General features: G+C 38.9%; 1 protein-coding gene across 2 annotated transcripts; it reads left to right on the top strand.

Moving 5' to 3' along the window:
* The first annotated feature begins 1,311 nt into the window (after positions 1-1,311).
* KCNJ2 (potassium inwardly rectifying channel subfamily J member 2) lies at positions 1,312-12,534 on the top strand. 2 transcript variants are annotated; one of them, XM_081029390.1, is made up of 2 exons: positions 1,312-1,526; positions 7,273-12,528. In XM_081029390.1, exon 2 carries the CDS (start codon positions 7,492-7,494, stop codon positions 8,773-8,775), a length of 1,284 nt encoding a protein of 427 aa, XP_080885516.1. In that variant the 5' UTR covers positions 1,312-1,526; positions 7,273-7,491; the 3' UTR covers positions 8,776-12,528. The 2 variants fall into 2 exon arrangements, with proteins under 2 accessions (XP_080885516.1, XP_080885515.1); XM_081029389.1 differs by lacking the exon at positions 1,312-1,526 and adding an exon at positions 2,080-2,260 and having other exon boundaries at positions 7,273-12,534.
* Positions 12,535-72,089: the final 59,555 nt, after the last annotated feature.

Here is a 72,089-nt window from a genome sequence, read left to right on the forward strand (position 1 = left end):
ATTTAGATTAGAATGTTAAAACCATTTCAATCCAAGTTCCAGAGACATGGCATTTCTTTCTCGGTGACTGATGTTCAAAAAAAGCTCACTGCCTGGAAACAAAAGTGTTCAGTGAATTAGCATGGTTTGGAAAATTCTTAGCCATCCAGCAATGCACAGATTGAATCATACAAACGAACAGAACATACATAAGTGATTAATTTCCTCTTTCCATTTAGGCTTAATATGTTTTAAGGAATTAATTAGCCCTCTCCCACCTGTTTCTTAGAAGAAATCCACCAGGAAGCATATTTCAGAAGAAGGTTTTTGCACTTAAGTGAGCTGTTACTCCTCTGTCCTTTGACTACATAGCGTTAGCTTGTCTATCTCCAGGTTCTTTTAGCTTCGGGCTACAGCCTGGGTGCCTATACGCCCATCTTTTTTGCACAGTTAATTCAAGCTGTTTATAAATAATACATTAATTAATAAATAAATGTTAAGGTGGACCTCTCTTGTGTGAGAGGCGTTATTCCCACGTTCAGGGCTTTACAAGGCAAGACAGTTGGGACCGGGGTTTGGAGTACTGCGTAATCTCAACAAATGGAATGGGAAGGGCAACGCGTTTAGCTATCGGCAGTCCCACGGCGTGCACAATCTATTCGACACTCTTTTAATTTCAATATTTTGCTCCATGCTAGGAAAAGAGATACACTTGCTAAGGCAGGATGAAGTACGTATCTGCAAAACCTAAGCATACTTCACCAGCACCTCCTAGGGGCCATCTGAGGGTATGAGGCTCAGAGGTGAGCATAGGCACAAACCGTTTCCGTGCATTGTCGGTTTCGTCCCACCCCCCCACCCCCCACACACACCAATCCACCAGGGCTGCGCCGCCCAGAACACAGCTACATTGTGGAAGTATTTGGCGACTCTGGGAGGATTTTTAAAGGGATAAATAAACGGCAAGAAAGACCGCTTTGATCGATTGAGGAAACGTTAAACACACACAGGGATTTCAAACTCAAACTCGGTGTAAGGAAAAGACTCCTGTAAGAGCAAAGCTTGGTTTCGACACCACAGTACTGCACTTTTCAGTTTACACACACACACACACACACACACACACACACACACACACACACACGGATTAATCTGTCAAGTACCAGGATCCAGACCCAGTTAACACTGAATTTTACATAGGTTTTGAAAGGGTCTACATGCTCTTGCCTGGTTGCTGGGAAAGGGCTGGGAGGCGCTGGCGCGAGGGCAGAGCTTGAGTGTCTGTAGGAGTTGCTGTTCCAGAGAATTCATTACTAATTGCTCTGATTTTAGATCAGCAGAGCGTGCCGGGCGGTGGTGGAGAAAGAGACTGAAGGAGGACAATGCAAGAGGGAACAAGTTGTTCACCCTTCAGAGAAGTCTAGGCGCTTTGCAAGTAATTCACGAACAGTCGGGAGAAGAACGAGCCCAACGGCTATGCAGTTGCAACACTTGTGCTCATCTAAATCCAGCTGGGTGCTGCGCGGGGTCGCGGTCCCTTTCCCCAGGTAATTCGCGGTTGCTCCGCGCACCACGGGTTCTGCGGGAGATTCGGGGGCGTGGGGCTCTGGGAGGGAGGGAGGGGAGAGGGGGATGCGCCCGGGCTGAAATGCAATCCTCCCTGGCTGCAAACGTTTCTTCCCGGCGCTGGCAACCCGGCACGCAGGCCCCCCGAGGAGCACGCAAGGCAAAGTCACCGCCGAGGAGAAAAAAGGGGAAGCGTGGGGCTCGGAGAGGGTTAGGAAACTTTGCCCAATGCCAGGCTGCAATTAGGCAGCTGCAAAGTCCGGAAGTAGAGCTTCCCACCTGCTGCTGTCCAAGCTGGGGCGCAAGTCTCTCCTACCCAGCCGGGGCTAGCCTCCCGGACCAGGCTCGGAGGCTGGAGGCGGAGAAAGCGGCGGCAGGTTCTCCTCGTTGGCAGAGCCCAGGGCTGTGGCATTCTCCCCTCCCCGCTGCGGTTCCCGCAGCCGGTGGCGCGGCCAGACGCGCTGCGATTGGCCCGCAGAGGCCGGAGGGCGGAGCCAGGCAGGCCGGTATTGGGACCGCCTCAAAAGAGCCCAGGACAGTGCAGAGCGCACTGAAGCCTTGGCCAGCGCGCAGCCTTCCCCGTCGCCGGCAAGCTGGGTCTTGGGAATTCTGGTTTGCTTTGGCTCATTCGCTTTTACAAACCACTGGATCTTACATGCCTCTGTGCCCCCCCCCACTTCCACTTCATGTCCCCATGCTCCTGCGCCAGCAACAGGTAAGCGCTGCTGTGTGTTTTCTTCCCTCCTTCTCTCTCGCCGCCGGTGTGTCCTGGGGAGCGGACTCAGGCAGCGGCCCCTGACTCTACCTTGCCCCGCTGCTCCAGAGGTGCCCAGCTGTCACGCTGCTGTAGAGCTCACCCACGCTCTCGAGTCCCGGATCATGCCTATAGAGTTTGTGTGCGCACCAGAACATCCCCAGAGCTAAAAATACGGAGACATGCTTGGAACAGTTGAGCAATAGAAACATTTCTCTGCAGCATCTGTTTGTGCTCATAACTTCCAATGCACCAGCTGTAGCGAGATACTGAGTTTGGAGACCAGGGCAAGGGAGTCTGCGTTCGATTCTCGCTCTCAGGACAAAAAAAAAGGCAGCGAGGGAGCGGGGGGAGAGTGTATTTACAGCGCTGGTCTCAGACCTTGGCAAACCTTGGTACTCAGGGACAGTCTCATAAGCCTTTTTTTTTTTTTTTTTTTTGTCACTGCTTCAAGTGCAGCATGGAGTTCCAAACAGACCGGGTGTCTCAAAGTTGCTTTGCTGGGGAAGAGAGCGGGAGTCAGAGTTGGGAATTGAGCCCGAAGACCGCAAAACTTTCACATCATTATGTCACTCTCCCCTAAGCCAACTTGTAATTCTTAGCAATAATAGTACTAATACCTAGCTTGAAGACAGCGTGGTTTCTAGGGAGCATAGTGGTCAAAACGACTTTTTTTTTCTGCAAAAAGGTTGCATCATAACATAGACTCATCGTGACAATTGAAGAAGAAAAAAGGAGATAGGAAATGGGCAGTTTAATGTTTGTGCCTGGGTAAGCATATCCGTGGGATGGTAGCTACGATACGGCAGTGAATCCTGGGGATTTTCATAAACTCCGAATTTGCCTGTTAGGAAATAAGGCACTGTTGGAAAACGTGTTTTGCGTATGCACAAAATGCATATTGCCTTTTACCACTTCTTTCACATTAATAATCTATAGGCTGTCGGATTTCCTCCCTAACCACTATTGTATGTTTGCTGTGTATTATTACCTGTGCACTTGTTAGCTTTTTTCCCTGCTCGCTTCCACCCCCACCCCAAGTGTTTTATTTATATTTGCCATTATCTGGAAAAATCTCCATGTTCAGGAGTGAGAGATGTGACTTCAAGGATGGTGGGAGGGGTGAGAGTTGGGGTCAAGGTCATTTCACTTTACTTTTAGCCCTTTCCCCTCATGTTTTGATGGCACTTTCTTGTATGTTATTGGTATCCATAGGAATATTTGTTCTAAACCCTTGTGAATTTGGCATTAAAAAAGCATGCACACACACAATATTTCTACTTCCTTTAGACTCTCCGGATGTAGACTTTCTGGTTCACTGTAGAGTCCTTGTATGAAGTTTTGAGGAGCATGAAAGTTTGACTACATCTGTACTTGAACAGATAAATCGTTTTAAGTGTTTCTTTTTTTTTTCTTGGCGTATATGTTTGCTTGCAAATATGTATGTATTTTCAGCATTTGCACATACCGAGTGATGCTACAGACATTGTTGAGTATAAATATTATAATGCTCACATAGACAAATGGGTATTCCCTCCTGTACTTCCCCTCCCCCTCCCTCTGTTTACTGAACGTCTAAGAGGTTGCTTTGCTAGCAGTTGTGCTCACATAGCAACACGTGCCCAGAGCACACTAAGGCTGGTCTATGTGGCGTCAGCTGGGGAATAGCTGCTCTAAAATACTCATTAGCAGACCTCTCTCTAGCCCAGCACACTTTCTTTTACTATCCTTATTTCCTGTCCTTAGTTAGGAACTTTCCTATTCACTACACCATGACCATCTGATGGGACACATTTATTTTTGGTTATTCTTTCTAAGTACCTTTTTCTTTTTTTTCTTAATAATCCATATTTGAAATATTTCCTGTATGGTAAAAAAAATGATTTAGATTCACTCATTTATACCATGTTATCCCCCTTGACCTTTTATTTATCCCTAGCTCTCTCTTCCTTAACAACTACCTAAGAGTGAAGCACTGAACTATTTTTTCCATTGCTTATGCTTAATTTTGGCTCAGCCTATAAATAGTCTTAACATGAACGGCACCACATGTTGCCTCTCAATTTCCCAGAAATATTTTCTACCTCATTGGTTCTAGCCTGGGTAAAAATGATTATTTGTGTCTCTTAAATTTACATCAGGCCCTTAAATACTTTGATGGATAGGGGAATTGACACATTGTTCATCCAATCCAATATCACTTCTCTTGAGTTGTACCCATCAAGGAGTCAAATCATTTAGGGTTCCCATCTACTCCTAATCCAATGTTTCTCAAAAAAATGATTTGGAATGTCTCCCTAAAATAAAGTTGCACGAAAGCCCTCTTCCTAATGCATGTTTTCGCCAGGAGCGGTGAGTTGGTGATTTTCACTGATAGAAGAACAGGCAAGAATGTTTCCTGCTTGCCTACAGCCACTCCGGTGTGTGGGCAGGTTAATAGGAAAGGCATTCTTCAGAGTGGAATATGAAGGCAACTAACCTCTCAAAATTTGGCAGGTTCTAGGTTTTTGCTGTGTAATCAGCTCCACAAAAGTCTGCATACACATAATGTGTATACCTATTTACCGTTTTGGAGCATACGAGTATCTATTCGCAGTGACAAAAGTTTTCATTTTGCAAAAGAAGCTTCCTTCCCCCTCTTTTAAGGCAGAAATGGTAAAATTTGCAAATGATGCTCCCTATCTGGAGCATATTCTGTCATTAGCAATGGAAATAAGACAATAATAGTCGCTCAATACAGGCTATTTTCAAGGTTCTAAATGCGGAAAGCTATTCAGAGGAAGCTGGTATTGTGTGTTTTGTAGAATTCAAATGCATGTCCTGGGGTCAAGATTTTTGGAAAGTCAGTAATTCGTCTTTAGATTTCATACAGTTGTTATGCTTTAATCTGGCAAAAGTGTACAAGTAAATCAATAAATTTGAGACTGTCTCTAATGGTAACTCAGATGAAGGATTGCTTTGAATGATGAAAAGGGAATTTCTTGGTGTCAGCTTACAGTATAAGATTCTGAAGTCAATCAGAACTCAAGGATACAAGTACTATTTAAATGATGCCTCCCTCCCCACCCCCCCGTTTTTGGAAAATACACCTGCATTTGGTATTATATTATTATCTCTATCTGTTTCTGTGTAGAAATAGATGCTTGGCGATTTCATGTGAGCCAAATAAGCTGAAATCCCTGTTTAAAAATATTCTTTCCATGTCCAGGATCTAGAACCCCGAGCATTAGGAGTCTTGTTTCTTTTGTCCAAGTGCAAACTTCACAGGGAAGCAGACAAAACATTCAAGCAGGTGGAAGACAGGGAAGGCACAGTAACTTCTTTTTATAAAGTAATTCAAAGACACTTTCAAATCGGGCATCATTTAGGTGTCAAAAGCTGCCAAAATGTAACACACATTGCAATTTTCACAGATGACTAATCACAGGAAAAATGTGTTGGGGCACATTCTTGCATAATAACTTGGATGAAGAGGGAGAAGTGAAAAGACTGTATATGTAGCAAGGCATTTTCAAAGACAATGCACCTTACCTCTCTTTCAGGGGCTGTGCAAAACAAGATAAATAATTTGCTTTATTTGTTTGCAGTTGGCTTGGCTGAAATGGGTTTTGTTAGCTGCTTAGCATTAATATGGCTTGGGGGGAGAAAGAAAAAGTGGAGTCCTCATTATTATTATCAGGGCTTCACCAAATTTCTGATCTTTTTCATGTGTTGTTCATTGTTCACCTTTCATACAGAAGATAGGTTTGGTTATTTGAAATGTTGCAAATCACTTTTTTTTTGGGGGGGGGTGTGTGCTGCACTAATTCATATTTGATCAAACACTCTCGACTTATCCTTAGGCTTTTGTTAATTAGTCAAGGAAAAACAACAGTCTTTGGAGCAAAGAAGGAAAGTAATAGTAAGTAGATGGTTTTTGCTTAGAGAATTAGGCAAGAGGAGAAAACAGAACGACTGTTTGTTCACATTTAGTGAAGATGAGTGGCTTCTCCATAGGAACATACAGCAAACAATAGCGCTTGAAGTGAAAGTAAGCTGACTGACATTTATGATCTATTCCTACCGAGTTGCCTCTGTTTGGGAAAACACAGAATTGGCCTCACATAAAATGAGTTCCTGCCTTATCTCAATCCGCTAAAGACCTGGTCCTTTGGCACAAAGGTGCTTACTTCCGAGCCTGTCATTATACACACAGCAATCCCATCTCCGGAGAATTTCAGGACTCTTATTGCTAGGCAACAGAATCACTCCCTATCCCCCAGAGCTAACTTGTGTCTTCAAGTCAGAATCAGCTGCACCCACAGAGATGTTGTCAGGCATTTCTCCACAGTGGCTGAAGTTCACGAAGTGAGACAGCACACAATCTCCCAAAAACAGTCTCCAGAAATTAAGATCCATTTCAGATGGTGTAAAGGGCTGTCTGTTGAGTTCTCATTTAAACAAAAAGCCTGTGCCTTCTGATGTCAACCTTGTTATCAAGAGCTCGAATGTTCTCCCACAATGCACCTGCAACTCAATTCATATTAACCCTCTTCATTTGTGTGCAATGTTCTCTACACGTCTGAGTTCTTAAAGCTTCACAACAAACGTTGGAATTAGAAAGTCTCGCTTCTGCTTAATAACTTGGCATCCTAGCAAGTAGGGAAAGCAAGCAAAAGAAGAGAATAAGAGGGGAGAGAGAGACCTGAGAACTAGAATATTTTAGGCTGCTTGCTAAAAATAGAAGAAAAGGGACCTGAAATTTTGGTTGAAAGACGGTCACAAACAACTCACTCTCCTGTGCTGAATGATTCTGTGCTTTGAAAGAAAATAAATATTTTTAGGCTGCAAATATTTTAAAAATCCTACAATTCAATGTGGAATATATTTATCTATATCTGACTCTGTGTCTTGCTGGGAAATGTTGCCTTAGGAAGTAGACCCCTTGAGAATGACTTCTTTTGTAATGAATGAATTGTCTCTTTTCCTGACAGGACCTGTTCTCTGGATGTCAGCTGAGTTACTAAAATCACTGCATGTCAGTAGACAGACTTTGGTAGAACCACAAAACTCCTGGAGACCCCCATCTCTCCTTATTTTATTTTTTGTACGTGTGTGTCCTCACTGAACATTCAAAACTGTTTCTCCAAAGGGTTTTGCAAAAACTCAGACTGTTTTCCAAAGCAGAAGCACTGGCGTCCACGGCAGAAGCAATGGGCAGTGTGCGAACCAACCGCTACAGCATTGTCTCTTCAGAAGAAGACGGCATGAAGCTGGCCACCATGGCGGTTGCCAATGGCTTTGGGAACGGGAAGAGTAAAGTCCACACCAGACAGCAGTGCAGGAGCCGCTTTGTGAAGAAAGACGGCCACTGTAATGTCCAGTTCATCAACGTGGGTGAGAAGGGACAACGGTACTTGGCAGACATCTTTACCACGTGTGTGGACATTCGCTGGCGATGGATGCTGGTTATCTTCTGCCTGGCTTTTGTTCTGTCGTGGCTGTTTTTTGGCTGTGTGTTTTGGTTGATTGCTCTGCTCCACGGGGATCTGGATGCAGCTAAAGAGAGCAAAGCCTGTGTATCTGAAGTCAAGAGTTTCACGGCTGCCTTCCTTTTCTCCATCGAGACCCAGACCACCATCGGCTATGGGTTCCGCTGTGTCACGGACGAGTGCCCCATTGCCGTGTTCATGGTGGTGTTCCAATCCATTGTGGGCTGCATCATCGATGCCTTTATCATCGGTGCCGTCATGGCGAAGATGGCCAAGCCGAAGAAGAGAAACGAGACTCTGGTCTTCAGTCACAATGCTGTCATCGCCATGCGCGATGGCAAGCTGTGTTTGATGTGGCGTGTGGGCAACCTCCGGAAAAGCCATCTGGTGGAAGCTCACGTTCGAGCACAGCTCCTCAAGTCCAGAATTACTTCAGAAGGGGAATACATCCCCCTGGATCAAATAGATATCAATGTCGGGTTTGACAGTGGGATTGACCGCATATTCCTGGTGTCCCCTATCACCATTGTCCACGAAATAGATGAAGACAGCCCTTTATACGATTTGAGTAAGCAGGATGTTGACAATGCAGACTTTGAAATTGTTGTGATACTGGAAGGCATGGTGGAAGCCACCGCCATGACGACACAGTGCCGTAGCTCGTACCTGGCAAATGAAATCCTTTGGGGCCACCGCTACGAGCCTGTACTCTTTGAAGAGAAGCATTACTACAAAGTGGACTACTCGAGGTTCCACAAGACTTATGAAGTCCCCAACACCCCACTTTGTAGTGCCAGAGACTTAGCAGAAAAGAAATATATCCTCTCAAACGCTAATTCATTTTGCTATGAAAATGAAGTTGCCCTCACAAGCAAAGAGGAAGATGACAGTGAAAATGGGGTTCCAGAAAGCACTAGTACGGACACCCCCCCTGACATTGACCTTCACAACCAGGCAAGTGTACCTCTAGAGCCCAGACCCTTACGGCGAGAATCGGAGATATGACTGGTTCCTTCTCTGGGATATTTGCTTTACAACACAGCCTATAGGTCAAAGGCCCAAAACAGTTATTCAGACGACGGTACTGGTGAAGAGCTGGGTCAAGGCAAATGGCCACAAGGGACCGAGGCTAGCACAATGGTTTCAGAGAAAGACTCTAAGCTCGGAGATTAATGCAAAGCACTAAACATGCCTCCCCGTGACCCAATGGCACATATATGTTGTAGAATAAGTTATGGGGTTATTTTTTTTTTATGTTTTGTTTTGTGTTTTTACAAAACTTGAACTTGCAGGCAAGCCTTGGTTGGGTATTTGACTTATCCAGAATGCTTCTCTTTAGGGAACAAGGATGTTTTTAATGGCATAACAAAGGCAAGACTCTGCCTTAATTTTGAAAAGCTGCTAACTACATGAACACAAATTGTATTTTTGTTGCCGTGTAGTTTTTCTTTCATGTAATTTAAAAGTCAGTGTTGAACTTTGTTGAAAGCTCATGATATGTGCTTCAAAGTGGCAAGTATTTGGCTATTAGCTGCCAACACGAGAGCCTGATTTTTTGAGGCCAGTAATTTGTTTGCTAGAATTAATTCTCTCTCTCTCTCTCTGTCTCTCTGTCTCTCTCTCTCTCTGTCTCTCTCTTTTTTTCTCGTTACATAAGGGCATTATGTAACAATAGCCAAATGGTAGCCTCTGGGTTTTTTTTTTCCTTTATGATGTTAATGGGTTATCTCAAATTTTAAGTTAGACTACCTAAAATAAATACCAAAGATAATGCACATTTTTGCACAGTGGAGCTTATACTAAAAAGGAAAGGAAGCTCCCCGGCTGCCTTGAAATCAAGAGACAATAACTTTGAACCTCACCAAGACCTTGAACTACCCTCTCCTTTTGCACCTTATTCAGAAAATAGGACATCATACATGCCAAATCCAGTTAAGTGTAGTGCTTTTTAAATTTTGTTCTTTCACGTAACTTTTGTATTATAAGAGGAAGAAGAAAGGGAAAGTAAAATTCACACACACACACACACAAAAAAAAAATCTTTCCTGAAAAGATTTTAGCTGGCCAGGCTAATGCATAAGTTGGGAGATGGTGACATGCTCTCAGCTTTTTCTGGGTTTTCTCTTTTTTGCACATTCCAAAATGTATTCCATAAGGTAAGGCCTTGGTTGAATTTAGTCAGCATCCTCAGAACTGAGCCATCCAACATGGAAGATAACTGGGTTTAAACCCTTGTAGTTGAATTTGTTTCCCTGACTCCCAGGACATTTCCCGATTGATTTTGCCTTAGAAAAGGTGCCACACCAGACCTCTAGACTGGTTATTCTGATCAGTATGTCTGGAGTGAGCCCTGCAGTGTCTGAGAGGGCTGCAAATGCCAACGTGGGGGAGGTGGCGAGATGGGGACAAGCCTCTTTGACATCAACTCAAGTATTCAGGAGCGAGAGGAAAGTTGCTGTTTTTTTTTTTTTAAATATTAGAGGGTAGGAATGAAAGTGTCTCAGTATTTTAGGGTCAACAAGAGTCATACAAAATACAACACAATCACAAGTGAAGGAGATAATGGTCTAAAAGGGTTAGTTCCCATTTCTGTATGCACACTCATGATTGAATCTGAGTTGATCCCTGTCACCTGTGGACCCCTAGCGTAGGTGACTGAAGGACATGTTATTTTCCACAAGCCTCTCTTGCCAGGCTGCCTGACTTGCTAAAAACAATGATTTTTCTCCCCCAACTCTAGTTTAGTAATGAAGCTCTGTTTCGGTTTAACGTTCCCTATTTGTGAATTCTGGGGTTACTGACTTTTCTTTTTAATTGGAGTCTCAAAATCAACTCTCTTACGGTATTATATCCCAGTATGCCATTAAAAAACAGCTTGTTCTAGAATCCTGTATTTCGTGACTCAATGTTTGTGATGGTCTCTTGAACAGCCATATCTGAATGCAGTGCCTGCAACAATATCACCGTTTCTGCTGTTGTCAGCCTTCAGAGTCGATGGGGTTGCAAACTGTGGCGTTATTTTCATTGAAACTGTGATAGAAATGTGAAGCAAGTGGATGCTATTCTAAATCCAAATTGCAAAGTAGGTTTGGGAAGTTGTTTGGAGAGTTGGTGGAATTGAGACTGAGTGGACAAGAGAATCAACAAAAGACGCAAACGGTTTGGCCGTTGGCAGTAAGAGGATACCAAGGGCTTCAGCTGCTGCTATTTTGATATTTTGCAAAGGAAAATAATCACACCAAAGAGTATTCAGTGATACGTAAATTAAATGAAGATACGGTGGACAAATTGGGGTGACCCCAGAGAAGCCTCCTCCCAAACACACAGTGCTGCCACTTAAAAAGACTAGATCATTGAAAAGGGGTGGGTACGGGGGCAGGAATGAGGGAGGGAAATCTTTCAACTTCTTTCTGAAAAACAGAAAAAAAAAAAATTCTAAAATTTCTGGTGCACAGGTTTGTTTGTTTGTTTTTCCAAGAAAATTTTGCAGAAGCTATGTTTTTAAAGTGTACATTTTATAAAGTTTATCAGATATTTTCATATTTAAAGCCAAATGTAAATAGAAGTCTGTAAAGGAAACAAAATTGCCATAGAAAGTATAATTTCAGTGCAGCAATTTCTGAAAGCTAGTACCTATATGCTACCGGTTAGCATGGTTTTAGCAAATATTTACCAGCCTTATAAGGTTTGTATGGCTATGTTCTTCTGTTATTTATTTCAGCATGGACTGTTCATTTGAAAGCTTTTTCTAGTTATTAGTATTTTAACAGTTACAAGCTTTAAATGGCTGTGTTTTTGTTTTTGTGGGGTTTTTTTGTGTTTTTTTTTTTTTTTTTTTTTTTTTTTGTCAAGAGCCAAGACACAGGTAATGCACAAACAATATTTTTTGCTGCATTTTACCTTCAAAACATTTGTCCTTATTGACTGGGTCTCCTTAATTAGTGCACACATGTCATTAAAATGAAGATTGAAGAGACTCACCCACCGTGAATGTCTATTCCTGGACACATGTTGCTTCTCTGTTGCAAGCAAACCCCCCCAGTTGGATTTACTTAGGACTTATTCCCTTTTAAAGAATCTTTTGCCCATGTCCGGCTGGGCATTATATTTTGGGGAGGAGGCATAGAATCCTGGTTATCTTATTTTTAAGTAAAAAGTAGACAAAGTGAATTCTATTTTGATTATTGAAAAAGGAATAGTTTTCTATCTCTTTAAGCATATACTTGAATCCGACATTTTTAAGAATGTCGCTATAGCACTGTAGTCATTTCCAAATTCCTGTAGAAAGTTTGTTTTACCTTTTTAAAAAATTCTATTAATGCGTTATTTCTTCACTTCCTTTCTTCCCTACAAACTCCCATCCCAAACCTTGATGTTTATTTGATGAGTTTGTATCTCCCAAATTATGTCGCCCTTGCAAATAACAAATGTCAGTTCATATTTTATCATAAGCCACTCAGTAAAGGCAAAAAACTTGTTCTGAGAAGTAGAGTGAGTCGTTTTTCACTCTGTGTCTAATAATATTAAGGTGGAAAAAAAAAAGTGTTGCACAGTCATGTCCCCACTCCCAACCAGGATCTCTTTTATAGTGACGTTGGGTTTTAGCTCTGGGCTCTGGCGAGTTGAACAATCCCGGCCTTTGACAATCGTGAGAGTTATTATTTTCCCATTTGCCATCCTTTTGTACCTAAAGTCTTCCTATTGTACTGCACAAACTATGGATTGTACATATTTTTATATATTATGTCTTATTTTATTATTTCTAAATAAAAAATTAAACATTGAAAACAAATCGGTGCAAGATCTTTGGGCTTCCTGTCTGCTTGTGTAAAATCACTGAGATATAAAGCAAATGTTCCCAAACAATAGGACAGAAACCCTGGTGATCTGGATGAATAGAGCCATAGAAACTTCCTCAACAGGCAGGTGCATTGGGGTGGCAGATTAGTTTAATCCAAGTTAGAGGAAGTCAAGCTCATATTTTCTTTTGGGACAGAATGGCCTAGGTAGCGAGGGAATAGAAAAGACGGAAAAACAAGCAAACAAAACTAACAAAAAATACAAGGTTTAGATTTTGACTTTTTTGTTTAATGATAATAGTCTCTCTTCATGGAGCCTAGACTTTGTGTAGTGTTCTGCCATATATATAACCTGGTTTTCTCAGAAAAAAATCAGGATATCGTCGTATTATATAGATCAGGAGTTGGCATACGTGTTCCTACTAGAGCCTGATAGTAAGAATTTGGGGTGCATAACAGAGTGTTTTCTTCACTTGTAGAGTGAAAGCAATCACAGATAACATGAAAACAAATAGTGTGGCTCTGTGTTTCAATAAAACTTTACAACTGCAGGCTGTGGGATAGATTTGGCCTGCGGCCTGTAATTTATTGGCCTCTGTTACTGATGAAGAAACTGAGGGTAGATTTTAAAGCTAATGAATCACTAAGGTGATACTAGAATTCAGGTTTCATCTGCCTCCAAACCTAGTTTAATCCACTAAGCTGTATGCTGTTTCAGGGCACAAAGTGACTCCTTGGTAACTTGTATATACCGTCTCAGAGAAAAGTACTACTTCTTCTCTAGCCAATTTGATGTAACTGTTTTCACAATTGGAAATACTGAGAAAAATCTGCATTCTGAGATATGGGTCGCTCCTTAATATTTTTTCTTTAACAAATATTCACATGGCACTTACTATGTTCCAAACATGGTTCTAGGTTCTTAATACATTCTAAAGAAGTTAATCTTAATAGCAACCCTATGGAGGAGGCACTATTAATTACTATCCCCATTTAAGAAATGAAAAAAAAACTGAGGCTCAGAGAGGTTGAGCATCTTAGACAAGCACACCCAGCTAGTAGCTATTGGAACTGAGATTCAAACTGGCGCCATTCAGCATTGGGCTGTGTTTTATTGTTTTGTTTTTGTTTTGTTTTTAAATAATTGCTCTATCCTTCCCGTTTGGAGGCATTCTTGGTGAAAGTTTCACTATTTATTTAATCTCCTGCCTTCCTGCTTCCCATTTTTCATTCTCGCAGGTGATGGACACGCTTTTTTCTCCACACCGGGAGCATCAGCCCAGAATTCCCACCTCCTTCATAACCTGCTCCACAATTCCTCCTTTAGTTCTTGAAGTGAGGGGACAACTCACAAAGGGTAGGTTAATCACAAATTGAAGCATCGGTTGTGGGATTTGGTACGTTTCAAACTTCAGAGGAATTTTAATTCACTAGGAATTGCTTAGGCCTGCTCAGAGGCAAAACCACAAAGCATGGTTACTCACCAAACGCAGACGCCCGACCACATCACAGGCCTCTGCCTTCCATCCCCCCATGGCTGTCAAAGGTGTAGCACGGTCCTCTTGGTGATTGGTCCTGTTATGCAAGATATAGAATGGTGACTCCAGGCAGCGAGTGAAAGCCACGTGGCCTCACTCCTACTTTGTAAAATTTTGTATTATGTGAAGAAAAGGCAGGGTGGCATTCCAGAGTCCTGCTTAGGCATTCTTTTCAGTGACATCCCAACAAGGCCTCAAACTCTGGCTTTCTTAAGCAGCAGCTCTCCATATAATACTTGTAAATTTTCCTCTAGCAATTTCCATTTTAGAGCTGGCACACTGATTAAATCTATCAGATTTGCTTCCCCAAATTAAAGAAAGAAAGGAAGAAAAGTTTAGTGAGGGGCGGCCGGTTAGCTAAGTTGGTAAGAGCATGGTGCCAATAACATGAAGGTTGCCGGTTCGATCCCCACAGGGCCTCTGTGCCCTCCTTTAAAAAAAAAAAGAAAAGAAAAAAGTCCATGAGTAGCATGTTTTAAAACACCAGAGACTTAAAAAAAACAAAAACAAAGTTCAGACCAAGGATCTTAGTGACCTGATGATTTGAGCCAGTAGAGGAGGGTTGTTATAATGACTTAAAAAATTACACAATTACCAGGTAACACCTGCAAGAAGCAGGTGCAATAAGACTATCACAATATCTGGCTGGGGAATAGGGTGACCAACTGCCCCGGTCTGCCTGGGACAGACAGGCTTTCCCTGGATGTAAGATTTGCAGACTAACACTGGGAAAGTTCTGGGCAAACTGGCATAAGTCTGTTGTCTACTTCGGAAGCTGGAGAATTAGAATGTTCCGGGGGAAGGGAGGAGAGGGGCAGTTAGGAAGAGTGTGGAAGTGGAGGGGTTTAAAGAAAGACTCTGCATAGGAGGGTTACTAACTAGTAAGAATAATCACGATGAATAATTACATATAAGGGGCTCTCTCCGAACAGCTCAAGTTTTGCTGTCTCAAGGCAGTCATTGTTTTGGAGGAATGGTTTTCTAAAATATTATGCAATTCTCTGCCTTATTCAAAAAATGGTTTCCTGAACCTTTCCTGTAAACCTTTCTATGCTTTCTAAATTTTGAACCATGTCACTATAAAACCCAGTTGGAACATTTGTAAGAGGAACCTAAAAAATATTCATAAGTGTCTCAATTGTTTGTGATATTGTTGGCTAAACACTAAGGGTCCATCAAAAGTTTATTTCTCTTTCCCAAGACTTTAAAATAATGTGATTATACATACACTTGAAAGAAGTATTATGTGTGAGTGTCTACTTTTCCTTTTAAGGAGGAAGAAATATTCATTTGTATATTTATTCTCTATCACTCTGTGACCCTGAACCTTTAAACATATACTAGTAGATTTTACTGATATTTTGCTGGAACTTAATTCTTTTGCGTTTATGGGTTAACGTGTTGATAAAATATTAATATTTTTGTTAGTTTTATAAAGTCTTGACTCGTACATCTGGAAGAGTCTCCAAGGTAGTTTGGTTGAGTCCCATTTTACCCATGAAGGAGGACAGCTCAAAGAAATTAAAGGAAGCACATGAGATCCCCCCCAAAAAAAAATGGTTTCCTGGTGTGATGCAAGCCAATAGGCGCAGCTCTTCTTGGTAGAATGTGCTTGTCAAGGTTTGTCCTTTAAACCATCACTTGCTGTTTTGTGCAGTACCAGAAGTCCCCAAGACCCAGTTAGGTTTTTGCTTCCTATCTGCTTTGCTGAGGAAATCAGATAACCCGTTGTAAAGTCTATATAACCAATCTCAGAAGACCAGGCTGGCCAGAAATGTGCAGGTAAGACGCAAAAGACAGGGCTTGAATGGAGGGTTTGATTTTGGTGGTGACTGTACTCATTTCCTGAGATTTTTTAAATTTTTTTTTTAATTTCAGGTTTGAGATTATATCCTGAGAGACTGGAGTTGTTAAGGGGTTTGATGTCTAGAAAATTCTATGCAATTTGACCGAAAATTTATTGAGGAATTAATTATATGGTGCTGGTGATTCAAAATTTTCTATGTGGACTTGGCCGACAATAGATCATAGTTTGGAATATGGGCAGTATGGTTGTATATTCATTTTGTCTTACAATTGAGAAAACCAAAATTTATGTATCACAATAACTACCAATTATTGAGTACTTATGATATATTAGATACTGTGTAAAGATACAGTGATGACCCTCTATATACAGATATCTTTACAGAAATATGTTTTTCAGGGATGTCACCATGAAGTCACATATTTTCGTAATGCCTTACTGGGAATGATTTTGTAAAAATCATGATTTTGTGAAAAATTCTGCTCCCATGGATGCTGCTTTTTCATTTCTTCACGCTAACTGACCACTCTGCCCTGTGAAATCATCTCTGTCTCAGTATTTCCCGAACCTGACACATGGGTGGGAAGATATCCCCTAGGTTCACTCTTGTATAACAAACCAATGAATCAAGTGTCACACTGTATAGTTTTATTTGGCTTTTGTTTTTTCAAATTTTTGATAGTATACCTACATCTGACATCCCAGTTAAGCAACTCTTTATTTGATCTTGCAAACAAAGAGAGTGTTTTACTAAATAGTGTATAAGAGTGTCCTTAAAAATAGCTGCCTTGGGCGCCCAGACACAGACCCGTAAAGACAGATTATTTACCAACAGAGGAAGTTCAAAGGCAAGTGTGTACACATCCCGTACAGAACACTCTTGGCAAAAGCACTCTCAGATGGCAGCCATTCATACGAAAAGGAGGGACAGTCAAGTCAACACGCCAGAGGTTTTCTTCGGTCCTGTCAGAAGTTCTTTGAGTGCCCATCAGACCACGAAGCCCTCCTCTCTGCCGTATCCAGGATCAGCTGAAAGTTGCAGCCTACATTGTTTGGGCACCTCAGTCAATGAGGCAGCTGAAAAAGATGCCCCAGAGTTGCCATGGAAACAGAAAGAAGCACCTCTCCTGCTCACTCTTAATTGCATCTGAGTGACTTTATTCAAGAACCAAAAATAAAAAGTGCACAAGGATGTAATTATATAAAAAGCTGCCTTCGATTAGAAATACAGTGTGTACTTTGCTCAGTCCACAGCTTGCTGCTCCCTTCTATTTCGAAACATTGGAACTATTCAAACAGGAGTCTTCATTTGAGGTTTAATTGAAGTGAGGCCCAGATTTGCCAAGATAAGGGAGGGAGGCTTTCTTCTGAACCTCAACATTTCTCCAGCTCCTTCTCGACATCTGAATGTGGGGTCTGTTAAAACAAGGTCCATTTTCCAGTGTGCATTCAGATTGGGCCATCTGGGCTCACTGGATCCTACTTGAAATCACTCTGCCTTCAGGCACTCGCTAGTCTAAAACATTCTATAGGTTTATGATCATTTTGTAGGATAATAAAAAGAAGTGGACAGAGAATGCCAAAAAAGCAATTAGTGGGGAAGGCTAACAAAATTCTTTTTTTTTTTTTTTTTCAAATCCTGTTGCTACTTGCAATAAACAGCTCCTTTCACATGGAGAGGTGGGGGAGGGAGACAAGCCCCTCAACAGTGATCCCACTGCAGTATTCAGTGGAGAGAAAGCATTCAGCATTTAGAGTCTGTCCGCTTCTTTACACCTTCTGATGAGCTGCAGAAGTTACCTCTTCTTCCGAGTATCCTTCTGCGAGACAAGTCAATCCTGAACCCACATGCAGACTTGCATGATTCAAAAAGTGCTTCGGTTGCCATTTCCTGTTGCTGATTTGCATGAAGTTGTGTGCAATATAGAATTCACTTAAAAAGGGAAATGCAAAGGTACAAGGTGTGTCTGGTGAGCAAGAATACAATCCTGTTTGTTGTCTGCAATACGCCCCCGTCTGTTCTCTGGATTTGTGGGACCAGGTACATCCTCTCTGCCTTTTACATTGTGTGAGGAGGGCCCTACACTGAGTTTTTCTGCAAGACAAACAAGTCCTCTATATGAATAAAATATGAAAGGATTTTCCCCTTCAGAGAGAGCTGGCAGCCTGCAGGTAAAAAGCGTGGCTGATTCAGCCAGTGCCATTTGTAAATCTAGACTGGCTGTGTTATTTAAATGCCTACTGACAACCAGCTACATGCTTGCAAAAATGGAACTGAGAACTTCCTTATATCTAAGGTTGGAAAGTTTAACTGTCATGAATTTAGAATTTCCAGACCTTTGTACCTCGTGGTATGTAACAGCCACTCCGAGGAGGTGATTACTCTGCCCATCTTAGGGGCACAGTTATTATGTAAAATAACAAGAAATCTGTGCAGTTATAAAGCTGCCCATTCCTAATAAGGAAGTTCTTGCTAACCACATGGCCATTTATTTTGCTTAACATCTTAATGGTTTTCAGGAGGTAAAAAGAATAAACCTAGTGGGGGAAACTAAAAGGAAGAAATCCTCATAGAAATAGGACCTCCAAGATCAATTAGATGTTTCCTGTGATGTGTTTGCTGAGAACCCCTCCTCAATCTCCCATATACAATTTTCTGTAAAGCCAACATTGCTCAATAGTACAGTTTTCTATTATTTTGGAAAAACCCAAAGAGCATTTGAATTCTTCTTGTGGGTTAAAGTGGGCAAAACAAAACAAAAACAAACCAACAGCAAAAAAACCCCAAACAACAACGACAATAACAACAACAACAAAAAAACCCAAAACCAGAAATAATCAATCTGAACTCAGAGCCAAGCAGACATTTAACACTGTGTTTAAGAAATGTCCCCTCAGTGGTTTTTACATACTACTAGGTACAAAGGTCTGGAAATTCTAGATTCATTAAAATATAGATTTCCAGCCTTACACACTCAAGGAAGTTCTTCAATTCCATTTCCCTCCCCCCAAGACTTTAGCTGGTGTCAGGAGGCATTTAAGCAACATGGCCAATCTAGTTTCAGAAAAAGCACTAGCTGAACCAGCCACATTTTTTTTACGTGCAGGTTGTCAGCTCTTGTTTTCTAGAATTCCATTCTGTCTCTTTAAAGGTCCTACATATCTCTGCTTTGATGCATCACATCCTTGATTTTACCGTCTAACTCTTAGAGGAAAATCTTACTCTCTAATTTTGAAGATCTTGGGGGACTTCCAAATGCTCAATACCTGTAAATCTTACCCAGCTCCCTGCCTCCCTCCCAGCCCAGCCCAGCGTTCTGGTCCCCCACTGACATTTTATTTTGTTGTTGTTGTTGTTAAACCACTGGTAGCAGAACTTTTGAAAAATTATGTATAATTTAGATATACATTTTCCCTGAAGAAATCTGCGATTCTAAGAAATTCTCAAAGAAATTCCTATAGGTTTTGTGCACTAGAATTGACTTCTCCCAATCTTTTTATTTCTGGGTAAGATGTATTTAACCCCACTTAGTGAAACATTACTTGTAAACCTGAGCCATCTTCTGCAGAAAAATTGCCTTTCAAAAATTATTTAGGACTTTTGAGCCTTGGTGTCCTCACTGGAAAATAAGAATAAAAACAGAATTTTGTGAGATTTAAAAGGAGGTCGTTTTTTGTAAAAGTGCTCCATAAATTATAAAATACTACACACACACACGTTAGTTTTATGCTTGTGGTAACAATTTTTCATTTTCTAATATAGATAATATTTATTCCAAATTCAAAACATTTAAGTCCATCCAAAAAAGAGAAAAAGAGCTCTTCTCATTTTGGAAACATTCACCCAGCATCAAGCACCTGGAATGATGATAGATGTTGGAGATTCAAAGGTCCTCTTTTTCAAAGACTCGCAGAGGAGTGAGGGAGAATGAGAACAACAATTACAGTAATCTAATTTTAGATTTCTATATTTGTTCTCTGACCTTAGCAATCAAGCCAGAAGACCTCCATTGCAGTGTCTGTACAAGAGATGTGAGCACAGTCTTCTCCACCCTTGTTAAGAGAATCCATAGCATTACCTGTTGGGTTATATGCATTAAATGTCAAGGATTTTATTTATTTATTTATTTATTTGTTTGTTTATTTATTTATTTTTGTACTGGAGTTTATACTGTTGGAGTTTCTGCACCTGGACCCTGGCGCTCCGTGAAGGGAAGGCGTTGTTCTTGGCAAAATGCTCAGTAACAAATCTATCAGATTATAGAGTGGATTTCCTTTATGTTGGGGCATTGGACTCTATTCAGGGGGTTAGAAGGATAGGATTTCACAGCTTGTTTGGACATGCAGGTCATTTCTTATTCTCATTCTTTCCGAGAAAAGAGTGTAATCTTCTGGCATACCTCCTGCTAAGGTCAGTGCTCAAACAAGAAATGCATTCGGTGCCCCAGATGCTTTCTGCTGAACAAAATGGCTTCATTGACCCCAAACATAGCAACTGCTTCTCAAGAGCAAGAGTTTGGCCCTTCCTGGAACTTCTAGCCAACTAAGAGTGGCCCTGTCCTTTCACAGAGGGTGGAGATGTTTTTCTCGGGGTTGCTTGTATGAAAAAACCTCCCCCCACAACCTACTTGTCCAAAATGATGTTCCCTCTTTGGATTCCAAGAAATTCTTTTTCTGTCACTTCCTTACAGATACTAGTTCTCACACTGTTTCCATCATTTCATTTTGCAGGTTGAATCTTTACCAAATTTTCATGCCATTGAAATCTTTCTGGAGAATCTGCTAAAATGATCCATGTATTTTCTTTTGACAAATTCTTTTAAAAAGAAAGCAGTATTCCTGACAAAAAATTATGAGGAGATGAGGAGACTCACTTTGCCCATCACTCTGCCTTAGCGCACGCGCACACACACACACACACACACACACCATTTGCACATACACACGTAAAACTAATGCATTCTCTGATGGCTCCCAGAGTCCATAGTTTTAACGAGTCTCTCTTTTGGTATTGGTGAGATCAAAGGGAAAATTCAGCCCAGAAACTAAAAACATCACATAATTGTGGACATTTGGCCTGAATTATTTATTGTCCATTATATGTGTTATGGTTGCAGGAAAAGAAATAATAAAAATAGTGGGGTTGTGGGTAATTATCATTTTTTTCTTCATAATTTATTTACAATTTCCAATTTTTTACAATGAGAATATATCACTTTTTTTAGGTCTTATTTAAGATTTCTGAGTTAAGTGCATAGTTCATTTTTCCATTCCTCTTTTCTTTGTTTTATAATAAATGCATTCATTTATAAAATATCATCTGAATACCACTTTTGCCAAAATCCATAGGTTTTGGATACGTAGCATTCTCATGTTTTTAAAAAATGTCTAAGTAGTTTGTAATAAGGGTTACAAAGGTTATTTTAAAAAGTCTTTTAAAATCTTCAGTTGAATATTTATTTTTTGTATTGTTTTATTTTTGTGGGAGGAGGTTATCTCTTTCTTTTTGTTTTTAACTTCTAATTTTATTGAACTGTGGTCATAAAATATGTAACACATTATTTTCTTTAAAACATAATGGCCAATTTCTGTAAACATGCCAAAACTATTTGAAATGAAAGTATATTTATTTGCCCTTTGGTAGGTTCAAATTCTATGCATTTATATGTCTGTTAATTATATAATTCAAATATTCAATATCCTCAAGAACTTTTTATCTGTTTAATCTCTTGACTACTGAGATAAATGGGTTTAAGTCTCTACCACGATGGAATAGTCCATTTCTACTTGTATTTCTGATGGCACTTGTTTCCTGTATATCTCAGTGTTATATTCTTAGGTGCATTCATGTTAATGATTATTAAATCTTATTGGAGAATTGCAGCTTTACAAATAAGATAATGCTGTTTTTGCTTTGAATTAGTTTTTGTTAGACATTAACATGGTATGCTGTTTTAGTTTAAGAACTTAGCCAGCATATCTCTGTTTCTCCCTTTAATCTCCATCTTTCTTTGTAATTGTTTTATGTCGATTTTTATACCAAATTTCAGGAGAATATTTATGATTATTACGAACATTGACATGTTTTCTATTTTCCTTGCTCCTTCTCTCTTTCTTTCTTGTTCTTTACTGTATAGCTATACTTGCCTTACTTTTTCTTCTATTGGCGTATAAATATATATTCTATTTCTTTTGTTTTAGTGGTTGTCCTTATATGTTTAACAATTGTATTTAAACCAATCATTCGAAAATGCCTAGAACTTATTTGCATTTATATCTATTTTTTCTTTCTTTTCTGTTAAAGCTTTATTGAGATACAATTCACATACCATACAATTCCACCATTTAAAGTGTATAATTGAATGAATTATGGTATAGTCACAGAGCAACCATCACCACGGTCAACTGTGGAATGTTTTCATCCCCTCAGCAAGAAACGCTGTATCCTTTAGCACCTCTCTAGCGCCCCATTCCTGCCCTAAGTAACCGCTAATCTACTTTCTGTCTCGATACATTTCCCTATTGAAGACTTTCATATGAATGGAATCATATACCATGTGGTTTTTTGTGACTAACTTCTTTCAGTTAGCCTAATGTTTTCAAGATTCATCCATGCCCTACCCTGTATCAGTACTTCATTTGTAAAAAGATTTTTTATTAAAATACAGCTAACAAATTAATATTATATTAATTTCAGATGTACACCATACTGACTCAACATTTATATACCTAAAGAAGTGATCATCATGGTAAGTTCAGCAACCATCTGACACTGTACCACGCTGTCACAATATTATTGACTGTATTCCCTATGTTGTACATTACATCCCCATGACTTACTTGTTTTATACCTGGAAATTTGTACCTCTTATTCTCCTTCACCTTTCACCCCCTCTTTTTAATTTTTTCAATTACAGTTGACATTCAATATTATTTTATATTGATTTGAGGTGTACAGCATAGTGGTTAGACATTTATATAATTTAAGAAGTGATCCCCCTAATTAGTCTAGCACCCACCTGGCACTATACATACTTATTACCATAGTATTGACTATATTCCCTGTGCTTTACTTTACAAACCCATGACTATTTTGTAACTACCAGTTTGTACTTCTTAATCCCTTCACCTTTTTCACCCTGTCCCCAACTCCCCTCCCATCTATCACCCTGACTAATCTACTATCCCTCTGACACCATACATAGTTATTATAATATTACTGACTATATTCCTTATGCTATGCCCTACATCCCCATGATCACATTGGTGTGTCAACCAATTTGTACTTCTTAATCCCTCCCCCTTTTTATTCACCCCCAAACTCCCACCACCTGGCAACCATCAATATGTTCTCTGTATCTATGAGTTTGCTTCTGTTTTGTTCATTTTCTTCTTTAGATTCCATATATAAGCAAATTCACATTGCATCTGTCTTTCTCTGTCTTACTCTCCACTCAGCACAGTATGTTCCAGGTCCATCCATGTCGCCTCAGATGGCAAGAACCCATTCCCTTCCCTGGGCAAGCAATATTCCATTGTATATATGTATCACCTCCTCTTTATCCATTCATCCATTGATGGACACCCAGGCTGCCTCCACATCTTGGACATTGTAAATAATGCTGTAGTGAACATAGGAGTATGGATATACACGTCCCCTCAAAGTAGCATTTTGGTTTCTTCAGGTAAATACCCTGAAATGGGATTACTGGGTCCTTCTTTGTCTCTTTGTTTTAAAGTTTATTTTGTCTGTTATAAGTATTGCTACTGCAGCTTTTTTTCCACTTTACTGAAATATCTTTTTCCATCCTTTTACTTTCCATCTGTGTGTGTCTTTCAATCTGAAATGATTTCTCTTGTATGCAGCATGTGTAAGGTTTTGTTTTCTTATCCATTCAGCCCTCCTATGTCTTTTGATTGGAGTATGTAATCCATTTACATTGAAAGTAATTGTTGGTAGATATGTAGCTATTGCCATTTTATTATTTATAATTTTGATCTTTTTTTTTTCCATCTTAAAGAAGGCCCTCTAACATTCCTTATAGTACTGGTTTGGTGGTGATGAACTCCTTTAGCTTTTTCTTGTCTGGGAAGCTCTTTATCTGTTCTTCAATTCTAAATGGTAGCTTTGACGGGAAGAGTAATCTTGGTTGTAGGTCCTTGCTTTTCATCACATTGAATATTTTGTGCCAATCCCTTCTGGCCTGCAAAGTTTCTTTTGAGAAATCAGCTGACAGTCTTCTGGGAGCTCCCTTATAAGTAACTAGTTGCCTTTTTCTTGTTGCTTTTAGGATTCTCTCTTTGTCTTTTACCTTTGCCATTCTAATTATAATGTGTCTTGATGTGGGCCTGTTTGGGTTCATTTTGTTTGGGATTCTCTGTGCTTCCTGGACTTGTTTGTCAATTTCTTTCACCAGGTTAGGAATGTTTTCAGTCATTATTTTTTCAAATGGTTCTCAATCCCTTACTTTCTCTCTTCTCCTTCTGGTGCCCCTATGAAGTTGTCCTAGAAGTCTCTTAAACTAGCCTCTTTTTTTTTTTTTTTTTTTTTTTTGCTGTTCCGACTAGTATTGCTGATTCGATCCTCTGCTTCATCTAGTCTGTTGGTGATTCATTCTACTGCATTCTTCATTTTAGTTATTGTATTCTTCACTTCAAACTGATTCATTTATGGTTTCTATGTCCTTTTTTATGCTTGCTATCTCTTTGTTGAAGTTCTCACTAATTCTGTGAGCATCCTTATAACCATTGTTTTGAACTCTGTCTCTAATAGGTTGCTTGCTTCCATTTTGTTTAGTACCATTTCTGGAGTTTCCCCGTTCTTCCATTTGGGAGGTATTTCTTTGTTTCCTCATTTTGGCTGCTTCTCTGTTTCTATGTATTGGGTAGATCTGCTATGTCTCCCAGTCTTGGCCAAGTGGCCTTATGTAGCAGGTGCCCTGTGGGGTCCTGACACAGTCTCTCTGGTCACCTGCTCTGGGTGCTCCAGGAGTGTCCCTTTTGTGAGTTGTGTATGCCCTCCTGTTATTGTTGAGCTTCGATTACTATTGGCACACAAGTGAGTGGGATTGATGCTCAGATTGGTTGGCTTTGGGGGTTGGCCATGTCCACAGCTTACAGACTGCTGTGTGGGGAGGCTTAAACCCCTGAGTGGGATTCACCTTAGTGGGCTCCAATACCTGTTGAGACTACCCTATGTGTGTGCCACTTGTGGGGCTAATTAGATAGTGCTCTGCTGTGGTCTGAAGCCAACTTCCAAGTACATTGGTTCTGGGGCCTCTTAAGAGGGGCTCCGGTGCAGGTGCAGCTCAGCCACTGCCTGTGACCAGCAGGAGAATACCTGGTAGAAGCTACAAAGTGATCCACAGTCATTTGCTGCCTGTGCTAACCATGGAGATGTGTGGAAGAGGCCATGCTGCAAACTGAGGATGGCTGCCACCAGTACAGATCCTGGGGTAACTTCACAAAAAGCCAGGACATCCCGAGGTCTGCTGCCACCTGCTGGCTCCTTTAAGGTTCAGGCCATGATAAAACCTTGTGTAGTACATGAGTTGAGTGAGGCAGGGTCTCAGGGAGTCACTAGAGTGGGAAGAGTTGTATTCGCCAGGTTGATGTAGACTCTGTTTTAGTGCCAGTGCTGAGCCTAGAGTGACTCAGCAAAAATCTCGGAGAACACTGAGGCCAATCACCCCTCACCTGGGGCCTACGGACTTGATAGCTTTCCAAAAAAGAATGCAATTTTGGTGCAGCTGGCTGCTCTCGAGAAAGTGCCTGTGGTGTTGGAGGAGTGGGTTGGGACGGGGTCTCAGTGAGTCAGCAGGGTGGAGCAAGCAGAGCTCATCAGGCCAATCAGATTCAGATTTGGCCTGTGGGGGCGGGCTCAACACAGGAAAGATGGCGTCTGCCTGCCGGCTGCATGGGAGAAGGCCCCCTCACAGGGAACATGGCGATTGTCCTCCAGCCCTGCTCCGAAACCACACACCTCAGTGTGCACCCTGTGTGCCTCCGACACCCCCTGAGTTACTGTGCCTCCGCTGGAACCCAAGGTGAGTGCCTGCGAGCGAGTGAATCTGTGAGTGGGCTGTTTAAGAGGATGCCTGTGTCTCCTGCCGACTTTGGTCCCACCTGGATGATTGGAATCCCCACCATTTTTCACAGCCATATGTGGGAGCTCTTCTTGCTGGCACCAGTATTCTGGGCTGGGGAGTCTGGTGTGGGAGACTGGGGTCTCGCACTCCTCTGGGGTGAACCTCCGTGGCCGAGATATCTCTACCAGTTTTCAACCAGCACATGGCAGTTTGGGTCCAGCCCGTTTTACATCTCTGCCCATTCCTATCAGTCTTGACGTGGCTTCTTTATATCTTTAGTTATAAAACTTCTGTTTGGCTAGACTTTCAGTGTGGGGACAAAGCCCCAAAAAAGCAGTTTCCAGGCTCTCGGCCTCACATAGAAAGGTGCTGGCTCGTGTAGTAAGTGGCCATTAACTGTGATCAGATGGCCAGCAGCTGTGGCTAGTTGGCCGTCAGCTGTAACCCGTAAGCCATTGGCCACTAATATAACGGTTGTGGCTACAGTAGCAGAGAGAATGGGGGCTAGCAAGAAGATGGTGGCTGGCAAGTGTGGACTGCTGTTAGGCAGATTATGTAGATCCTGCTTCCTGTCTCCAGCCCAGCCGCCAGAGAGAATATATTGGTTTGACTCCCCTACTTATGGCTCCATGGGTGTTCCTGTTTGGCCTTACCGTGTCCTGCATTCTTGGGCGGGGAGTGGGAGCTGAGACCCTGCACGACAAATGGCGCAGCGAGCAGGGTCCGCCGCACGACATTCAGATAGTTCTCCAGATTGATTGTTCTATAATTTAGTTGTGATTTTAATGTGATCATGGAAGGAAGCAGGCACAGTGTGTATCTACTCTGCCATCTTGAATTTCTCTGTTATTTTTAATTTTTTTTTAAATAAAACAAAAACATGCTTTCATCTCTCTCTCTTCCTCTCTTACACGTGTGCTGGAGATTTCTGCACCATACATTACATGTTAAAAATCAGAAGTAAATGAATTTTAGTGGATTTTTATCTTAAATTTCTTGCAAATTCAGTATGCTCTCTTAATTAAGATGGAACAGACACTGCAGTGATTCAAATAGAGTGATTCAAGTAGGATATATATATATATATATATATATATATGTGTGTGTGTATATATATATATATATATATATATATATATATATTTTTTTTTTTTTTTTTTTTTTTTACTACGTCAACAGAGGAATCTGGATTAAGTTGTAAATTCCAGGAAGTAGGTCAGGTTGTTAATTTGATATTGAACACAGCTGCCTTTCATAGTCTGGCCTTGAGAACCCACAACTTACCTTTTCCCCAACATTGCATGTGGATTGGATTGCTCTGTACTTAAACAGGTCCTCTGAGCCATTCTGATGCACTGGGGTTTGAGAACTCCTGCAACCCCAACCCCAAGAGTTTCTATGTCAGTAAGTTTGGGTGGGGCCCCAGAATTTTCGTTTCTAATAAGTTTTTAAGGAGTACACACAGTACTGACCCAAGGACCCTAAATGTGGATCAACTGGCCTAGTGCAATAAATTCTGAATAAAAGCCCTGATGCTCACCTTGATCATAAGAGACTACTGGGTCCACCACTTGTGAAAGACAGTCACCCTCCCAAGCTTCCAGTTTCCTCAAGTAAAGGGGCAAACGGAAGACCAGACAGTTTGTAGGGTCCAGCTAACTCCAGTTTGTTGGTTTTATTTGTTTCCTCTCTAAAGAGGCTGTGGTTTATTTTCTATCACATTTGATAGAAAATGTGATAGTGAGTGATAAATGTGAGTGCCTCACATTTATTGCATTTATCGGCGACTTTTAGATAATTCGATAAAGATTATATTTTTTAGTATTTACATGCCAGTAAAAATTTCATACAAAGAGCTAGAATGGATTTGTTAGAAGCAAAAAAAAAAAAAAAAAAAAAAAAAAAACACGGAAAAAAAAGAAAGAAGAAAAAAGAAAAAAAGGAAGTAAAATTTAAACAGAATAGAGAGTAGCTTTCATAAGTCATGTCATAAATATTTATATATTTAAATAATGGGCCCAAACTTTTTATTTATTTTTTAACAGCTAAATTAAAACAAAACAGTGAAAAGAAATACCTTAAATGCTATAGTGACGCCAAATTGAAGGGAAATACTTCCCTTCAGGGAGCCTGGTTAAAACAGAGAGAAGACTTTGGTAACAGAGCTTTTGAGATAAACATAAAATGATGGATATGATTTGATTAGGCAGAGATGGTAGGGAGGACATTCTAAGCAGAGGGCCGGCTGCAAACGCACATATAGGCACAGAATACCTAAGGCACAACCTTGTCACCACAAGAGACCCATTTTTGTCTAGGCCAGGGATCTTACCCCCGGGGACCTTTAACAATACCTGGAGACATTTTTGGTTGTCACAACTTGGAAGGGGTGGGAATGCTACTGGCATCTAGTGGGTAGAGGACAGAGCAGAGATGCTGCTAAACATCCTACAATGTACAAGACAACCCCCCACAACAAAGACTTATCCAGTCCAGTGGAGCCGAAGTAGAGAAGCCCTGGTCTATAGTGTAGCTACTTTGAAACATTAATGGGGAATAAGATTGGGAATTAGCTTAAGGATTTTAAATGATTTTACTTGAAATAAAGGGTTGTGAGTAACTGTTGAAGCTTTTTGAGTAAGAGAATAATATAGTGATAGTACCTTTTAGAAACATGAAGTGTCAAATGCAGAATTGATTAGAGGAGTAAGAGAGAAAGACAAGAGCCGGATAGATTAGGTAAGTGCGGATGGCAATATTTCAGGTCAGAGGTAATAAGTGCTTGAACTTGAGAATGGAAAGGAACTGATCAATTCCAGAGACCTTACAGAAGAGAAATATACATGAGTTGGCAATTGTTTGAATCTTGGGAGTGGAAAAGGTGGCTGGAAGAGTTAAAGATGGGTCATAGCCGGGCTGCAGTAAGAAACAGGAATCAGGAGAGAGGACAGGAAGGAACAGACATTGATTTTGAGGCTTGGGCAGGACATTTATAGGCCAACACATCAAATAGGCTGCTGTAGGCAGATGGATTCAAAGTAACACTTCTGTCTACATTCCTACACTCTTCCAGTTGAGTCCAATCCAAGTTACCACCCTCATTTGCAACAATGTAATCTTTTCACTCTCAGGTGGGAGGGGGTACTGGCTTGGCCCTTCAGCAATTCATCTAGAGAGACCAGCTCATCCAGTCTCATCCTAGCAGTGTATTATGGGAGTTCACTAAATGTTTAAGAGTCGTGAAGGGAAGTAATGGTTTCTGTTTACTATAAATTGTGTCTGCTTCTGTGTACGTCTTCCATGATTTCAGGGTTGTAAATTTGCAAGTCACATTTGTTTTCTGGGCATGAGTTCACATTTATGCAAATTATCTTCACATGCTGCTACATATCCACTCGTCGACGGTTCAGCACATCCCAACATGTACATTGGAGAGGTTTCCATGAATTACATTCTTTGTTCTAATCCTGCATTGACTCATTCTCATGTATTTGCCATCAATCCTGCTGCAACTTGACCCATGGTGCTTTGTTAACCTTGTTATATAGGTCTTACTTTACAGTGGGGAAAGAAGCTGCCCTCCTCCTCCTTTAGCATGAATGGAAGTAGAGGAGGCCAGGAATTAATCACTGCCCACAGCTGATGTATACAGCAGCCAGAAATAGTTATTTTGATATATTCATTAGATGAAGCCATGATTTAATTCCTCTGACTTATGCAAGTCACATTTGCTTCCACTTCAGCATTTCCTTATACTTCCAGCTCCATAGAATCATGCAATGCTATAATCCACATAGTCTGTATTTTCTAGTCGTATTTTTTGCCATGCAGTTTGAGTTTATGATGCAAAAACAATACACATATAAGGCAACCAAACTCTGGTCAGTTGCAAAACTTCCTTCTATGTATGTCTCATGAACTTTCTGTTAACTGATTTGTCAAAATGCTCCACCAGTTGCAGGAAGGAGTACATATGGCCCATGAATTTTGTTGACTGGGCTGGATTTGGTACCTAAGGTCCTTAACGTGCTTATCTCCATGTCCAATAGTCAACCTCACCCAAGAGGATGAACATAAATCAGGGTGACCCACTGTGAAACCTGCTGACAGACCGTCTTTACGGCAAGTTCCACCCAGGAGTGGGAAAGGAGAAGGTATTTCATTCATTCTAGTCTACAGCCTTCCTCATGTCATGAAGGAAACAACTTCCAGACAGACAAATTGCTCAGCACCACTGACCTGCCATGCTTGGCGTGACGACTTCTTCCAGTGGGTACATCTATCCCTCACTGACCCAGAAACTTGCATCTGTGCCCCATCAATGAAAAATTCATCTCCTGGATGAATATTTACCTGGCTGCCAGGCTGTAATTCCCTTCCTCACCACTTCCATTTCCTGTACAAACTGAGTTGTTCCCACTCCCAGGGTTTTACAGTGATCGCCACAAATGCTTTTGAGGCAGAAAGTATCACGGCGGGTGGCTTAAATGTAAGAGAGACAAAGAAAAGCTTCATCAACCTTAGAACACATGGATTCTGGAAAAGCTATTGAGATTCCTTGTCTAAAGGGATTAAGATGGTGGAATGCGTGTTTTATTTAATCATCAGGAGTTGCAGGCGTCTGAACTGCTCCCGAAGGCTCTGGTAGGGCCTTCGAGAATGGCACATGTAACCCCTTCATTCCTTAGGGGCCTAAGAAAGGAGAAGATACCTTTAGAAATTTTTCTTTCTCCCACAGAAGACCTAATCAGTCATAATCTTTCTCCCCTCTTGTGTTTACCAATCTGGAACATCTTTTAGGAAATGTCACCTTCAAATCTAAATTCAGCAATCATTTCATAGAGATGAAATTAAAAGTATGTCGTTAGTAATATCTCAGATTTATGGCAAGTGTCTCCAGTGGTCTTCCTGACCCAATGAGGCCTCCTTCAGAGTTTATAAAAAATGACCAAAGCTCTATTCATGTTGTCCCACAGACGTTTGAAAGAAATCATGAAAAGAGAATCAGAAATCATTGCGTTCATGGCTGAATTGGAAACTGTCTGTGGGTACCTAAAAATTATTTTAGTTTGACTGCTCCTGGGAATTGCCACTTAGGTTGCCCAACTTTCTTTTCACCCTACACATGTGTTTTATGCATTCACACACACACACACACACACACACACACACACACACACACACACACACACTAGCGCTTTGTAGACCTATATTATTTTCCATTGTATCTTAAACAGTTTTCTCTGTCACACTCTTCCCTATAACAATCTTAGATGAAAAAGCTTCATTCATGTTGCACATATTCTTTCACTTGTGAATGGGAAGTAGATTTATTAATTCTGTAGATTTAATGAAGTTATCTGTGGTTTCTACTAAACCTTACTTTAGTATCCTTTAGGAATCATAATTAGTAAACAATTTTTCCTAAGAACTTCAAAATAATTCTGAAACTATCTATATTAATCCAAAAACTGTTGGGGAAAAAAACCCTTTGGGTCATCGATTCAGACCCTGTGAGTAAGGACCATGTCTCAGTTAATTAAAGCAAATAAATCTAAACTGTCTGGCGTGTCACAATTCATAGTATCTCAGGATATAGATATGTGTTAACTAAATAGTCTTCATCTCCTATATTTACCAGACAATGAGTTAGTGTAAGTAACTAAAGATAAATATTTTTAATGGCAAGGAAAACAAATGCTCGAGGCCACCAGCCCAGCCTTTGGCAATCTTGTTAACTTTAGGTCTTCCTTTGAAAGAATTACAGGAAAGCTTAAATTGTTCAGGATCACTTGGAACGACCTTTGAAACTTATGAAAACTTTTATAAAAACATCACTTTTGAAAAGGGCCACCGTGATCTTGGAAAACTGTGGTCAATAACGTGTTTCTGAATATTAGGCAGTTCTGGCCATTTTCTGTTTTTTTCAGTAGTAAAATCTCTGAGAAGTGGAACTTTTGGCATTTTTATAAAAACAGCTTAATGAATTCTGAATGAATAGTGATGTCAAAGTAGAGATAAAGCTCTGTTCTGAAGATTGCAATTTAAAGTTATGCATGTGCTATGTCAAACTATAATAGTTGCTTAAATCCCAGTGACAATTGAAGTTTGAACAAAAATCATAGATATTAATAAATTGCTTCACCTTTAGTTTTCAGAGTGTTTCTACAACAATAAATTTGTCTGCAATGTCAAAAATGCTAGGTTACCTCTCAGAGGGTTGTAGATTTAAACAAAAAAGATTAAAATATGTGTGTGTGTGTGTGTGTGTGTGTGTGTTTTACTGAGTTGTCTTGTGATTGGAATGAGATTATTTCCCGCTTTTGCTGTATTTAGTCAAATAATTTTTTTAACATACCAGAAACAAAAATGAAAATAAAAGCAACTTTTCTGTATGCCATATATTCTTATGAGCCCTTTCCCAACACATGATCTCATTTAATCCTTAACAAAACCTTTGAAGTAGGTATTACCACCCTCACGTTCACATAAGGAAACTGAATCAAAGAGATTTGCTCAAAATAAAATTTTTACTGGGGAAGCCAGGATTTTAACCCAGGTCACTTTGAGTCAGATCGATACTAATATTATGAGCTGTTACATTACATATAATAGAACCACTATTTGTGACACTGTGTTAAATGAGGGAAGTGATATTCCCTTATTTGAGATTTATTTGGATTGATGTTGATCCATATTTATTCTTTGGCAGTGTGTTGTGAATCACTAATCTTATTGCTTTCTTTGTCCACAAGGTATAGGTGTCTATGAAAAAAATTCTGCATTACCTGACTAGTAGGTTAACTCTTAGTTGCCATAAGTGCTTGATTCTGGCCCTCAACTTCTCTGAGAAAGAAGAAATATCTTGCTCAGTAGAATGAGGAAGTGAACTAACCGTGATAAATATCTGCCAACACAATGAAAGTTGAATCATTTTGCATAAGGCCAGTAGGAGAAACTGTACCTTAAGATCTTGAGCAATATGGCTGATTTTTCTCCCTCCTGAAAATGACAAAATCAAGATCCAGCCAATGGCCATTTTCTTAGGAAACCAAAATGTAGGAACGTGAGCTGGCCCAGGGAAAAATCACACCACAACCCAATTCTGTAGAGTCCTCGCTCGAGCCACAGAGCAGCAGGAAGAGAGGGAGATCTAAGTAGACACCACCATTTCCCAAGATTTACATCCTAACTCAAAGAAATGTCTGGAGTGAGGTGAGCTAGAGAGAAGAAAAGCAGCCATCCTCCGTCAGCCCATTGGTCCTGACATCAGAGTAGTGAATAGGAAACGACAACAAAAATTATCATGGAACAGAGAATCTGTGTGATCATCAGACCAGAGTGGGAAGAGCAGAAAATTGAAGGACATATTCCCAGAGCAGAAGGCAAATAGAATAGGTGAGGAAAAATTCGGAGTAAGAAGCCTCTGGAAGACAGGGCAAATTGAGACGAGTGCAGAAACCCCGGGACTTATTAGGTGCTTAGTAAATATTCCTAGGATGATTGAACAAAGAAAGGAGAGAAAGAGGGAAGAGGGGGAGGAAAGCAGATAAGTGACAAGCAAGTGGCAGACACCTATCTATCCTTCCTTGTTTCCGTATTTACACCTTGGCACGTATAGATTCAGTCTGTTTCTTTTTTTGTTTCTCTACCAATCATCTAGACCCCATGTATTATCCTGGGTATAACTACATCTGGGCCAGAATGGTACATTCTTTCTATCTTTGACTCACGGGACGGACACATGGCACTTGTCTAGGTCTCCTGAGAAGTCCTAGCCTAATCAACAGGTAGAACTCCTCTTTCACACTTCTTTGAGCAATCATTAAAAATAAGTGAAATAAAGTTGGTTTCAACAAAGGTGCTATCTTTGGATTCCATGAGGGGAAATAGAAGAATATGTATTTACATTTTAATTGGTGTCAATATAGATATTTGTATTGGTGTCAAAGTTAGAAACACATTGACTTTTAAATCCATGCATTCTAAAAGTGATATATGTCTTTTTAATACCTTTTAGGGTTTCCTAAACTTGCTTTGGCTCAGTTCTCTCATGTATTAAATGGTGATAATAATATCTAACATGCAGGGCTGATGTGAGGACATAAAAGAATTATACAAAACATCCAGTACAGTGCTGGGTACATTGAAAGGGTCTAACTTCCCCCATTTAGACAAGACCCTAATTTAATTATATTTGCTATGTCTATTTTTCCTAGAGTACTTAGGAACCATTTTTTTTTTTGTAAGTCACATTGAAGTACTTGAAAGTTATAAAGCAGAGAAAGTAAAACGTTTCTAAAATGTTTGAAACAATTCATTAAGCTTAAAAAATATTACTGCCTGAAAATAAAGGGTTGTATGGCTAGACTGAAGGTATAGTATACTCATATGTTTGTTCCTTATAGTGTGAACAAAATCCAGAGTTATTTTTTTCTCTGGCTTCCTATGCTTTCATTCACTTGTCAGTGTCAAAGATTCAGAGACTGTGAATCACGTTCAGTCACTGATAAAGGAACACATTCTAAGTTGGGAAAGTTGCAAGAGGGTATTTTTATCAATCTTTTTATTATAATAAAATATGTATAACAAAATATTCCATATCAACCACTTTTAAGTGTATGATTCAGTGACATTAATTACATTCACACTATCGTGCAACCATCACCACTATCTGTTTTCAAATCTTATATCTTAATTAAGGTTTATTGGGGTGACAATGATTAATAAAGTTACATAGATTTCAGGTGTACAATTCTGTAATACATCATCTATATATCACATTGTGTGCTCACCACCCAGTCAGTTCTCCTTCCATCACCATGTATTTGATCCCATTTACCCTGACCTACCATCCCCACCTCCTTACCCTCTAACCAAGCCATCCATGATGGTGGGAAGAACTGCCTACAAAGGGCCATTGGGCACAGAAAAAGTGCTATAACAGTGAAGCCGTCATGAGGTCCCTAGGACCTCAGAAGGGAAGAATCTATGACTTGCCTTTCAGCCTGTGTTTCTGGACTGGCTCTCAGTGGGGACAGTACCACTTTCCTCAGGTGTCAGGAATATGTGTGGGTATTTTTGAATTTCACAGTGACTGGAAGTTATTTCTAGTTATTTCTAATATTTAATGCCAGGGAGCCTGGGTTGCTACATACACTAGGGGAGCCTTCAAATGAAAAACAAATATATCTTGTTCAGTTTTCATTCCATTGCATTTAAAAATACTACCATAGACACATATGCATGTGTACCTACATAGATATCTGCATAATATATAAATTGCATATATGTATGCAGGACAATATCCATCTCAAGATGTTAATGTAAGTAAATGCAGAGAATGACTGAGGCGCATACAGCTGAGCTGTTCAGGAATTAATCTTGTCGGAGTGTTGATCGTCAAATCATTCTCCCAAGGTGAAACTCTGGGGAACAGAACTGCTTGTCCTCACCACACCCAACCTCCGTTAAATATTTAGAATGGCAACAGGTATCTCAGAATCATAACTTGCTTATTAGTTTTTCTCTGACCTCAAGGTTTAAAGATTCTCCCTCAAAGAAGCCATTGTGAGAAGGCCACTTTGGGGAGGTAGTAAATCTTTGTGTGTGCCTACGCGTATCCTTTAGGAATGGGTGCTTTTTAAAGAAAGATTTTTGTAGGTGGTTCTTTTTTGTTCTGACATTGCGTTTATATTGGGTTCCACCCCCACATTCTCTCAGTTAGTCGCATTTTCAGAAAGCCAACTCATAAAAAGATATATATTTTTCTTTGTCCTATACTGGGGTGGGACCACTTTTTATTTATATACACTGTCATAAACAGATGTTATAGAAACACATACTCTTATTTTTGGTGGCAACCTGTCTCTCCTAACTTCATGCTGACCTGAAGGAAATTATATCCTAAGACAATGGAAGCCTGCAATACATGGGTGAATACTTCACTCAAAGAGTATTACTCAAGGTCTGTATTGCTCAGGAGAAGCACTTTGGGGTCCCTGGGCAAGGAAAGTTTGTTTTGCATTTTCTCCTCTCAGAGCTACCACCTGATTTCTTCCCAGCCAAAATTTTTAATGTCAAAGGAAAAGAAATGGAGTTTGATGAGAAATATTTTACTGGGGCAGGGGGTAAGTTATAAATTGGGAGACATTTTTTAATATGGATCAAACTCTTGCTTGTCGTCAGAATTAGCATTACAAGTATTGAGCAGTTTGTGTGTTGCTCAATTCTATGGCAGGCTCCAACTGTCAACAAAAATGTCCTTAGATCATCTGTACTTTATTGAATATGAATCTTCATATTATTACTTTATTTGGAAAAGATACAAATAAAAGTGCTTGTATGTATTTCTAACTGTATAAATACTAAGTGCTTTAGAGTAAGAATTAGAGTAAGAATATTCTCTACATCTAACATGAGCATATCTTCCTCACAGTTACTCTCCATTAGACAAATCATAGTATGTTTTTTGAGACTTTATTTTTTTTTAGAGCAGTTTTAGAGCAAAATGGAGGTAGATACAGAAATTTCCCGTGCATGCCTTTTCATTACACTTACTAGTCTCCCCCATTATCAGCTAGAATCGGTTAACCTTCTTTGACACATAATGACTGATAGTTCATAGTTTACATTAGGGTCACTCTTGCTGTTGTATGTTTTATGTTGTATGTTACAAGTATTACAGCCTTGTAATACTTGTATTCTAAGGCAGATAATTGAGTTCCCACGATCACATAAAGTCAGAAGTGTCTCAAACATCTACCTATTCCGTGATTGAAGTTATGTCAATAATCAGAATTTCTATTTCATTTTAATGAAATTTTATTTTATTTTAACCTGCTTTCATATTCAGTTACACTTCCTGGTGTTATCTCATACTGAAGTGCCAAGATGTAGCAAGAAAGGCCGGCTGCAGCCTTACCGGAAACAAGAAATATTTAATGGTTCATGAGAACATAAATCTCTGATTGTGACATTTCTTATCCAGTTGCAGAAATTTAGCAGTTCTGAATTCAAACTTCTCCATGTAGTCTCGCTCTACGGTGCGAAACAAACAAACAAACCTATCCATGGTTTTTATTTACTTTAATGAAGAGATGATAAGAGAGAAGAGGCATTAGAAGGACTTTGGAATACCCACCGCTGGGTAACTGGGAACGCTCAGTGTCTTGCCTTGCCCTTCTCTGTCCTACTCCCTCCTCTCAGGATGTAGCTCACACGACTTATTTCTGAGATAATAAATAAAGGATCACACTATTTATATGAACAAATACATATTAGAGTATTAACTTTCCCTTGGGCCATACACACCATTTTTTCAAATACTGTATCTGATAACCAACAGAAGTAATCATGATTACCACAGTATGTAATTTGGTAGCAAACAGACACTCCTTGATCTGGGAGCGTAAGTGTCTATTTATTGAAATAAAAATATTAAGTTGTTAACATCCTATTTTGCCTGTAGAGAGGGTAACATAAAAGACAGAGGCATTTGTTTCCTCCAGTGAATTCTAGTGTCGTTCTATGATCTCAGATTATTAAAAACAAACTCCTTCTTTATACAAAGTTTAGGAGTAATATTCTGAGAGAGTTCTTTAGATTTTATCACAAACTAGTTTGTACACATTATTTCACCTAAATATTAAAACCGAAGTAAATGTCCACCATACTGAATTAGGCCTACTTTCTAGGTCACTTTAAAAGCAAGACAGGGCTGATTCCTTTGGTCCTTTAAAAGTAAATTTTAACTGAATCTTGTTGCATTCACATGGTAGTTGATTTAATGTCAATCCTAAAATAATAACAAACAGGTGTAAGCTGCTGAATTCAGGTAAATATACGCTTATATCGAGAGCCTCTAAATATAGTGTTTATATTCTCTCAGGGAACCACACTCAGAGGTTAACTGACAAAGTAGACTGGCCTTAGATTTGAAGTTCATCCACAGTGGCAGAAGGACAGAAGTCGGAGACTGAGAATAGTGATCAACAAGGTAGAAGACTGGTGGGGTGGGGGGAGGGGAAGGAAACACAAAAAGATAGAGAAAGTGCCATTTCCTAGGAGTCAAGAAGTCTTTTCAATTTAAAATAGAATAATCACTTTTTATCTTTCACTCAACCGAACCCCGGGCAGATCCTATGATCTACAAAGGGCAGCATATCATGACTCTTAGTTGTAGCAATCTGGTCCTTTCCTCTTGTCTTCTTTAAGTTGCTGTCCTCTTCAGGCATACTGTTTGCATTCTAATCACTGTTGCGTTTCCGGAAGGGCCCTAGCTTGAATTTCATGTTTCATATCCTCTGGAAATCTCAAGCTCAAATAACTAAGACCCTGAGAAGGTTGTAAGGTTTTCAGTAGTTAGTAGAATAAGGCATTCGCTGCATCTGCGCCGTTCAAACCAGTTTAACTGAATTCAGTGTTCGTAATAAGTCGCATACAACCCAAAGAAGCTGTGCCTTTAGTAGACGGGACACTAGACACGGAATGTTTCACTTTGCAAAATATGGTCGTGTAGATACAGTGCTATTGTCTATCCCCTCATTCCCCAAGTCCCTGTCCTTTTAGTAGATAACATCACTGTCGGCAGTTTAGCCAGTGCTTTCGGCCTCACTGACCTTTGAAAACCGCAGGGCCAGGGCTTCTAAGAAGAGTTATAAGGTGGTTATAATACAGGTATTTATTCTGGCCGTCTTGCATTGCCTCTGACAAAACAACTATGTTGAAGGAAAGATTTTAGCAGTCTTAGACTCAGTAGTTTGGTACCTAAATGCAATTCAAATATCCTCATAATTCTTCACATAAGCAAAGAGAATATGGATCTGAATTAGTGCTATAATTAAAATACCTAATACAGAAGGTGTGTGTATGTTTGTGTGTGTGTGTGTGTATGTGTGTGTGTGTAATTCCAAAAATATACCCAAATGTTTATGGTGCTCATCTCTGGGTGATGGGGTTATGGATAATTTTAGGTTCATCATGAAAATTGTATGTATTTGCCATGTTTTATGATGATTAACAAGTTAACATTATCAGGACAAAACATAGACTTAGGGTGTCATAGTGAAATACAATTAATATTTATTCTCCATCTAAAGCCCTTAATTTCATATTCAAACACCACATTATTTGTCAGAGGTGTGCACTGTTCTCCAATCAATAGAAACCCACAGTAATATATGAGGAAGAGCAAAGCACGGTGCTATAGAGGAAATTATAACCACGGAACATTTGAAAAGACCTGCAGCCACTGAGCAAGTGTGTTTTTGTCTAATGAAAAGGGTGTTCCTCAGCCTTTTAAGAGTGGTACCTGTAAGTATGAATGTGACCTTGAAGACAGATTGCTGTTTTAATAGAAAATCTGAGAGTCGATAGAGGTGGATTGAGGCGGTTTGTGGAGATGAATTTAGCCAGCCTCTGCCAGTGCTAATTATATATCTGTGATTTCATTTATGGAGATAATATTCATTTGTTTTATTTTCGCTCTTTAATGTTTATTCTCTTTTCTCAATCTTTGAATTCTAGACTTGGCAGACTTTTCCCAAAGCCTGGTATTGACAAGATCGCTCTATAATCTGTAGAGGGCATGTAATGATGGCCATGCTAGAGTCTCTCACTTCTCACCTAAACTTCTTCCATGTTCTTCCTGCTTCCTGTCCCACTCCAACTAGCCGTGTGTGTGTGTGTGTGTGTGTGTGTTTGCCAGTTTATTTTTCTTTAGCACAAATCTTCTGCAATTCCCCTACATACTAAAACCTTCCATGGCTGCCCATGATCACGTAAGAAACCCAACTGTTATCACTGAAGTTACTGTGAAGTTAACAGTTTTGATCATCTCCATCTTGTTTATGCTGCAAGATTTTCTAAGTATAGTTGGTGCTTTCACATGTTTCTGCTTGTATGTGTTGTGTGTGTTAGTACATGTTTATTGTTCTTTCTGGAATGTCCATCCTTTACAATTCTGGTCAAATAAGGTCCCACTTTTGCTGTGAAACCCAATGCTATCTCTCCTGAAATGATTTTCTTTTCTTCCTTGAGCAGAATTATTTCCTCATTTGTACCCCTACATAAATTTATATGAATTTTTAAGATAGCACTATTTGAAAAGTGAGGAATGGAACAAATTCTCAGGGTCCAGAGCAATGCCCCAAACAGTTAAGATGTGCGCATTCTTTTAAATTTAGCAAATGCTTGTATCACTCTTATTATGTTCCAGGCTCTGTTGTGTTAACAAATATTACCTAGTTTGATCTTCACAGAAACTAATGAGATAGATACTGTTACTATTCGCACTTAATCGATGAGAAAACTTAGATGCAGAGAGTACTAGTACCTTGCTCGGTGTCACACAGAGGCCAGGATGTGAAGCTAGACAGTCCAGCTCCTGATTCGATAATCTTGCCAACTTCAGCACTCTGCCTTGTCCTTCAAATGAACGACAGTCATAAGGGCCTGGGCAGCAGTAGAGTTTCAGACTAATGAAATCATTACAAAGTAATTAGGAGGGCATCAGTCTCCTTATTCACTAAACCATGTAGCCAGAGTGTCGTAACTAGAAGTTTCCTTTGAACCACAAGGCTTGATTCAGGCAGCTGCTCAGAGTCACATGGCTTTATGATCCCTTCATCCATATAGTGCAAAAACCAGAACATCCCGTCCCCACTGAAGCCAGTGTCTCCCCAAGTGGAGGAGATAACCAGATCCCATTAAGCTTTATGAAGCCGCGTGCTAAATAGTATTCGAGTTGCTTGGAGACTAGGTGTTCTTCTAGCTTTTGGTTGCCCAGGGTATTTCCTGGGGCAGAGCTCAGCAGTTGAAAGTCCAAGACTTGGGGGTGATGTTTTCCCTTCCTGGACCATGTGGCTCAGAGATAGTTAAATATGTTATATGGTTTAATAGGCTGTACATTAACCTTGATCTTCTTGGATATGTTCCTTTTCTGATGGAATGGCACCACTGCACAATCAAGCACCTTAAGTAAGTATGTAATATGTAGCTTTATGGCTAATAGGTTTGGCCAGTAAGTAATGATGTATTTCAGCACTTAGGTTACTATTCCTTTCATAATTGCTGAGTTAAATCAAAAAGGAATCATTGCTTTACAAATACAGACTAATCATGACTTTCATGTTTTAGTTCTGTTTTTGCCTTCTGATTACACAAGTAATCATTTCAAAAGCAATATATTCATTGTATACTTACTAGTGAAACATTATAGGAAAATATAGCATAGACTATAAAAGGCCTCTATACATAGCTTCTCAAAGAGAACTGTAACTAATAGTTTGGTACACTCCACTAATTTTTAATACACACACATTTATACACATATATATTTATCATGTAATTATTAATCATTTTAACCTATATTAGATTATATTTTAAATACTGTTTTAAACTTTGCTTTTTACAGAGCACCAATTATTGGGTGCTAAAGAACTCAGGAAGTATTACATTATGTAATTTCTCTTGTATATGGGAATCTGATAGTTTAATAGCATTTAATTTTGTGTCTTTAAAATGTTCTGTATTCAAACTAAAACCACTTTTAACATGAAAAAATATTTGCCCCCTAAGTAACCGAAATGACAGTTTCTTCAAAAATTCCTCCATATAATTTTTGGAATGTTCTTTACCACTGAATTGAACCAATAAATTGTACAGGAACTGTGCTAGTCCTCTTTATTTTAAAAGACTTGCACCAAATCTATCAGTCACACTTGTTCACCAGGTTCAACCACATTATTTACTTACTTATCTGCATATGCATTTCAAGACCTTTCCATCTTAAGAGCTCTAACATCTAACATTAAGTACCACCCCCAAATAAACAACAAAAAACCCTTGTATAAGTTCCTATTAAACTTTCATGGCAAATAAGTTTAATAATTTAACACACACACACACACACACACACACACACACACACACACACACTAGATGGAAAAATAATACTTCTATGGATAGGATAACAATGACCCAGGTTTACAATGGATTATTCTCTTATTAGGCTCTTTGACACCTTCCATAATTATTTTTTAAACATTTCATAACATCTGGAAATATTGTTTCCATAGAGGGTAACTCTCCCTTAAAGACAGGCAGAAAAATTCTGTTCACCACGAGAAAAGAGTGAACAGAATAATGAAGGGATCATACATACCAATTAAAGGATATGGGCATATTTAGCCACTATAACAGAATAATGGACTAGGTCTTTTCCCCCCTCCTCCCTGCTTCCCTTCTTCCTCTTTTCTGTGTCTCTTTTTTCCTTTCTCTCTCTCTCTCAAGTTTGGGGGTTGGCTGAGAGCAGAGCAAAAACAGAGAAGTTGTACTGGGATCATGTTAATAACTAAATTTAACCATGTAAATCAGTAACTTCCTTCCTTCTTCTCTCTCTCTTTCTCCTTTCTTCCATGAGGGCCTAAATTAGAATTAATAGGAAGAGATCTCAAGGAACCAGATTTCAATATAAGGAACTATATTTGCAGTCAGACATGTACATACATAAAATTGGTTGTATCGAATGGTAATGAGCTTGCTAATAATACTGTGAACAACATAAAAATAATGGCTAACACGTATTGAGCACTGTCACGTACAGGACGTGCATTACTGCATTTAATCCTTACAATAACCTCATGAACTAGCTATTTTTGTTATCCCCGTTGTACAGACTTGGAAATGGTAACATTAAAACTTTTTCAATGTTTTACATGTGATTGACTTGAGTGTAGGGACACCTTGTATTGCAGGGGGTACATCTCACACTAGACACGGAACTCACAAGTACTTTGCTATGCTGGGTGGTAGTGACTCATCTATTACTGAATGAGCCATTGAATCATCTGGATAAATATTTAGTAGTCTCTCCAGCATATGCTAAGGGCCATTTGTGAGCGTAAGAATACAGGGCGATTCAAGCAGCTGGTGAACTGTTGGGTCGGAATTCACCAGTTTCATCATTTATGACCAGTAAACACAAAAGGTCACAATTTCTGGGTTGGCAAATTTAGAAGCCTTCTTCAAATGCCTTCAAATTATTAAGAATTCCCCCTGCCCCTACACACACACACACACACACACACACACACACACACACACACACACACACACACACTCATTTCAGACACTGCTTCTCACTCATGGTGCATGGAGCATAGTTAAAAACCACTGGCCCTTGGAAGATTCCGTCATCATTGCAGAGCCAGTACACAAAAACTTTGCTTGCCTTCAGAACTCCCTCTTTTCAAGTCTTTCTTGTCATAGTGACAAAAAGTGCAGCTGCTCATCTTTCATGCGGCTCCATTCTGCTCATTTGAAATAGGCAATTCCCGAGGACCACGGCAGTGCAACAGCTGTGGTAGACCAACTCTCTGCCTTAGATTGTCCTCAGGACAAGACATCGGCCTCTCAAAAGAGTTCATTAGCAAGATGAGTCAATAAATTACAGCATTTTATTATAACAAATAATAAATGAAACATAAATTATATGAAAGTTATTTAATATCAAGTTCTCTAAGTGTAAGTGACTTTTCAACATGCATAATATATGTCTCTTCTGAGATATACAGAGGGTGCGAAAAAATGTATACATATTTTAAGAGAGGAGAAAACTATTAAAATTCTAATACTCAATATATACCGATAACAAAAGATAAAGTCACATTTGACTTCTGCAATTACAAAAGGTGCTCAAAGTGGTTACCATCAGGGTCCAGACATTTCTGATTATGGCGAACTGCTGCTTGAGCAACGTTGACCAAAGTGTCCACTTGTATACATTTTTTTGGCACCCCTGGTGTATTGGAAGTCTCTGTATTTCCTTTTGTCTATGTTCTGGATATGTAAGGATGTTGCTCTCTGTGTGTGTGTATTCAATGATATAAATGATACATTTCTTTCTTTTTTATTTTTACTGGAGCATAATATTTCTGAGACGGTCTCATCGAGTGTGTAGTTCCTCCCTGTGCTGGGACAGGTTCTAATCAAACAATCTCTCAGAACTTGCAGAACTAGAACGAGAATCAGTGGAATTCATCATCAAACTTTAAAAAATATACGTATACTTTTGAATCTCGGACAGCTGCTGATTCAAAATTCTGAAAATCCCTTCAGTTTACCAGGACTAGTTTGCATTTGCATCTGTTCTACCAAATAAGTTTGTATGTGTTTATTTTGTATGGATTCACTCTCCATACCTCCCAAGGAACTGACTGCTTAAAGAAACATGACACGAAAGCCTTTTGTAACTCTTGTGCGTTTGATTATTTTTATGAATGGTACCTTTTCATTTCACAAAATGATTTTTACTGATTCTTGAATATGTTTTCAAGTGTAGTTATGAGTGTTAGAGTCAGTTCCAAATCCTGGATTTTAGATAAGTTAACAGTGATGCAGTCCTGATAGCTTGCATTGCCCCGTCTCTTCTCTGGCAGCCCCAGGCCGTTTTCCATGACATTCAATTAAAGGAGTTTCCATTATGACTAATTTAATGGGCCCTGAAGATCTCTCATCATATGGTACAGTGAGGCATTATTTTAAAATAGAAGTGTCTATAAGAAAGCTCTTTATTTTCTTCCTTTTGTGACATGTTTCTTTTAAGTTTGTGTACACCACTCAGACACTGTCCACTTCATTCCTTGATTCCTGATGGTGTCCGTAATCCTCTACCTCTATAAGGTCAACGTTTAAAGTTGAGATGAGAAAAGGAACAGGAATATTTGTAGATATTTCAGAGCCTAATTGAGAGGAAAAAAAGCACTTATGCCTGGCCACTTTATTCTCTCTCTCTCTGTCTCTCTGTCTGTCTGTCTGTCTCTCTCTCTCTCTATATATATATATGTTATAGATATATAAAATATATATTATATATAAATTAAAAATATATATTATTTATGTATATAATATATAAATAATATATAGTATATATTATATATTTTAAATTTATATATTATATTTATAAATAATATATGATATATATTATATAGTATATATAGTAGCATATCTCACTTTTCCATTCAGAAGAAGACACTTAAAATACAACATTATTTTAAGAACTGTAAAGGGGTAAAATAGCTTACTCAGACCCCAAACTTTCCTATTGACTTGGCAAAATGTCAATAAATTCCTTAATTAATACTATTTGGCAGTAAGAAAAGATGATATGGGAACATTTGTGACAACATGGATGGATCTTGAGAATATAATGCAAAACGAAATAAGTCAGACAGAAAAAGCAGAGAACCATATGATTTCACTGATTTGTGTTATATAAACCAAAAACAACAAAAGAACAAGACAAACAAATGAGAAACAAAAACTCATAGACACAGACAATAGTTTAGTGGTTACCAGAGGGTAAGGGGGGTGGAGGGTGGGAGATGAGGGTAAGGGGGATCAAATATATGGTGATGGAAGGAGAACTGACTCTGGGTGGTGAGCACACAGTGGGATTTATAGATGATGTAATACAGAATTGTACACCTGAAATCTATGTAATTTTACTAACAATTGTCACCCCAATAAACGAAAAAAAGAACGTCCAAAAAAATACCTTAATTAATTATGGTACACTTACCACTTAAAAAGATATCAGTAAATATTTCACCTATATGAGGTTCAAATTACTTTACAGGATTTATTAAAATCAATAAATTAATAGAGAATGATAGCTGAGTTCCCAATATACATAACGGACTGATTAAAAAAGTATTCTAACCTAAACTGAGATCCAGTTCTCAGTTTCGTAAGAAATATATATAACATGGTGAGTTAGGTCAATGTACTCCTTTGGTTAAAAATGGATCTCTCTCTCATACTTGGAAGATATTTACTGTAGTTATCTGTATAAAGCCTGAGAGACATATAACCAATTTTTTATTGTGATAAGCACCCTTTTTCTGAATGACACAGATAGATTTCAGTTTTGCTCCAGAAGAGAAGAAAGCACGATTAACTCAGATTCATGATTTTCCTTTGAAGCCAATTGGTTACCTCTGAAACCTTCTTCATTGCCAAACTTCCTTTTAAACTGAGAAACTTCTCCATTTCTTATGTGTATAGCACTGAAACATTCTTTGGCCTCTAATTATTCTCAACCTAGAATTTCTTTAGCAAACCTGTCATATCCAAAGGTAAAGAAGTCCTTAGATACCCTCATAGTAGGTATCTAAGACAGGAAATAGGATTTTGTATTGATGTTCTCCCTTTCAAGTTTAAAAAGGGATAAAGCAAATTTCTACATGAAAAGCTCTTTGTGTTTCATCGGCAAATAGATGTAATCTGGATGACACATTTGCACAAACCTCTTAAATCCTAGAGATCATAAACCATTTCACATGACAATTGTTCTAAATAAACATTACTCACAGGGCATATTTTCTATTTGCTCTACCTATTCAGTTTAGTTCGCCTTTCAGCAATTGGTAGTGTTCTCCTGATGTAGTAAACCATCAGATAACATGTATTAGGTTACTTTCTCAATATTTTTGAACAGTTTGTCCTTACTTCAGAATGGCACATTAAAAAAAAAAATCCTCTTCACGCCATATCACTCCTGTGTTGCATTATGTAATAATCTATCACTGTGAATCATATTTCAGTGGTGATATTAATATCATATACGAAAAAGTTACTCCACAGTAACATTTGGCTACAGATAACTCCAGTCTACTACACCAAATCTATTTCCTTTTGTAATATAACTTTTAAAAATGGTTTAAGTATGAAGAGCTACTACACTCCCTTTATTTACCAACTCACCTCTCCAAAAAGACCCCACAGGAAATAGAAATCAATTTACAACAACACAGATTTTACTGATGGAATTTCCTTCCTTCCTTTTTCCTTCCTTTTTTCCTTCCTTCTTTCCTTCCTTCCTTCCTTCCTTCCTTCCTTCCTTCCTTCCTTCCTTCCTTCCTTCCTTCCTTCCTTCCTTATTTATTTTTTTATTAGTTTCAGGTGCACAAAACCATGTAATAGTTAGACATTTATCATTTATATCCCTCACACAGTGACAACCCCCCACTCCCTAACCACTACCCCTCTGACTTAACACACAGCCATTACATTTCCCGTCTCTATTCCTAATGCTGTACTCCGCTTCTTGTAAATATATATATATATATATATATATCTTTTTACAAATATATAAATATAATTGTAATTGATATTTATTATTGTTCAGCTTCAGCTTCAGGTGTACAGTGCAGTGATCAGGCATCTACATCATCCCTGAGGTGGTCTCCCTAATGAGACAAGTGTCCATTGTATACCCTTCAAAATCTTTACAACATTATTGATTACATTCCACAAATTGACTTACATATCCCCGTGGCAATCTTGTGGTTACCACCTGTGTTTTTTAATCCCCTGACCTTCCTTCTTATCCCCACCCCCCATCTAGCAACCCTCAGTTTTTAAAAATATGGAACACTTCACGAATTTGCATGTCATCCTTGTGCAGAGGCCATGCTAATCTTCTCTGTATCGTTCCAATTCTAGTATATGTGCTGCCGAAGCGAGCACTCTCCCTTCCTTCTTGATGAATAATTGAATAAAAGATTCTTTATATGACAATAAATATCCACACTGGAAATTTCACTTTGTCTTTAATTTCTCTATTGTTATATTATTAAATAGAAGCAGTGACACAATAAAACATGGCTTCTTATTAGCCTTAGACTTTGTCCATTTTCAGATGGAGTTCCTTTGGAAAGAGATAGGAAAAGAGTTACACTAAGTGGGGAATACCCCAATTTACTGGGGCATTCCCTACATTAAATAGTAAACTCACTCAGTGATATTCTTGTTTGGCTTCAACACACCAAACCTGGGAAGTTCTTAGCATAGAACCTAGAATTGGGTAAACATTGATTATAATTTACATTTTATAGAAAAAATGTGTTGTTTGGTGGACAATAGTTATCCTGGTGCGCTATATATTTTAGATGTACTCTATTGGAAAACATGCTTATTTCCTTTAAAAAAATGTCCTTAAAAAGAATTTCCTTAAAAGGAATTTCCTTAAGTTGCCAATGTTGGGGATGCTCTCTGCCCCAGGATACTATTCTAAAAACCTCATGATCAAAGTTATGAGTAAGATATTGTCGAGGACTGAAAAGTATTCAATCTTCCAACCTTATGTATAAACAGACCAGAGAGTCTGTAAACTATGGTCTGCAGGTCAAATAAGACGGTTTTTGTAAACATTTTATTGAAACACAGCCATAGTTTTTGTTTATATATTGTTCATGTTGCTTTTGAGATACTATTTTAGAGTTGAATGGTTGTTACAGAGACCAAGTGTGGCCTATAAAACCTAAAATACTCGCTATCTGGCCCTGTAAGCAAAATGTTTGCCAACACCTGGTAAAGATAATCCGCTTCTATTGATTTCACTGAAAATTAAATGATTTATTCAGCAAATATTTAGTAAGCATGTATAAAGTTTCAGACATAGAAGATAAGCAAATACTTTCTATACAGAGCTGAAAGTTAGTCCAATGGAAGCAGAAAAAAAGAGTACACCACATTAATCTATATTCTACTTATTATTGTTTTAAGCACTTAAGTATTTCAAGGATTCTCCTTACTAAGACTTCTGAGAAAATAGTTTTCAAAGTTACCTCACATATGGGACTGAGTTTTGGCAGAACCTCTATCAAAACTTGACTATCATTTGGGGCAAAGCGACCAATCAAGATAAGAACTTCTCTCCATTTTGGTAAAGGAGGAAAGGATAATTCCACTTTTGACAAATCAACAGACACAAAATTCACATTTTGTTCCATGAAACAAAAATGAATCTGAGGTGTTAAGAGTCTGATCTTAATTGCTGGAGAACCATTCACTCCCTTACAACATTTCCACCGTTGAATCTCAGAGTTGTACGCAGCCGGATGGGCATAGATTGCGATTTTATAAACAACCAAATGATCTGTTCCATCCAATGCAAACAAAGTGATGGGAATATGTTCAACGCTAGTATTAGTTTGGTTCAAAACTAAGGCTCACTATTCTGAGGGGCTGCCCACCAGTGGGGTAAATCACCTGTGTCAAACAATATCAGTCAAGTGTACTGTGCTTCGCCCACATGATCAAAAGCAAGAATCGAGGTCCTGTGTTTTAAAAAAAAATATTAATAGATGTACAGTCAAGTTCATGGGCTACTCCTCTCATTTGCAAACTAAAATCACTCCCAGAGAAGTGAGCCAGCCAGTTAAATCTTTCTCTGCCAGAGCCAGTATGATGTAGTGCTCTGAGGAAAACCATTAATCGGTATTGTTATGTCACTTGACTCTGTTGTTTAAAGTGGAAGGTGACATCAAGAATAATTATCATCTCTTGTGCAGATTTCAAGACTTATAGGAGAAGGTATGTTGATCTCTAACTTCAAATATAAAGAATACTTTGAAATATTTAGGTACAATTTTCAAAATCAGAGAAAATATCCCCCAAACTCCTGCAGGCATTTTCAGCCACGTGCTGTGTAAACTAGCTTTCATGAACTTTGGCATTACATTAATGAAGACTATACCAACAAAAGTACATGGTTTTCAGAGATGAGATAAATAAAACATCACTGGGAATATGTATATTTTATTTGAATTCCTGCCATTAGGAATTCAGGTAGATATTCTTACCATCTATAGACATATTGAGTTGGAGACACAGAAGAGGACGATATTGCTGCCCCCACACCCAGAAGCATCCTCACAGGGTCAGCTCTCCTTTATCTTGTATTTTGTTTAAGAGATATAGATAGGGGCATTAGTTTCAGGAAGCCTGGGCATTTAGCTTGTCCTAGCCCCTCAAAGCCTTCAGGTTGGCCTAGCAGCCCTCTGATCATACCAACAGCCAATTATCTTTGATCCAAGACAAATACAACCAAGCAGAAGGCAGTTCCCTAACATCTGTGGGATACAGGATGAGCCATGTACCGTAGGTCCAAATATTCAAATTGTAAATCAAGCTAAAAATGATTAAATAAAATATTTTCTACTTAACTATCTTGACAAACACAACTTCTTTATGACTTGGATTGCCAAGTTTGAATCTAGAATTTTCAGAACTCTGTGGAGTTCCTCATTGGTATATGAGAGTGAGGAAGCGTGAGTCTCCAGTACCATGCCCACACCTCAGGTCTCTAACTACTCTTGGTTTTGACCCAAACCAGGAAGGGACTTGCAGGCATATGTGTAGATATCCACCCATGAGGTGTAAGATCCTCCACACTCCCCAACATCTGCCCAGTCAAATGGCTACCTCTGTCTACTCCTTGGACCTAGCGACATGCCTATTCATGATAGCCTCGGGAGGACTGGCCTGGAAGCAGGTCACAGTTATTCTAGCAGGAACCTCCACGGTTCAGGATACCTGGAATATAGTCAATAAGAGAAGTGTAGTTACTAGGGGAGCCTATCCCCTCACTCACTCCTTGCTCCATGGAGATGGATGCATTCAGACCAGGGACAGATGGGTTCCTCTAAAGTAAGACCTCAGCCCAGTGGCTGGCTAGTCTTGCCCAAATCTTACCACTCATGTGTTTCTATGACAGAAATGCCTACCTTCACAATCTGCCATCATGTATTTTCTTCTTGCCTTTAAAATATAAGTTAGAAAATATTGAACTCTCAGCTAGAGTAAAAAAGATCTTTGTTATAGTATGTTATTGAACAGCATTTCATACTAACATAAATCAGAGACTAAAGGGATAAGATCATATCAAATTGCCTATGCCTCCTGAGAGTTATTTAATTTAGCATGGATCAATGCATATAGGTCAGAGCCAAACCTCCATGGACTCATCTTCATCCCAGATAAGAGTTTTATTGTATTTTGCGAGATGCCCTGTACATATGATGCATGACGTCTTTATGGGAATATGCTCTAATTTAATCTCTCTCTGTTCATACCAACGTCCCATACGTCAGACTGTTTACTTCAAAATGACCCTCTGATGTGCGTCTTCAGAGAGGAGCTCCCTGGGGTTTATTCTTGGCCCTCTTTCCTTGACGTGATCCTCTTGATCTTTTCTAAGAAAAATCTTCTCCAGCTCTTCTTTAATGAAGTTATACCACTGATATCAGAATGCTTTGTGTCTGAAAAAAAAAAAGCCAATTCACAGAGAATCTTCAAGTTTCACAGAAAGTTGCATGTTGATTTCAGTCCTAATACTTGGGAAGTATTTGGCTAAGTCAGGTTTTCTGGAACAAGAATCTCAATAAGACATGGTTATTTGTAGGATGCATGCTTCATTTTGCAACGTTGGGAGTCCGAGTGGAATGGGAAAGGGAGGTGAGGGGAAGAGACATTACCTCAGCACCCTTACTTCCACAAATACCCTTACAGTGAAATATTCAACTCGGGGCTCATTATGCAAACACAGGCTTTGACACATCTCCAGTGCCTCTCCTTTCCAATCCGATAGCCATCTCCACCCTCCCTGTGGAAATAATTCCAATGATACACCCTTTCCCGTAAACCCATTGACTTTTCTGGGTTGCATTTACTTACATTTTCAACCAAGCAGAGTTAAAAAAAGTAAATAAATAAAGGAAGGATGGATAACAAAACCAAGTAAACTTAAGCGAAGTCAGCCAGACCTTCTCTGGGTTCAAAGGAAACCATGTCAGTGATAACCCCTAACACTTCATATGAATGTCATTAAAAATGGTAAGGGGAATGCCCACATGTTAAACAGTTTTATTTTGGGTTACGTATTTATTTTTATAGTTGGTATGTAAGTGGTAAAATAGACTGTTAAGTAGATCTGCTTACTCAGACTTATCCTCAATAGAGTCGACTCTCTACCCAGAGGAAACGGTCTTTCCTTTCGTATCAGTTTAGACCAACTGCAATTTGTTGGGTTGAGAGGACTGACGGGTTTCATTTCCAGCACACAGATAAGTTGTAAATAGCTCCCTGGTGGTCAGTGAGTCATAATGAACTAAAATCTCATTTTTTTTTCCATTCCACAAGAGTAAACCTTTCTTCTCACTTTTCTTTCTTTGTTTTTTTTTTTTTTTTTTTTTTGTTAGACAAGTTGTATTCTACCCCAAGAATCTTGGGAGCAAAAATCAGAATAACTACAAATTATTGAGTGCACCTTATTTTGTGCTAACTGCGTCCCAACATCTTATTCAATTCACAGCAATGCTCTGAGCCAAGTCTGAGACTATCTTCATTCAACAAATATAGAAACAGAAAATCAGGAAGTTTTGGTGATTTGACCAAAACCACTCTACTTAGTATTTGTAGAGCCGATCTTTGAATCTAAACCTGGATGACTCTGAAAATCATGCTTTAATTATGACATGAGGTATTTTCACGGTGGACCTAAATCTTGGGCCTCAGAATACAGTTGCCTTTTTCTCTTCTAGTATCCTACTCTGGCAGCAAGTATTTCTGCCAAATCCTTGAGTATCAATCGTGGAGTTATTCAATAAGACTCCAAATCTGAGGCCCCTTTCTCTGAATTGTTTAGATTTGCTTATTGAAGCCACTGTAGTTTATATAACATAGTGTTATTCTCTTCTGTGGTTCACCAAAGTGGGCACGAATCTATGAACACTCCCCTAAACCATCAGTGGTGATCATACACCCTCTGTGTATATTCTCAATGTGTGGTGCCATAGTGTTCTCTCTCTCTCTCTCTCTCTCTCTCTCTCTCTCTCTCTCTCTCTCTCTCTCTCTCTCTCTCTCTCTCTTTCTCTCTTTCTGAGTCTCTCCTCTCTCTCTCTCCCCCACCCCCTCAGGTCTGGGAGTTTCCAAACTCTTGTACCGGAGCAACTTAGCAACAATTCAAATACTTAGTGCAATTTATAAAACCTGATCAAGGTATACTGGTAAATATGATACGCAATATCACTTGTTAATTGAGTCTTGTTTAATTAACCACAGAAGCGTCTCATAGAGTAAGTTAGTAGTTTTTGAATTTCTGTTGGCATGGACTAGGAGGGCAGTACAATACAATCTTACATAATTTAAGTTCAGCCTTGGTAACATTGTTAGGACTCCCAAATTTCTAAAACCCAGTGGTTTCCTGCTTTTCCCTACAGCTAAATTAGATTACATAGGGTGCTCTCTTGTGAGTGGTTTCGAGGGCAGGCCTTTTTAAACCAGTAGCAGCCCATGGTAACTAATCCAAAAGCAATTGTTCTGTATGAGTACATCTAACTGCCTCAAACTGAATTTGGCATTTTCCCCTAATTTCTTAGAATCACTAAGAATAAAGACACATAATTTTCCAGAAAGCAGAGGGAACAATCTGTTCTTTTGACTATCTGATGAAGCAAATATAATTGTTTAATATGTTTACCACAATGAAAGATTTTTATGCACACATTTTTAAGTTGGCAAATAAATACATAAAATCATTATATCATTCATCTTCTCACATGAAACTCTGCCACTTAAGATAGGTTTATAGAGAGTGACTTCCATTTTCTCAAATATAAAGAAAATTATTTTCAGCCTTTTAATATGGTTTTATTCAATTCCTGTTCATCTTCTGATAAAATTCCAAACAGCATAAAATTTTATCCACCATAATACATCCCTCCAAAAAAAAAAAGCCTGCCATTGGGTAAAATTGGGCCCCAGATGGATGGTGAGAATTTACCTCCTAATATTAATCTTTTGTCAAAAATGAGTTCATTGTGTGGCCATTCTGTCATTGAAGTTGGGGGCACCATAATTACCTACACAGATGAGCACATGATTATGACACTACATGAGGTGATCTGCTATGTAATTACCAGTACTTGAATCGATATGGAAAAATAGGGTCATTTACCTTGAATAGTTTGGTGGTCCATCTTCCACTCTGTTGCATGCATTACAGACACCAGGCATGGATTCACCACCCTTCCTCTCTCTGAAGTTTTAGAGGCTGATCATTAGTAGCAAGATGTAGACCTCTTCATCAACCTGATCCAGAAGGAACTTCCAAAGCACACTGTGCTTATTAGGGATATTAAGCATGTGACAAAAGAAATAACAGAAATCATTTATTATTTAGTTATCGGAACAGGGCTGTGGGCAATTCAATTTGGTTCGATTTTGGAGAATCCTTGATCTAATTTTCATACAAATATACAGACTGTATCCAGCTCCCTCTTTTATACAATGCCAGCACAGGCAACCCTCAACCACACTTCCAGATTTTTCACCATTTATTTTAAGCCCTTGAGTAGTGATGACACAACATCAATCTCCTTAAATCAGTATTTTTTTTTTTGAAGGAGCTAAGAAGGCAGTTTAGCTTCAGACTCAAAAAATGATCCAACCCACATCAAGGCTGAGGTCCTACTCAGCCAGTTCTTGGCTAATATGGAACTGATTCTCAGAGAATCTTCCAGCAACCTCTGTCCTCAGCAACAAGTTATTTATAAGAAACCAATGGAATTAAAACATCATGACATTTAATTTTTAAGACAACAATTACTTATTTCCTTACCAGAATTGGAAAGAGATAAAGTGAAATAAACAGAATTAAAATAAAACAAACCTGCCCCCTAGTAACCTCTACTATAAGCATAGTTTTCTTTTCTGCAAACTCTTCCCTTGTCAAGGAACATCAAAAGTTCCATTGATGAAACAAAGAGGAAATGATTATTCTTATTATATACTTCTGTTACAACGATGATTGTGGCATAGAGACATATTTTACATAGTAAAATGAGCATCTTAATCTTTTGCAAAGAGTGTGGTTGTTTCCTTCCTGGGAGTGGAAGTTCTGAGAGAGCCAGGAGGGAAAGGGACACTGATAATTTTGATTGCCTGCCAGAAAGAGCCTGCCTGGCCAGTTTAGGGGAGTTGAGCCTGAATGGGGTATTCTGCAGCCAGTGGGATTGCCAGCTCCTGTCTTGATAACTTCCCACTTCCCACTTGGCAAGTACAATGTGTGTCGATTTATACAGCTGATACTATGGAGGGTAGGCAGCAAAACTGAAAGAAAGAAAAAAAAGGCCGTATCACAGGCTGCTGAGCTCGAAATGATCTCTCCACCTCAGTGTCAATGGATGTTTTCTAAGGATTTTACCATTAGTGTTCTAGAATCAAGATTAGAACCTGCAGGTTCTCATGTGGTGTAATTGCCCAGGTCAGGTGTATGATGTCTTGATGGCTTGCAAAGAATAGGAGAGAACACAAATCGAAGGTGGGACAGGTCACATGCCTTTGTCCCTTATCCTAAGGTGCAATGCACAGGTTATTTAATTAGAGTCCAATGATATGTGACTACATTGAAATGAGTGTATCACATTTAGGGTAAACCTGGGGTCTTCAGTTTCCCACTTCAGTCAGAAGCTTGCATGTGTTCAAAGAAAGCTTCACACGACCTCAATTCATGATCTTCCTCCTTCCGTTAACAGAAGACTTAATAGTTTGCTTCACTTTGCCTAGCTTCCATATCTCAAACAGAAAGAACAAATCACCTACAGATTATGTCTCATAGATCTCTCTTCAGGATATTAGCTTTCACACCAAAAGGACTCGTAGGTAGGCGTACACTGGATGGTGACCACTGACACAATCTGTCCTCAGCTGCCCCAGAATTCATTCATTCAACCGCTCACTTGGACAATCATTCAATCAATTCAACAATATCTTTCGGACACTTTTTAGGTGGATCAGTTGAGAAAACGGTAAATTCCACTGGAGGAGTGATTTCCCATGTCCATTTTTAGTAGATAGTTTTACGTTTGGTATCACATGTGTACTTTTCCGGTACTGTACTTTTGAACAATGCAACCCATCTTTACACACACACAAATGCACACACACACTTGTGTAGACCAATTATCACTTACCTACATAAACGGAGAGGAACACTGATGGAGAAAATGGCAAACAGAAGACAACTCTACAGTTATTCATACTTACACAGTATATATTTTTGGGCACGAGATTTGCCTCCCAAGTTCTGTTAATGTTACAACAAATTTGTATCTGCTAAGCATGTATACCAGCTGTGCACTGAGATTGGAGAGGCTGGGTACGGAAAGGACAGGAGGAAGAAATAGCTTCCAATGATCACAGCAGCAGACAAAAGGCAAAGTAGCATTTTAAAATGTGCCCTGGATTAACCACAGAATAAACAAAGTGCGTGTAGAACAGAGAGCTTATTGTTGACTTTCTTATATAATTATATTTTTATCTTTATGTTCCTCTTCAAGTGTATTTTTCTTTCCAAATAATTTGCCAAGTATATAGTTTTGAAAATCTGCACTGCCAACACCTAGAAGAAAGTTACGCGTTTTATGCCCGCATAAGCACATGGAAAATGATCTTCTGTCTGAGGAAAGTCCATTATGTGAACAATATCCTCATATATAAACACCCGTGGATGTTTAGGCATCAAACCACTTCTAGCTCATTCACCAGCTTGACTCAGGAATGCACCAGGGAATAAGATAAATTATGTAGGTATTCTCTTCTTCCAACCAGACACTTGACCCCAGGGAGGAGAGGTGTGGTTATTAAAACAACAGACGATAAATTGGCCAAGGGGACTAGGAAACATCATTTAAGAGACTCTTTGAAGGGGGGGAAGGTTTGAAATCTCAGCGTTGGTTTAGCCCAGACCACAGAAACAGAAGCTGAGAAGCATTGCCTATCTCACAGCCTCGCTGCCAGCCACTTCACAATTCTCTTTTGAGTAAAGTGGTTCCATTTGATAGTCAAAAGGCCAGGCCACAAGAAAAACCTGCTGGAACTGGCTTTGGACAGTGCAGACAATTTCCTGGGGAAAACACCACTTTATTTCTGCTTTCCCTGAATCTGTTAAAGACATGTTTGTTTTGGCATTTTTCAGCCTAAGTGTGATTTTTGAGTGTTCCACAGTTTTAGAGGATTAGATTACACCTTGTGACCAAAAAGAGGGCTGGGAGTGAGTTTACTCCCCAGCCTTTGAACCCCATAATTATGGGTTCAAATAGACAGAGTAAGGTGAGTCTAGATAAACTTTGTTTTAAGAATTTAATACAACATTCTGAGTATGACTGAAGACATATTATATATCTGTATTATATACTTTAGGCATAACACATGATAACTGTGCTTAAACATATCATATGGCAGCATTTTACAAACTGTGAAGGGGTGTGTATAGAAGATCTTGGGAACTAGAGGGGAAGTAGGAGTCCCCCTCGTTTTACAGAAGACGCTACATCAAATGAAATATAAGGGGTTTTCTCAGAGTCACACACATAAAAAGAAAACTCAGGTTTTAGTAAAGCGTCTCCTGAATTTCAACCTCACACATGGGGGCATATTTGATCTTGAGCCAAATCTGCTCTCTCTCTCTCAATCTCTCTCTCTCTCTCTCTCTCTCTCTCTCTCTCTCTCTCTCTCTCTCTCTCTCACACACACACACACACACACACACACACACACACAGTTATTTAAAATATAATATTGTACATATGGATTGTGGAATTTGAGTTTATTTGCTTGTAGAATTGCTGCCCAAAAGTAGCTCTGAATTACTCACAGCAGCTCTATAAACAAAATATGAATGCAGTGAAAAAAAGACACTAGGTAAGAGCTAATTTTTTTCTCTTTGGAGCAAGTAAGAGAGAATCCTGAGTAATTTTCTAAACATGACCACCACTGCTAGGTAGAGTTCTTTTAATAGAACAAATAAAAGGTGAAAATCCTTTGATATAACAACTGTCTCTTTATTAAAGCAAGTAAGTATATTCTCTGAGATAATCATTATCCTAAAAAAAAAAATCATAGGAGACATACCTACTCATCTTGTGAAATAACTACTTGTCCGCTGTCAAAAACAGGAGCATATTTTTACACACTTGTGTTTTTTGCTAGGTGCTCTAAAACCCAAATGCCATAAAATATTTTCATGTGAAAGGCAGAGATAACATCTTTAAAATTAATAAAAACTATGTTTATGGAAACATAATGCATACTGCAGCCATTCTTTGTTCTACTTTTGGGGACAAGTTTAATTATTATGATTTAGAGTTTCATATCTGTAATCATCTCATTATCATACACATGCTTAGAAAAGGAGAAAACAGTACAAAAGTCTAGCACACTGCCAAACAGTAGCTCTAACGTGAAACCTTGTGGGTTGTGGAGGGAAAGAGCAGACAATGCTGAGACAGAGAGAGAGAGAGAGAGAGAGAGAGAGACAGAGAGACAGAGAGACAGAGAGACAGAGAGACAGAGACAGAGAGAGTGAATGCATGTGTGTGTGAGAGAGAGACAGAAAGAGAGGGAGGAGAGAGAGAGCCATAGAGACAGAGAGAGAAAAAGATAGGACTTACCAAGAAGATTGGATTCAGTCAAGGTCAAAACAAAAGTCATGGCTACACATTTTAGTATCTCCTACTTGGCTTTCCCTCCAAGGTGTATAAAAGAGACTGATACTGTATACAATGCTGATGGAATTTAGAGCTGTTTGGCTTGGTTTGCTTCTAGCCCAACCTTCTTTTATGAAAATATCTGTGTGAAGCCTCTCCTGTGAACATTACCTTTGATCTCTCTGATTTCATATTTCGCCATGTCCACAACAGGTGGTAAAGAGCAAAAGCCAATGCATAGAAGAGGGCAATGGATAAGATGTTGGCAGACTACTTTGTGTCTAGTGACTGGAGACAAGATAGCGATCAACATGATTTTCAGGGGAAACCAGCTTTGTCAACAAATTACACTGAACTGTAGGATTTCAGAAACAATAGCTCCCTATACAGTTGGTTTCACAGCCTGGAGATGGCAAGATTAGTATTAATAACAAAGTATTATAAATATTAGGAAATTGTTGGAAATGGATACCTCTGTTGGGTGGGGAGGCGGGGAAGAAGAATTCATCAGGGCAATTTCCTAACAGATATATTTATTCTTCCATGTTTCTTAACAAAAAACAAAGGCAGTGTGGGTAAAGAATGTAGGTATGCAAAAAGGGTAAGCAGAGGCAACATAACTTTTTGTTACCTGCTGACTGAATTTCCCTTGTAGAAATATGCCTAAATAGAATTTACAGTCCTGAATCCTATTTTATTTTCTAGGGAAACTTTTTTTTTAAATTAAAATCTTTAAATTTACTATTCTTTAGCCAGAAGAATGTCTGAGATTTTCAAGATTACATGAATCTGGACAAAGAACAGGATGATGCTACATTCCTAGGATTGAAGGGGTTGGGTGGCATGAAGGAGTATGGGTGCGGTGTCACCTACAAGGCAGAAGTTGTATAACTATACCATATCTATTTAATTTTTATCAAAGGCTGGATTTTAGACTTTGACGTGGAATTGTACACCAGGATCCAGAAAAGGTTTCTAGACAGATGAATATAGATAATGTACATTTTACTAGAAATACTTTTCTGGTGTCTTCCCAAACCTGTCTGTAAACAAAGAGAAATCGCTATGGAGCTTCTGGCTTCCTAACGACTTCTGTCATCTCCTCTTTCTTATTTTTTTAACGATGATTTGCTACTAAGCCACCTAATTGTAACTCTTATGTTTTCTGTCACTCCAAGTGCTTTTGTGTGAAGAATTAATGATACACCACCATTCAAATACACTGGAGGTCAAGAGGCTGGCATTTTAAAATCTAGAAGCAATTCAACTGAGGAGGATTCATCATTTTCATTGAAAGGGGTCCCTAGTCACTGTTTTTAGCCCTTCACTTAGTCACAACATAAAGTCTTTATGGAAGTTTGAGTTAGGATGAATGCAGCTAGTTTTATGCATTTTTCTATTCATTCATTCATTCATTCATTCATTCAAATGCTTAATGGACATTCAGAATGTGTCAGATACTCTGCTATCACTGGGAACAGAATACAAGGAAAAAAGACCTTGTCCATGCCCTTAGACAACTCAGGGTCTACCAGATGATTTAAATAGTGAGGTAAATAAGTAAGATAACAATAGAGCTACAGTGTTAAGAGAACATGAAGTGTGAATTTGAAACCCAGACATGGGAAAAGATGTGAGGAAACATTTCCAAAAAAGAGGACACATAATCTGTGACTTTATAATGAAAAGAAATTAACTATAGGGAAGAAAAAAATGGATAGACAAGGAACGTGTTCTTATTTTTATATCAGCGTAATGCATATAGAAAATTTAGCATTTGGCTTTTACCTTGAAGATTAAAATATACCGGAAGATTTTAACTAGAGGATAGAAATGATCAAATTCACATTTATGAAAGTCAGTGTGTGTTTCTTATATGTGTTTGAGATAGAGGTAAAAACTCAGTTTGAAAAGCAATATACACCAGTGGTTATGACCAAAGACTCTGAGGGTAGACTACCTATATTTAAATCCTAGCTCTTCTAAGTAATAGCTGTGTAACCCTTGGAGAAGTTCTCTCTGTGCCCTAGTTTTTTTCTTCTGCAGTAATAATAGTATTTACCCTAAGGATTCAAAGAGTTAATGTATGTAAAAGTGATTAGAATAGTACTCTGCGTATAGTGACTGCTCTGTAAGATTTAGCTTGTAGAAGTTTGCAGTGATGTCTGAAGGAAATTAGGAGGATCTGAGTTAAATAGTACAATGGGGATAGCAAAAGGAAGTGGTTTTAAGAAATATTTAAGGACTAGGAGACTTGGTAACTGATTGGATGTAAGGGATTAGAACGAAGTAGAAGGCTGGGATAAACCCCAGATTTCTGGTTTGTGTGCCTGGTGAATGGTGTGTCTCTGCATGGCAATGGAGAATATAGCAAGAAAGGCCATCTATGGAGAGTTTCGAACATTGAACTCAGTTTTGGACATTGGCTTGGAGATGTCTTAGCACTTCTAAGTGGTAATATCCAATAGGCAATTGAATATCATATATTAAATAATAGGAATGATAAGTTTGGCAGAAGATATAGATTTAAGGGGTCCTTAGCATATTAATGATAATTGAAGCATGGAGCCGATGAGCTCATCCCTGAGAGTGAATCAAATGAAGAGAATGCCAAAAATAACACCCAGAAGAACATTTAAGAAGAGGGTAGAATTATATATAAATCTGACAACAGAAACTGAGAATGAAAAAACAAAAGAGAGATTCCAGCTTCTGGCCATGATGGAGTAACTCCATTGCATTTATCCTTCCATTACAAACAACCATAAAAACCAGACAAAATATATGAAATTACTATTTTCAGTTGTTGGATCCTGTAACACGGTTCTGTGACCCCCTGAGAGAAGGGCAACAAATGAGCTGAGCCCCAAGAGTGCTCCAGCTTTCTGTCTAGAGGTAACTTCTGCACAGCAGTGGGGAAGGAGAAGCCCAACCAGAGAACAGTGGTCTTTCAGGATTGGAGAGAGACAGAGAGAGAGAGAGAGCGCTCAGAGCTACTGGTGCAGCTGGAGTTTGTGGGGCAGAATGCTTGAGAGAAAGAGGTGTGTAGGGAAAAAGGTTTTAACAGGGATCCTATTGAATATTTGGTGAATACTAAGCTACACCTGTGTGAGATGATACTGCGTGAGCCTGGGCAAAGAAGAACCACTGAGTGAAGAAAAGTTACTGTGGAGCTATGAGCTGAGCAATGGTCAGAGGTTGCACAGGGCTGTGCGACCTTTAACTTCCTACCAGCTAGAGTGAAGCGATGTTGTTGAACAGCATGAACATTCAGTAGACGTGAGTCCACACATTAGGAAAAGGGCATAGCTAGAGACACCCTAATGAAGCCTCAAAAACAAACAAACAAACAAAAACAAAACAACAACAAAAACTTTAAAACGATCAAGCTGATGTGAAAGTACATTAAACCCCCATCAGAATAAAACTCAATAAAGAGGAAACAAATTCTAAACACTCAAGAACTTGATACCCATATGTCCAGTATATAAGAATGATAAAAAATTTTTCCAAATTTGCTGGAAAAAAAATAAAATAACACACCCAAGAAGCTCAATAAGCCTCAGGCAGAATAAAAAAAAGAAAAGTACAGCAATAGATATCATAATAAAAATAATTAGACCTGCAAAGAAACAGGTAAATGCGACCCTAACCAAGAGAAAAATCACTCAATATAAACAAACTCAGAAATTAGACAATGGAATGAAAAACAAGGGCTTTAAAAGAACAATTATAAATATGCTAAATAATTTAAAAGTACATATGAACATAATAGAGAAGATTAGAGTCTCATAGCAAAAGGGAAATTTGGACAAAGAGAAAGATGGAAATTTTAGGAGTACAAAATATAATATTGGAACAAAAAACCATGGATAGATTGCGTAGCTAGTTAGAAACGGCAGAATAAAAAATTGGTGTACTTGACTTCTCAAAAAATTAAGCATAGAATTATCCTGTAATCTAGCAATTCCACTTTGAGGTATACACTCAAAAGAAATAAAAGTAGTTTCTCGAACAAATGTCTGTCCACCCATGTTCATAGCAACATTATTCACAGTAGCTAAAGGGTCGAAGCCACCCAAGTGTCCATCGATGGATACATAAATAACCTAAATATAGTCTATATATAATGATCAATATTCTTGTTAATTACCTTAACAAGCAAAGGAATTCTGACACATGCTACAACATGGATGAACTTTGAACACATTATGCTAAGTGAAATAAGCTAGTTATAAAAGAACAAATACTGTAGGATTCCACTTACATGAGGTACCTAGAATAGTCAAATGTTGATTGAGGCTTCATCATTACTCTTTAAGTCAAGACCCCTCCCTCCCTCAAAGTACTTTTGTCTGGTTAACTCCTATTCATCCTGTAATCGATTGATCAGTAAAGTCTTCCCTTCCACTGCAGACTGTATTTAGACCCCTTATTGTAAGGTCTCAGAGTACCCTATGCTTTACTCTCTTCTTATCTCAGTTTATTATACAGTTTTACAAAGATATGAATTATTATTTTAGATGTCTTTGACTTCCTCCACTAGAAAACATGCTCCATGAAGGCAGCATGCATATGTTGCGTTGTTGTGTTTCCAAGGGTTGATGCTTCATAAATGTTTGTTGAATGGATTCATGAATGAAGGTTGGAGGTTGTCAAGAAGGACAGTATTGAAGGATTAGAGTTCATAGAGCTGTTCTGGGAGAAAGATCTCAAAATACTGTGATAAAAGTGGGTCTTTGAAGAAGGTTGGAAATTATTAGAATATTAAGGAGGTGAGTACACTCTCAGGCTACAGTTCAATGTGTCATCTATATGAATGAATACCCAAGTTTCATAAGATCATGAACACTCATGGGATGGAAGCACAAGATTGTGGTTAATGTATAAACTAACAAGTCAATAGATACACAAGTGTCCTGAAGAGGGATAGAGCATCCTATAGATGAAAAGCTATGTCTTAAAGAAATAATGATTTAATTATCAGGGTAAAGGAGTATTGTTTGGAAGTGGCCATGAGGTTTTAGAACAGTAGTGTGTTGGCTTCCAGACCACATGGTTTTGCAACGTGTAAAATTAATAGCCTCTACCTAAGAGAGCTGCAAAACACATACTTACCTCTCTTCCAGGGCAAACAGGGCCCAGTGTATCGACCCCAGGGTGGGGTTCATGGAGACTGGATTGAAAAAGACCAGACTGTTCTGTAAGCTGAAAGAAGGAGACTACGGGGATGGGGATTTAGTTTGATGTTGGGAAAGAGGGTCAGATCTTACTGCATTACTGACTCTTAAAAATGTTTTCATCTTAGAGTTGGGCAACATCTGGAAAACAAAGTCCACGTACAACACACCTCAGCTCTTATCCCGATGGAAAGTCCTTCTGGAACTTTATGGACCTAAAGGGATTTGTCAGTCTTGTGAGTGATACGATTCTTCTGTGGAATATTTAAATCACCTCCGCTGATGATAAAACAGAGAAACGGACCTGCTCTTTCTATTAAAGGGCATACTGAAGTTTGTGTTACAGGGATTACTTGACAAGTAAGCATGTGTTCAGAACCTTGAAACCAGAAGCACTATGAGGCACGAGCAACTCAGCTGCAGGAGGTGGTTGGAAAGCACACCCTGCATAGAACAGAAAGGTACAAAATCGATCATTTATGCAGAGGTATCATCTGGATAAGGCAATTGGCTGGCCTATATGAAAATTTAGGATTTTATCATAGACCCTGATTTAAATTTTCTGTGCTTGTTGTAACAATATAAATGAGTTCCAGGAGTCCTGCTAAATGTTCCCCTTCTGAAGTTTGCTGTGTCACTTTCCCGTGTAAGCACTGCATTCATAATTACAGACACATACTGTGGATTGCAGGACACTAAATCTCTAGGAACCAATCCTAAAATGTTGGTCCCCACAGGGAAGGGCTACACATTCCGTCTATCACCAGTTAATAACAACTAAACATGGATTGATTTCTTAGCTCTTAGGGAGAAGGGTGAGACCATAAGATTTGATGGAAAGAATGACAGATTTCTGCTAAGGTATATTAGATGTCAAAGTGCCCCTCCTTGAACATGGGGAGAGTAGATACTTTAAGATAGAAGAAAGTGTGATTGGTTTTAGTAGTAAAGGGACTGGATTATGAAAGAAATTGTGAGGAAAACATTGACGAGCTCTCACTTTTGCCTTTCTTTACCCAGTTAGCAAATACCATTGAGCACTTTCTAGGAGAAGAAACAGGAGATGCTACTTTGACCAAAGCTGCCAGTAACCAATGCCCTCATGAAACATCGATTCTAATGGGAGGAGGTAAATGACACACAAAACCAAAAAGTAAATTTAAACCACATTTAAGTTAAGGTCAGCGCCATGGAATTAAATTAGTAACAGACTGCTGATTTGGGATTTGGGGTAAAATTCGAAACAGGCATTTCAGAAAAGACCTCATTGAGAAGGGGCCACTTGAAGAAGGATTGGAAGGAGATGAGAAGGAATGATGCAAACATGTGGAAAAAGACTGTTTCAGGCTCAAGTAACAGGAGATGCAAAGGCCCTGAGGCACGATTGTGCCTGGTATATTTGAAGAACAGTAGGGAGGCTGATGTCACTGGGGTGAATGAGCAAGAATAAGAAGAGATGAGAGAAGTGGTTTATCAGTAGGGGCTTTGGCTTTTACTCAGTGAGATAGGAAGACACTGGATATTTTGCACGACCTAACATATTTTTGCAAAGATGTCTTCTGGCTGCTATATTTAGAAAAGACTGCAGGGATGAAGCAGGGAGATTAGAAAGAGGGACCGCTTGCAGAACACAGAAAGATAATGATGATGGTCATGGTGATTGCCATGGAGATGGTGAGAAACAGTCACAATCGGTATACGTTTTGTAGTCAAAGCCAGTAAGATTGGCTGTTAAATGTGATATATAGGTGAAAGAGAGGAGTCAAGGATGAGTCCAAGATATCTGGCTGAGCAAGTCAAAGGGGGAGAATTGTTATTAATTGAGGTAGGAAAGATTTTTGGATAGCAGATCTGAAGTTCAACCTCGGACATTCTTAGTTTGAGATTTCTATTATGGAGACTTCAGATAGGCCGTTCGAAGTATGAGTCTAGATTTCTAAGGAAGTGAGTATAGATTGAAAAGAAAAGAGGTCCACAACCTGGGCTCTTGAGCAGGTCTATATTTAGAGGTTGGGGAATTGAGGAGGAACAAGCGAAGACCTTGGAAAATGCCAGAGAGATAGGAGAAAAACTAGGTGAGTACACTGTTCTGAAAAGCCAGGAGAAGGGAGTGGTAAATTGTATCAAATGAATAATTGACTATGGCTTATAGAACAGAAGCATTGATAGTTATAATAGATGTGGATTTGGGGGAATGGCAGAGGAACCTGGATGAGAGTAGTTTTAAAGAAGAACGGAAGCAAGGAATTTAAGGTGGGGAATATAGACAACACTTTGGTGCCAATCTTCAATTCTGGAGGAAACATGATAGCATCTTATTCCTGAGCTAATCTCCATTCTCTTTTACTTAAGGCGATTGGTTCTCAAACTGAAAGCATGGTTTTGGCCTTTAGAGGTCTTCCAAAGTTCTCAGTAGAATGTTCTTTCTATTTACTCTCAGGGTTTACCTGGTTCTCTTCACTCTAATTTAATGCGCATGTCATAAACTAGAAAGGAAAAGAATGCACTGAAAGAGCTATATATATGAAACTTTTTTGCTCTAAATATTGGAATATCAAACTAGACTAAGAAAATCGTCTTCTCTTTATCGATTGGGATTGTTGTATACATAACACCTTTCTCCCCCCAGTCACAATCATTAATGGCAGAACCATATTTCTATTCTTTTTGTAAGCCTGAAACATTCAGCCCACTATGTAGATTTATGTGGAGATGATTTTACTTGAACAGGCATTGTGCACTCATGTAGTTAAGAAGCTGGGGATAGCATTGATGGTTTTCAGAGCTTGAATTATACGCTTGACTCACCTATAATTTGTTCTTCACCCACCCTAGACCTGAAACAGTCCAGTAATCCTTAGTAGCTGAACTTTAAAGCTTGGGAGTATTATAAATGGAGATGGATTTCGAGATTCGGGGGGAGTCTCAGACATCCAGGTTGGGGTGAAGCAAAGGCAGCGTCATGCTCAGGAATGTATTTTACATTCAGTAATATTTGACCCCAGATGAAATAAAATGTGGCTTCAGCTCCAATGTAAATATTGGTCAGTCCCTAGCCCATTAAGTGTTCCTGAAGACAAAGATTCTGGCCTATCAATCACAACAATACGCCCATTAGCTCTTAAGCAACATGTTTGAATAGGAAACTGTCTCTCCCTCTCACAGTCTCTGTCTTTCTTTCTCTGTCTCTTTTTTTGTCTGTTGATGATTTAGAGACAGTAAGATCGCCAGGCTTATCTTGAAAATATTTACTCAGCTTCTTTCAGTGATTATTTCAGAGTTTGGTCCTAAAAGCATATGTTTCTCTAAAGGAAAGGATGATAGAAGATGAGAAGCTCAGACAGCCTCTGTCTGGCCTAATATTTTGGTGGAAGGTGAGAGGAGAGATTAGAAAACCAACATTGAGGAAATGTTTTTGATTATCTGCTCCATTCAGTGAAACAAAATAAATGTATAAATCTCCATCTGGTTTCATTTTATCTTCCCCATTTCGGTCCAGACGGACTTATACCTAAGGCTTTTTTAGTTTTCTTCTTCCTTTTGTTTTGTCTAGTTATTCTCTTGTGTTTTTGACTTGCGCTTACCCTTTGAGAAACTAAACTGTGTGTTTTTAAAATAATATGTAAAGATAAGAGTATATAAGCATTAAAGTTGGGTTCCTTCTTTGTAGTGGGGTAAACAAAAGAGGAAGTAGATAGTTGGGTTAATATCAGTGATTTTAAAGGACAATTATGGGGATTTTACTAGTGGGAGAATTACATCAGCTGTATTAAAAATGATACTTCCAATGAGTTCATTGCTTTCCATATTTTTATAGCAAGGATGCACATATATGAGAAAATTAATTATTACTGTTGTCATTATGCATTGAGACCTTACTCTGTCCCAGGTGTGATGTGAAGCGTTCTATCTCATTAGTTCAAAAATCCATCTTGCCTATAGCGTGACTCTCATTTTGTAATAGAAGACAGTGAACTCAGAGACTCCAGCTCAACTGGTGAGCCCTCACTGAGTGGCAGACACTTCATTTGCTGTTTTCATGCCTGATGGATCACCATGAAACCACCAACTCAGTTTGGAACACAAAAGGGACTTGCCAGCACCTAAAGACAGCCCACGTGACACTATGAGCGAGTTTTTAGCCAGTAAACAAATAACTATATTGGAACACCCTCCCTACTCACCTGATCTGGCCCCCAAAGACTTCTTTCTTTACCAGAAGATCAAGGAAATATTGAAAGGAAGACATTTTGATGACATTGAGGGCATCAAGAATAATACAATCTAATGGTCATTCCAGAAAGAGTTCCAAAATTGCTTTGAAGGGTAGACTAGGCACTGGCATCGGTGCATAGTTTCCCAAGGGGAGTCCTTCAAAAGTAACTAGTGATATTCAGCAGTGAGGTATAGAGCACTTTTTCTAGGATGAGTTCGCGAACTTAATTGTCAGACCTCGTAGGTCATTGGGTATTGACTCACATGAAATTAAAACCATGTGAATTAATTATTACCCAGAAGTTCAGGGCTCAGCTTTTTTAAAATCACAGATTCCTGAGTATTCAACAGATAGCTTGGAATAATGGAAAATTATTCAGGTGTCTGTTACTGTGTATCAAATTACCTCATAATTTAGTGGCTTAAAATACCAGTAAACACTTACCACCTCACATAGCTCTAGTGGGTTAGGAATTTAGCAATGGCTTGGTGGAGCAATTCTGGTTTGGGATCTCTCATGAGGTCACAGTCAAGATGTCACAGCATGTGCAGTCATCTGAAGGCCTGAAGAAGGCTGAGGTGCCCACTTTGGGCCTGGCTCACTCACAGGGCTGGCGGGCTCATACTGGCTATTGGCAGGAGGCCCACTTCCTTGCCACATGGATTTTTTTCATGGGGCTGTTTGTGTGTCCTCCGAATACGGCAGCTGACATTCTTTAGAATGAATAATCCAAGAAGCCACTTTTTTTTTATGACCCAGATTTAGAATCCACATGCCATCATTTCTGTAATATCCTACTGATTTCACAGGCTAGCCCTATTCAGCCTGGTGGGGAACTACACATAAGCATGAACACTAACAGATAAGAATCACTGGAGGTCATCTTGGAGGCTGGCTACTAAAGAATCCTGTGTCCATTTTCATTTATTTTAAAAGCTGATATTATTTTCTTTTGCAAAATACTTCTTTCCTAACTCCTCCCTAATAGTACATGGGGCACCAATCTAGGTTTTAATAAAACCATTGTCATTAACTAATCTTTCAGGTGGATAATGGTTGAGATGTGACAAAATATTTTACACTTATCAATCATTATCCTGTATTAAATGCTTCTTAGTATGAGCCACACAATCTCCACAGCAACCTTGAGCCCAAAAATAATAGATCAGGAAATTGAGGCAAAAAATGTGAATTCATTTACCTAAGTCCAGCAGGCTAGGAAGCAACAAGTTTAAGTTTGATTCCACGCTAATATAGCACAGCCCGCATAATCAGGTCAAGATCTTGTCAGGAAACAAGAGACACAGCCAACTGGGAAATTTTGAGTAGGTTTCATACAGGGATTATTACAAAGGTGTAGGCAACGTTAGAACCTACAATTCAAATGCTTTAAATCTGAGGCTAATGAGAGATTACTAACCTCAAGGATATGGGGAGGCAGCAACTACCAGAAGTTAGAGGGCAAGCTCTACCGAGAAGACCTCTGGTGGTAGATCTGAACTTTGTTAAAGGGACACAGATAGTGCGGGGTGTACAAGGATATACGTACATGCTCTGAGATCGCTCTCCTCCCTCCCACCAAGTTCCTCCTCTTAGCCAAATTCAAGCAAAAGTCAGATGCAAGGGAGTCCTTTGATGCAGTCTCCATAGGGGCTGGGTGAAAAATGGTGAAGAGAGGATCTGAAAAGACCTAACATATCACTGTCGCCCCCTATGCTGTATGCTTTCCCACTATCTCAGTTAACTTCACAAACCTGAATATAATGAAAAAAACTGAAGATGAGAGAGGAGAATTCATATACTAAAGTTTCCACAGCTAGAATGTGGTCAAGTCAACACTCAAACATAAACATTGAACTCCAAGGCATTTCAGAGCACTTTTTTTGAATGAGAACATCCTGATAGAAGAGTGGGGAATTCAGAATTAACTATAATCTATCACATTTCAGCAATACTTCTTATTGCCATATATATTGCCATCGCGGCCATCACTGCTCACTTCTTCTTGCAGTGACAAGTGAGGAGGTGTATCAGTGGACTCAGTCTTAACATCTTGTCATCTAGAGAAGTGGTCTTACTGTTGGTGGGTTGAGTAGGTTATGCCAGTGACAAGATGTCATTAGTTATGGAGCTTCCTGTTTGTAGTATGTTCTTCTTAACTCCGTTGGCCATTCTAAACTGTGTATTAGTCTTTGTGTTCTGCTTAACATCCCCAAATAGTGGATACCTTGCATAGTATCTAGTGTGTATTAAATTTCTGATGAATGGTTAAATGAATGAATGAACAAATAAATAAGCTTTATCTGACCACCAGCTTTCTTGGCCAGACCTTAGCTAACACCAATGACAACATCAACACTACCACCAGCACCACCGTAATCATCATCATCATCATCATCATCATCATCATCATCATCATATTAATGATTTTTTAGCACATACCATAACAGAATGATGTCAACACCCTTATAAAGTTGGTTTCCTTTCTTTTATAGATGACGAAGCCAAAGCTTGGCAAAGTTAAATGAATTGTGCAAAATTATACACCTAGTAAGTGGTAAAGGCAGAATTTGAAGTCTAAATGTCTCGAACCGCACATTTACCTATAGCTCTACATTATGTCTATTGTACCAGTTCATCACTGGATATCAGGAATAAATAATTACCTGAGACTATAACAGCTTGCTATATTTAAAATTATTGCTCATAGCTTGGCCTTCATCCTCTTATTTTTCCCTGTCTACTAGAGAATAGCTTTCTCTACCTTTCTTCCCTGCTTAGGTTTTGTTTTATTTTAAAGAGCAACTTAGAGAATTAAAGCATCTGAGAGATAAAGTACCTACACTATTGTTTTCCTAGGCACTTCATTGTCACAAAACCAAAAGAAAACACTGGTAGAAAATCGCTTTAGAGTGTCTTAGTTACTAGAGCCAGACACATTTGCAAATGCCCATACTTGACCTACTTGTACTTTGGTTTAGTAATCTGAAATTAAATTTACTCATCGCTTTGGTTTTGAATTTTTCACTAGAAGAGAGGAAAAAAAAATCATCTGTCTCCATGGCATCACATCTCTCTCTTTCTCTCTCTCTCTTTTGGCTTTTTATAGATTCAAACCCAATTTCTATTCCTCATGATGATTCAGGCTGTGTCTATACTACGCCAACACAAATGGTTGAAAAGGGGAAATTCAGTGTAATAATGGTGCAGTTTAGTTGACAAAATTCTAAATAAAGTAAAATTTCATCTATTTGGGAGTCTTTTAAAATTAAGACCTTCCAGATTATTAGGATTTTAACTGTTAATACTAGGCTTTTTGTTTTTAAATTCTAACTATCCTGTTTAGAAATCCCCCAAAATGTTTAACAGATTTTTATTCCAACAATAATGTGTACTAGACATCTTGAAATACACTCCAATATGAAACATCTAAAAATACTTGATAAAATATTTTATAAAAAATCCCCAGAGATCGAAAATGAAAACAGAGCTGGAACCATACAGTAAGCTGCCACTTACTGTTTGGCTGTCCTGAGGACTTGGGTTTAATGAAGAAACTGGAAGAAAATAGAAAGTTTTTGGCTCACACAAGGAAGGAAGTTGGACCTGTCACCATCGAATAAAATCAGGATTTTTGAAAAATTATACCATCAATGAGGGAATACAATAGAAAATGTCTGCCTACAAGCACAGAGCTATGATACAGAATCTTGGCTTTCTTATTTCGGCTCTGGATTAAAGGAAAAGGGAGAGAGGAAAACTCCTCTGAGAGCTCATAATAAAAATGCAGCTCTACTGTAGATTTGGCGTACACATTCATACTCCTTGAATGGTCCTGAAAATCACAGGTCAAGAAAATCAGCATGTGCACACCATGGTCCCAGTTTAATGTTCTTGACAGAAGTTAAAACAAACATTTCAGAGGGATTTACAATCCAGGTCCCATAAAATTTCTCCACATAAATCCCCCTCAGATGTTAAGTAAATAATATAAATTAATAAAACACTCCAGGACTTGTTATTCAGACTGCCATGTGGACCAACAGCATCAGAATCACTTGGGAATTTGTTAGAAATTCCCGAATCTCAGGACTTACCCTCGACCTAGGGAATCAAAACATGCAGTTTTACAAGATGTGCATATGATTGCAATATATATTAAAGTTTGAGAAGTACTGCTTAAGGAAAACAGCCACTATAAGCAAGATCCTACACAAATAACATGTTAGAATTCCAAAAATATTCCATAGAGGAATTATTGGATGCAGATTTAAACATAAATTCATTTGGAATGATTTAATGAAGTAGGAATGGACCAAAATATATGAAACAAAATATTATAGTATTGAAAAAAGAAG

Source organism: Rhinolophus hipposideros (genome assembly GCF_964194185.1).
Source record: "Rhinolophus hipposideros genome assembly, chromosome: 20".
Classification (NCBI taxonomy): domain Eukaryota; kingdom Metazoa; phylum Chordata; class Mammalia; order Chiroptera; family Rhinolophidae; genus Rhinolophus; species Rhinolophus hipposideros.

Excerpts from the sequence above, each read along its gene's own strand:
- KCNJ2 (XM_081029390.1), top strand. The coding sequence starts at position 7,492 with ATGGGCAGTGTGCGAACCAACCGCTACAGCATTGTCTCTTCAGAAGAA.